Source organism: Lithobates pipiens, unplaced genomic scaffold (genome assembly GCF_037356315.1).
Source record: "Lithobates pipiens isolate NorthernLeopardFrog02 unplaced genomic scaffold, aLitPip1_a1.2 Scaffold_16, whole genome shotgun sequence".
In the NCBI taxonomy this organism is placed as follows: Eukaryota; Metazoa; Chordata; class Amphibia; order Anura; family Ranidae; genus Lithobates; species Lithobates pipiens.
The window spans coordinates 266,909,261-266,981,349 of record NW_027507748.1 but is presented as its reverse complement, the minus strand read 5'-3'; positions in this window follow the sequence as shown (position 1 = coordinate 266,981,349).

Here is a 72,089-nt window from a genome sequence, read left to right as displayed (position 1 = left end):
TGGATGATAAGGTGTAGTCCTGGTCTTCTCTACTCCCAATGAGTCCAGTAGGTTCCGGATCAGACGACTCTCAAAGTCCCTTCCTTGGTCTGAGTGGATTCTCTGTGGCAATCCATAGTGGACAAAGTATTTTTCCATGAGCACCTTGGCCACAGTGGAGGCCTTTTGGTCTTTGGTGGGGAAAGCCTGGGCATAACGGGTGAAATGATCGGTTACCACCAGAACATTTCCCAATCCACTCAAATCGGGTTCGAGGCAGAGAAAGTCAATGCACACCAGATCCATTGGACCCTGACTCTGTAGGTGGCCCATTGGGGCAGCTTGATGGGGTAGAGTCTTCCTCTGGATGCATCGTGCACAAGAATGGCAATATTCCTCCACTTCTGCCCTCATACAGGGCCAATAGAACCGGCTTCTGACAAGCTGGAAAGTTATCTCCGCCCCTAGATGGCCATGCTGGTCATGTAAGGCAATTAGTACCGTCTCTCGGTGCTTCTCTGGGAGAAACAACTGGCACTTATCTTCTGAGTTATCAGAGGGGCCCCTTCGGTAGACCACTCCCTGATGTACTTGTAGCTTATCCAACTCTTTCCTCAGCAGGCGAGCCTCCTTGGAAGGGTGATGTCGAAGTCCCTCTGGATTCTCGTTCTCCAAAACTTCAAGGACCAATCTCCCCATGGGGTCTTCCAATTGGTCATAGCTCAGCTCCTTTCTGGACAGCTTTGGCAGGAGTTCCTCTGCTAGTTGAGTTACCCCACAGTAGGGTTGAGGGACTCCCACTGCGGTGACTCTTATCTCCTCTGCTCTGGAGCCCCCTCTTGCTTGAAACTCAGCACCCTGACAGAGTGCTCGCACTCCTTCCGGTGCTACCTGGGTCCAGTCTTCCCAGTCATTGACCATGACATGAGATCTTCGGGACAGGGCATCTGCATCCCTATTTCCAGCCCCTGGTCTGTACTTTAGACTGAAGTTGAATCCGGATAATGCAGCCAACCATCTGTGTCCAGTTGCATCTAACTTTGCAGTAGTGAAGAGGTAGGTCAGAGGATTGTTATCTGTCTTTACGGTAAACTCCGCCCCATAGAGATAGCCCTTTCGTTTGTCTACTACTGCCCATTTGAGGGCCAAGAACTCCAATTTATGAGTGGGGTAGTTCTTCTCAGAGGGAGTCAGGCTCCGGTTCACATAGGCCACTGGTCGCAGCTGCTCTTCATACTCTTGATAGAGCACTCCGCCTAGGCCCTCATGACTGGCATCGATATGTAGCTCATATGGTCTGGTGGGGTCGGCATAGGCCAGGACTGGGGCCGTGGTAAGGCTCCTCTTCAAGGTTTGGAAAGCCTCTTCACACCTTGGGTTCCACTGATCTTGAACCGACTCACCGGCCCTCCTAGGTCCCAAGCCATCCTCTTCTCCTTCAGTCTTGAGCAATTCGTTTAGTGGCTTGGCAATCCGGGCAAACCCATCCACAAATCTTCTATAATAAGAGCAGAACCCCAGGAAAGATCTGAGCTCTGTGACTGTTGTCGGTCTTGGCCAAGGGGTAACTGCCTCCAACTTCTCAGGGTCTGTAGCCACTCCCTTTTCAGACACTATGTGTCCCAGATAGTTCACAGAGGATTGGTAAAACCGGCACTTCTCGGGAGAAAGCTTGAGTCCCTCTTCGCTGAGTCTTCTCAACACCTTCTCCAACCTGGCCTCATGTTCTTCCAAAGTCTTCCCGAAGACAATGACATCGTCCAAGTACACAAGGACTTCTATGAGGTTCATGTCTCCAACGGTCTTCTCCATGAGGCGTTGAAAGGTAGCAGGGGCTCCAGACAGGCCCTGAGGCATTCTGTTGAATTCAAAGAATCCCACTGGGGTTATGAAAGCTGTCTTCTCTCGGTCTTCCTGGTGCATGGGGATTTGGTAGTACCCACTCTTGAGGTCCATTACACTGAACCACTTGGCACCAGACAAACTCTGTAGAGCATCCTCTATTCTCGGTGTGGTATACTGGTCAGGGATGGTCCTCCTGTTGAGAGTCCTGTAGTCGATACAAAGCCTCAACAAACCAAACTTTTTCCTGACCACCACTATGAGGGAGGCATAGGCACTTCTAGACTCCCGAATCACACCAGTCTTCTTCAACTCCGCAAGCTGCTCCCTCAGATCCTCCAGATCAGCTAGAGGGACCCGCCTAACCCTTTCCCTGAAGCGTTTGTCTTCTTGGAGGCGGATTCGGTGGGTGGCACTCCTGGCACATCCCACATCAAACTCATCCTTTGAGAAAATCCTCTCCCATCTAGTCAGCTGGGCCTTGGCTCTCTCCTTCCAGGCTCCAGGTAGGTCCGGGTTCTCCATGGAAAGTTTTTCCCAAACATCTCCTCCTTCACCCGTTCCTTTTACTTCTGACCAGCTGACTGGGGCCGCAGGACTCACCTGCCCCAACAGCATCCCGGCAGGGATCTCTATGGGTCTCTCCGTAGGGTTTCTCACACTCACTGGGACTCTTCCTCGAGCCTTCTTCAGGGCCTTGTTTGGAATCACTTCCGGTATCACCTCCAGGCCTGAGTGGTCCTCCCTTGGATCGGATTCCAGCATGACAAAGGGGCCAGGCTGCTCCCAGGTAAGCTTCACCGTGGCCCTGAGGCAGGCTATCTCTCCGGGCTGCAGCACCACTCCTTCTCTCCCAAGTCTCCACACCTTCCCTATCCCCTCTCCTGGGGACTTCTGCTCTAGGACCAACCGTTGGTAGGCTGTCTTCAGCATGGGATGGATATTGGGATCTTGATGGTTTCTCGTCTTCACTAGAGGGGTCAGAAGTCTTCGCACCAGATCCGTATTGGTCCCTATGATGAGGGACATCTTGCTGGCCCGGGCGGTCTAGGACACACAACTGCCAGGGTGTCAAACACCTCTGTTTTCCCCGCCACAGATGGATCGAAGGTCAGCTTTATGGGCAGGTAACCATCGTAGGGGAAACTCTGAGCTCCCAGGCCCCATATCTCCAGCTCTTCTATCTTCTGTATAGGCAAATGGCTCAAGTGCCTATCATAGAAGTCTCTGTACAACAAAGTCACTTGAGCTCCAGTGTCCAGGAGGGCCTTCGTGTAGACTCCTTCCACCTGGATGGAGACAGTGGGGGACGGGCCGACCAATTCTTCTGGGTAGGGCCGGGTTGAGGCCACCCTCTTCTGGGGACCCGTCTTCATCCAGTTGGTTTTTGACTTTATTCTTTTTCGAGCCTGGTATGCATTGACCCTCCCCACAGTAATGGGAGTACAAACCCGCTGAGGGATGTTATTGTTTCTTATTTGTAGACATTCCTTCTGAGGGGTCTGGTTTTCTCTCTTTCTCTTCCTTCTATTCAGTTTGGAGTTCACTGAAAGGCATGGGCACCCGGTTGACTCCCTCACCGGGGCCCTCTGGAGTTTCCCGCCGGCTGGCGGTTATCTATCTTCTTCTTCTTGGGACTGGAACATCTACTGGTGAAGTGGCCACTGCCCCCGCAGTTGTAGCATAGCATCTCTTCTCGGTCTCGAGTGGGGCATGGTGTTGGTGGACTGGTTCCTAGGACTTGGTTTCTCGGCTCCCCCTTGACCTTTCGCCATCATAGCAGTCAACATCTCCATCACCTGGGACATCTGTAACTTCAAAGTGTCCACCTCCTTATCTCTAGCGGGAGTCATGGCCGGTGTAACTATTGCTACCAGTTGTTTGACGGGCTCGATGAGATGTTCTTCCCTTTTCTCTTCCAGTAGGGCCTCTTCCTCTCTGATCATTCGGATGAGGTCAGTGTACTCCAGATTCTTCCCATCCTTTTATCTAAACGTCCCATGTAGTCTGATAGTTTTTCACCTTTCTTCTGGTAGCAATGCTCTAACTGATAAGCAAGCTCAGAGATTTTCTCTGTCCCACCAAACACATTCTGTAATACATCTAGGTACTCCTGCGCATTACAGTCTGTCCTGCTCATCTTCAGGTTGCGTACGGCCTCTAGAGCAGGCCCCTTTAGACTTTCCACAATCCTCTGCTTCTTTCTGCGCTCTGGAACTTCCCATTCCTCTAGTGCCTGAGTTGCGCTATCTAACCACTCTTCAAATCCCTCTTCTTCCAAAGGTACAGGTTTCCTCCCTGAAAACATCCGGAGTTTTCTGTACCCCGACATCGGGTAATCTGTGGGATCCTTCTTGCACTGGGCCACAATCTCCCCCAGGACAGCACACAGTTCTGCGCTAAGGGTGGCCGGTGCTGATCTGAGACTCTCGGGTGAGGTACGGGCTGCAGCCTGCGGTGATCCCGTTGGCGATGGCTCCTCCTTTGTTGCGTGCGCCAACCTATAGGATCTGTTGTCTTGTGTCCGTACACAGTTGCGCTTGCAAGCCTCCGGCATCCCATCCCAGTATTCCACTAGCGCGTACTGATATGAGATGTCTGGGTCTGATTTTATCTCCATCACCCATGGTTCATGGTCATGGTCTAGCCGCTTCACACCACGCTCTGACTCCCTGTGGGTCCATGCCGGTACCTCTGGCGTGTTCACCGCTGTCTCAGAAATCCCGGATTTACGAGCCCCCACATATAGCGATACCCTCACTTAAGAGGGCCGCAAGTTTGGTTTGGGCCCTGAGCACAGCTCCGCCAACCCCCCCGGCAATCTGCTCTACCCACTCTGGCACAGTTAATATCTAGCAATACACATTAAATCGCTTATACTCTAAATATGTGCGTGTGCGTGGGTGGATAACTCAAGCTTATAGACAATCTTTGAAAGTATATAACTGACTTTACTTGTTGTTTTTATAAAAGGAATAACATGAATCGAACATTTGGTTTGCAACACATAAGCAGGTCCCTGCAGTAACCAGTAATAAAGATAAACAGAGTAATCAGCATAATAAAGTATTGCTATGCAACTCTAGCGCTGCCCTTTTTCAGCTACTTCCCCGCATGGGTAAACTAACACCCAGCACTATCTACCTATGCAGTCAGGCCTGACTGATCTAGATGGAAGTCCAGTGAAAAAATATTCGCTAGCAATCTTTCGGTGGTGCACTTGAAGAACAACTTTGTAATCCAAACGAATAATAAAGATAAAGTATCTGTCTTTAAACACCTCTCACCACCCGGACAAGTCCAAGTCCGTTTCCTCCGCCGATTCGTCTAGGAACAGGAATCCACCGACCTCCGAGTCTTCAATCCTTCTGGTGTACTGCAGCAAGGATGAGAAAATGTCTCTCAGGTGCAGCTAGGCTGGCAGAGGGCTCTTTGGAAAAGAGCACAAGGCCCAGGCTTCAGGCCTTGTGCCTCCAGCAGTTCAGCACAGACCTCCTCTTGCTAGGAGAGGGGGGGTGTCCAAAAAGAGCGAACTAGGCCTCTCCCCCTCCTTATATGCCCTCCCCCATGAGTCTCTGGGGCATAACTCCAAACATCCTGGGAAACAGCGGGGTTCTGGGAACAGTAGTTTTATAGTCCTTAAAGAGACCCCCGCTACAGATAATTATCTTGGCTCAGGTCATTTGCATGTCAATACAGTTTGCTTTACACTCTCACTGACCTGGTCAGAAAGAAGGAGGGTCATTTGGGTGGGCTGTCAGCAGCTGAGAACAAACTTCACACGACGCTATCTACATTGCATACTCCACACCCACACTCCCAGAATTAGCTAGGTCAAAGAAGACCTCTAGACATCACACATATCAACATGTTTTCTATAATAACCAGTACACTTCATAATCACGTCTTGTGGTCCTACATGGATTATGTTTACCGAATTTTTGACTGGAACTGGATAGGAAGAATCTCGCAATGTGGCCAGATAAACCACATAAGTGACATTTTATCTTATTTAAAGTGGTACAATATCTCTTAACAAAAGGCTTGGTTTTAGACAACTGATAATGTGGGATGACTTTTCTGGATTAGTAGTCTTTACCTGCGGCTTAAAAAATATAGGGGCAGTTTTTAAAGAGCTCTTACCTTCCAGGGATTTATTCTTGTTGGTACATACCTTAGGTGAGGAGGACGTCCCCCTGGATTCAGACCTACCCAAATCAGTTACCCTGTTACCTTCTCTATCTGAAAACTGAGCCCATGGCTCCTGGCAGCCGACAGACAATGGTTTTGTTTCACCTCCTGCATCCTTCAGTCTTTTTCCCAACTGATGAACGTCCTCCTGTAATCTTTTGTTTTCTAGTACTAGTTGAATGACTGACTTGTATAGCGCTACCTGTACGAACTGAATCGCCTCAGGTGTCCATCTGCAGCTATTTGCTGGTGGATAGCCTCAGAAATTGACATTGAAGCTTCTAAAGTACGGATGTTACCTTTGGTTATTTCTAGCTCTTCTTTTAGGGACGTATTTTGTACTTTCAAATGTTCATACTGTTTTGCTAACCACCTGGCCTCAAAGATTAGCTGTGTTTTTCCCATGCATGTCCCTCCTGCCTGGAGACTTTCCTCCCTTAATGCCAGCGTGGCCATTTCCTCTACATGTCGTGGTGGTCTACTTTGTCTTGGAGCTCTACACCCCCTCTTGAAGTGTCCAGGGCTCTGTGGCAGTTGAAGCAAACCGGTTTCCCTTTTGGTTTTTGTTCAACTGATCAGTGACAATGCAGACCCTTTGAGGTTCCTGTGACTCCCAATCTGCTATATTCCTTTCAATAGCAGTGGCAAGTGACAACAAAGAGGAGAAGGGCTTATCTCTCCAGTCTGGATTTGCAGTCATCAATTTTTCTCTGATGTTTCCTCTCAACCCGGTCATGAGGCTATATATCAATAGAGGTAATAGGGCACTGTTACTAATGTCCTCACCAGTCAATGCCACGGCTTGTTTAAAGTGATTGTAGTATGTCATGCAATCTTCCTGTGGACCTTGGATCACTCCTGTGACCTTGGTCCAAGACTGGGGAGGATAGACTGTTTTAATCAATTGTGCCAATTGCTTAGTGAGTATATCTCCTAGATGGCTGGAGTCAACATCCAGGGTCTGTGGAATATAAGTTTTACTGAGGATTTCATCCAAGTCCCCATCTCCACAAACCCTTTTCATTATTTGAAGCATATCACCCCAGTTTGCATTGTAGCTTGCCTGGATGTCCAGCAGCTCTTTGGCAAATTTAATGTGATCTGTCCTTGGATGGGGGATAACACTCAGAAATCCCTTCAACTCAGAGGGAGTCCACGGCATATGATGTGTCACCCTTCCAGTGGATCTCCCACTGTTATCATAAACCACCTATTCTCTTAAAGGATCGACAGATATGTCATCTGAAAAAGATATCAGTTGTGGATTGGTAGGGATGAGCTTCGAGTTCGAGTAGAACTCATGTTCGACTCGAACATTGCCTGTTCACCTGTTCAGCAAACAGTGAACAATTTGGGCTCTTCGCAGCAAATTCGAAAAGCCGGAACACCCTGTACAAGTCTATGGGAGAAATCTAAAATGCTAATTTTAAAGGCTAATATGCAAGTTATTGTCCTAAAAAGTGTTTGGGGACCTGGGTCCTGCCCCAGGGGACATGGATCAATGCAAAAAAAAGTTTTAAAAGTGTCCGTTTTTTCAGGAGCAGTGATTTTAATAATGATTAAAGTGAAACAATAAAAGTGTGATATTCCTTTAAATTTCGTACCTGGGGGGTGTCTATAGCAGTGATGGCGAACCTTGGCACCCCAGATGTTTTGGAACTACATTTCCCATGATGCTCATCCACTCTGCAGTGTAGCTGAGCATCATGGGAAATGTAGTTCCAAAACATCTGGGGTGCCAAGGTTCGCCATCACTGGTCTATAGTATGCCTGTGAAGGGGCGCATGTTTCCTGTGCTTAGAACTGTCCCTGCACAAAGTCATTTCGCAAGGAAAAAAAGTCTTTTAAAATCACTTTCCATTGTCGGCTCCCGTAATGCAGAGAACACTCAATGAGTGTTCTCTGTATTAGCCGACAATTCATTCATTGATAAAAAAAAAAAAGCGTGGGGGTTCCCCTAAATTCAATTACCAGGCCCTTCAGGTCTGGTATGGATATTAAGGGGAACCCCATGTCAAATCTTTTTAAAAAATTTACGTGGGGGTCCCCCTAAATATCCATACCAGACCCTTCAGGTCTAGTATGGATATTAAGGGGAACCCTGCATCAAATTAAAAAAAAAAATTGAGGGGGAGACGAGAGAGCGCCCCCCTCCTGAACCGTAAAAGGCCACATGCCCTCAACATTGGGAGGATGATTTGGGGGTCTGTGACCCCTCAAAGCACCATGTCCCCATGTTGACGTGGACAAGGGCCTCATCCCCACAACCCTGGCCGGTGGTTGTGGGGGTCTGCGGGCGGGGGGCTTATCAGAATCTGGAAGCCCCTTTAACAAGGGGACCCCCAGATCCCAGCCCCCCCCTGTTTCAAATGGTAAGGGGGTACAAAAGTAGCCCTACCATTTCAAAAAGAAAGTGTAAAAATGGTTAAATAGGACAAACACACTTTTGAAAAATTCCTTTATTAAAAATAAAAAAAAAATAAAAAAAGATTCCAGCGGTGGTAATCCACTCTTGCTATCCGGCGATGGCTGATCATCTCTCCGGGGTCCAGCGATGGCTGATCTGATCCAGCGACGGGTGATTTTCACGTACCCTATCACGTACCAGAAATGCTTCTCAGAGAAGTTGTGACACTCATTCATTTTTATTATATAAAAGAGAAACTTTGGAGGCAGACAGAAAATCTACGAAAATCTACGGACCTCCCTGAAAGCTTTACAGACCTTATCTTATATGCTGATCTGTGTCAACAAACACTTCAGCTTGCCGATCGAAAAAATAAATAAATGTGTTGCCCTATCCCCCACTGCACTATTATATTCTGATAGCAGGATTCCACTGTTAATACATGCAAATTTACCAGCAGTTCCATTCAAAAGGAAGAGATCATTCCTCTGGAAAGGGAATGGCCAAAGTTGGATTGAAATTTGGCTGGTCCCTACTGAACCTGCCAAATTTTGAACTATATATGGCCAGCCTAAATTTCTAAACAACAATAACATTGCTTACCACTGAGGCTACGCTGTGGAAGGAATTATGATTTCCAGTGGTGAAACACATGCTATTCAAATAGTTGAAGAGGGCCTGGTGTTAGTGAATTGTGTTCAGGGATACTATCCCATTTTTTCAATATTAGTTATGATAGATTTATCATAACTAATAGTGAATTGTGTTCAGGGATACTATCAATGTTTTTCAATGACACCAGGCCCTCTTCAACTATTTGAAGAGGGCCTGGTGCCAGCCAAGATGGCAGTGGGAGGTCTTCAGTGTCTTCATTCAGTTGCTCCTCCACATGTTGAACAGACCCCTTGGCAATTACCAAGGAGAGAATCTCCTGAATGGAATAAGATACACCTAAGTAAAATGGGACCCCTGTAACATTTACATAAGCTACCCACCACTGACAAAAGATACACTGTGGTGTAAACCAGGCCCGGACTGGGACAAAAAATAGGCCCGGGCACTTTAGATTGAACAGCCAACCTTTCCAGGGACCGGGGGGGGTGGGGGGGGGGGGGCTGGTTGGTGTTGGTCCTCCACACTGTAATGTGCAGGGACACTGTGATATAAAGGGAACTGCACTAAAAAGGGGCACTGCAATGATTACATTTATTACCCTTTACATAATATGTAACATAATAGTGTCCCAGTCCTATTGTGGCCATGCCAGTACTGTCTGTCTCCTATTGTGTCCATGGCCCAGTGACACTGACCTGCTCTCTGGCGGTGCGGTAGAGCGTGTCTCTCTCTCTGGTTGTGCAGGTACAGCGTGGCTCTTTCTCTGGTGGTGTGGTACAGCGTGGCTCCCTCTGGTGGGGCGGGTACAGGGTGGCTCCCTCTGGTGCTGCGGGTACAGGGTGGCTCCCTCTGGTGCTACGGGTACAGGGTGGCTCCCTCTGGTGCTGCGGGTACAGGGTGGCTCCCTCTGGTGCTGCGGTGCAGCGTCGCTCTCTCTGGGGGTGCGGTGCAGCGTCGCTCTCTCTGGGGGTGCGGTGCAGCATCGCTCTCTCTGGGGGTGCGGTGCAGCGTCGCTCTCTCTGGTGGTGCGGTGCAGCTTCACTCTCTCTGGTGGTGCGGTGCAGTGTCACTCTCTCTGGTGGTGCGGTGCAGCGTGGCTCTCTGGTGGTGCAGGTACAGCATAGCTCTCTCTCTCTGGTTGTGCTGGGGCTATTAGTTCCCCCAGCACAGTGCTCTGTTTCATTTGCCATGTCTCCTGTAGTAGCTGCTACAAGCACTCCTCAGCTTGTTTCTGGGTTTTCTCTTTCACCCCAGCAGAGTGCATGCTGGGGACTGTAGTCTGCTCCCTGCTGAGACCAATGGTACCATGTATCTCTGGCACTACATTTCCCATGATGCCCCTCTAGTTTCTTCTGATTGGCCCTCTGTTTTGGCCAATGGGGAGAGAAAACGACCATACAGGAACGCCTTCTCTTCCCCTGCTGCCGACGTGAGAAGGGGAGGGGGAGCGAGGGGGGAATAGTGACAGCAGCAGCTTTCCCCACCATGCAGACACCCATGGCTGGAGGAGGAGAGCGGAACTGTCAGCGCGGCGCTGAGGCTGAGCTGTGTGTGAGAGAGACACACAGCTCAGCCCATGCAGCCGCCAGTTCCGCATGACACAGGCACGGCCGTATGGCGGTAGGCGAGCGGCGGCCGTGGCCTGTGTTACCCACGATCAGGCCGCGGCCGCCGCTTACCTCCCACTGTGCGGCCTGAACATCAACAGGCCACGGGCGGCCCCGGCCCACCAGGCAAATGCCCGGTCTGCCCTATGGCCAGTCCAGGCCTGGTGTAAACTAAAATGATGTAAACTGGTAATTTTCATTTTCAGCTTATTTCCAATAAAAAAAATAAAAATAATAACATGATATATCACTGTTCTGGTTTCATGTTCTAAAACCAACCCTTTTTACACCTTAAGCTCAGATTGAGCTGCTTTGTTTCAATTGATCTTTATGACCTGTTTGCCAAGTTCGTCTTTTCTTGGGAGACAACCTCTACAGCTTCTATTCTACATACCCAGATATAGCACCACTACATTCTTAGTCATTAGTAGGGATACGTTTCACACTCAACTTTGTCCACCAAACAAGCTGCTTTGTTCTTATTGTGGGGATGAGACCCCTGTCCTCATTAGCAAGGGAACGTGAAGCCTTGCCAGGGGGCATCCCTTTCAGTGTTGAGCGAATATGGCCTGGTATGGTTCAAGAGGGGGAGATGCATGCTCGCTGCCCCTGCCTTTCCTTGCCAGCCAGGCGGCATACTTAGTTTTGAACCCAAAAAAGTGATCTCACTAGAGCAGCCCTCCAAACTTTCCTTTCTACCAATTATGTCAGCTGCAAGCTAGGCCGGCACTTGGATAGTTTGTTGTGTGTTAGCAGCAGAGTTGGGGCAGAACGATTGTCAGGGAACTCACCATGTGAATGTCCGTCCCCGTGTAGCAGCGGTTCACCTTCGTTCTAGGCGCCATGCGCGGTGTCCCCGTCAGAGGCGTACGAGTTCCGGAATGAACGGACGTGCGCTAATCCGAACACGTGGACGTACACCAATCCGAACACGCGGACGCACCCGCGCAAACCGAACGTATGTACGTGCTCACGCACGTACGGCCACTTCCACCAATCCTGGCACATCTCTCCCTATATAAACGGGGTCCTGGCCTGATACCAGTGCTGGATCGTCTTCAGCTATTCCTGAGACACCTGACCGTTGTTGGTTCCTGTGATCTTGTTCCTGATTCCCCGTCACGTTCGCCTATTCCTTTGGATACTCCTTGTTACTATTTCCCGGACTATTACTGACCCCGGCTTGGACTTATTACTTCGGCTTGCCTCCTGATTTTGTACCTCACTGCCAGCACGTTACCAGACCATTGCTCGTCCTTGACTACGCACCTGCCTTTCATTCCTGTACCTCGTTGCCAGCCAGTTGCTGACCTTGCTTGTTCCAGACGTGCAGTGTTTTCTTTACGCCTGCTGGGCTTCCGCTGTATTCCTCCGTGATCAACCTACACATCTTCCTCCATGAGGACCCAGCGTCTCCAGGCCTTCAACTTCAACCTGCAGGCACCTGCACCCTTTCGCTGTCTTCACACTCCCTGTTCCCACCTCCAGGGGTGTGGAGACCGGAACCGTGCAAGAGGCCACCCTCAACAGTCTGACTCCGCTGTAAGGTACGTGACAGTAGGATCCAGCCAGAATGGAGATCGACAGGGGGGCCTCACCTTTGGAAACCTTGTGCCAACAGATCTCCGCCCTTACCCAGGCAGTCCAGGGCCTGCAAGATGGTTATCATCAACTTGAACAGAGAGTGGAGTCATTAACACCAAGCACCACTGCTTCCCAAGGGGCCACAGCATCCCAGTCTGCCGGTCCGGCAACTTCAGCATCTGCACCTGCAGTAGTGGTGCCACCCCCCGAGCCTCGAGTTCCCACTCCAGAAAGGTTTTCCGGAGATCGCAGCAAATTCCGTGCCTTCAGAAATGCGTGCCAATTATATTTTCTGCTACAGCCTCGTACCTTCTCCTTGGAGAGCACAAAGGTGGGATTCATCGTCTCCTTACTTCAGGGGGAACCCCAAACCTGGGCTCACCGCCTATTAGAACAGGTCAGCCCTCTGCTTGATACTATGGACTCTTTCTTGAATGAGATGGCTAAGTTGCATGATGACCCTCAGCCACAACTGCTGAGGCCAGTCTCCATGCTCTGCATACGGGTCGCAGACCCGTAGAGGATTACGTAACTGACTTCAGGCGGTGAAGTTCTGATACTCAACGGAATGACGACACCCTACGTTACCAGTTCCACATTGGACTTTCTGAGCCTCTAAAAGATGAGATGGCCCGTAGTGATGGACGAACTTCCGACTGAACTTTTCGCGGCCGATAGTTCGCAAACCGCAACGTTCGCGGCGGGCCCCATTGACTTCAATGGGAGGCGAACTTTGCAAACCTACAGGTCAAATTTGCAGCCACAAAATAATTACTAGCTGTGCAAACATAGTCCCACCACATGGCCATTGACATAACACATGTATGAGGTGAATCTGGGATCGACAACTACAAGCATTCTTTTTCTATATGTGAAATTGTTGTGACAATTCAGGACTGTGGAGCGCATGAAGGCAATGGAGGAGAGGGAAGGTCAGGGTAGGCAAAGAAGAAGGTGCAGGAGATGATCACCAGCAGCGTGACATACAGCAATGACACCTGCACCATGATAGAGTCATCTGACACCAGCCCCGTGACAGAGAGCACTGACATCAGCAGCCTGACATACAGCAATGACACCTGCACCGTGATAGAGTCATCTGACACCAGCACCGTGATAGAGAGCACTGACATCAGCAGCGTGACATACAGCAATGACACCTGCACCGTTTTAGAGTCATCTGACACCAGCACCGTGATAGAGAGCACTGACATCAGCAGCGTGACATAAAGCACTGACACCAGCACCGTGATATACAGCACTGACATCAGCAGCGTGACATACAGCAATGACACCTGCACCGTGATAGAGTGATCTGACACCAGCACCGTGATAGAGAGCACTGACATCAGCAGTGTGACATAAAGCACTGACACCAGCACCGTGATATACAGCACTGACACCAGCACCGTGATAGAGAGCACTGACATCAGCAGCGTGACATAAAGCACTCACACCAGCACCGTGATATACAGAACTGACACCAGCACCGTGATATACAGCACTGACACCTGCACCGTAAGCAGCCCCAGGAGGAAGTCAGCATAGCACAGGGGTGGTGGGAGCCCCTCATAATGAGCATAGCACAGGGATGGTGGGAGCCCCTCATAATATGCACAGCAGAGGTACAGCCCCAGGAGGAAGTCAGCACAGCACAGGGATGGTGGGAGCCCCTCATAATAAGCAGCCCCAGGAGGAAGTCAGCACAGCACAGGGATGGTGGGAGACCCCCATAATAAGCAGCCCCAGTAGAAATATGACACCGCTCAACCTCTTCAAACAGGAGGGTACGGGCATATAGTACGGTGTGCTTTTTTTGGACAAGGAAGTGAGCCAAATGAAGAAAGAAGGTCTGTGTGCTCGATTAAAAAAATTGTTTATAGACATATACATGGTCTACTGGTCACATGTGTTGAATTTCTCGGAGATCCATGCCTCATTCATTTTTAGAAATGTGAGGTAGCTAGGTAAGTACGGTTATCGGTCACGATCCCCCCTGCTGCGCTAAACGTCCTTTCGGACAGGACACTGGACGAGGGGCAAGCCAACAGTCCGATTGCAAATTGGGCAAGCTCTGGCCAGAGGTCAAGCCTGCCCACCCAGTAGTCCAGGGGTTCATCACTCCTCAGAGCGTCCACATCGGCCGTTAACCCGATGTAGTCGGACACCTGATGCTGGACCCGGATGACACCTGTCGATGGGTCGGCTGAAAGAATGACCTCATATCCGAAGTCACCAACACATCTTCAAACCGGCCTCTTCTTGCAGGCGCTGTTGGATTGGTACCCGCAACTCCTTCTCTGGGAGTGGGAATTACTCCTCTGCCAGCGCACGCAAAAGCAGAATGCAGCATTTCTCGAAGCAAGGCCTGGAAGTGCTCCATTCTGAGAGCCCTCTGTGACGGCGGTAACATTTCCGCCATTTTGTGTTTGTACCGGGGATCTAAGTACGTTGCCACCCAGTACTCGTCCTTGACCCTTATGCTTTTTATACGGGGGTCCCTATTAAAACACTGGAGCGTGAAGGTCCCCATTTGCTCTAAACTGGAAGTGGTGTGGTGGCCTGGCTCCTGCTCATCATCCAGGATAATGTCGTCCTCTTCATTCTCCTCTCCCCATCCACGCACAACAAGAGGGATCCCAGAAAGGTTTAAAGCATGCTCTTCTTGCTCCTCCTCATCCGCCCCGGCACCATCCTCCTCTGACTCCTCTTCAGACTCCTGTTGTTCACTTGTCTCAGATAGAGTAGCCCCTCTGGGAATTCATTCAGCATTGCGACTTCCTCATCTTCCCCTTTCCTGCTCCTCCACAGCTTGATCAATGACACAACGCAATTCACGCTCCATAAAGAAGGCATAAGGTACCATGTCACTGATGGCGCCATGGCTGCGACTGACCAGTTTGGTGATCTCCTCAAATGGGCGCAGAAGTCTGCATGCATGAGCAGTCACTGGCGCGGTGAAAAAAAACCCAGCTCCCCAGAACCTGTATTGCCGCAGAGTTCATACAGGTAGACGTTAACTGCACGTTTCTGCTGGGGCAGCCTATCAAGCATATAGAAGGTTGAGTTCCATTGCGTCGGGCAATCGCAAATAAGACGTCTGACCGGCAGATTGTGTCGCCGCTGAATGTCAGCAAGGCGAGCCATGGCCGTGTAAGATCTTCTGAAATGGGCCGAGATTTTCCTTGCCTGCCGCAAGATGTCCTGGACCTCAGGGTATTTGACACGACCAAGTTTAAGACGTGTGCCATGCATGGCACGTGCGTAATTTTGCCCTGTTTCAATGCGCTAAGCAGATTGGCACCGTTGTCACACACCACTTTACCAACTGTCAAATTGAGCGGTGTTAGCCACTGATCTGCCTGTGAACGCAAAGCTGAAAGGATTGCCGGGCCAGTGTGGCTCTTGGCTTCCAGGCACAATAGACGCAGCACGGCATGGCAACATCTCACCTGGCATGTCGATTAGGTTCTGGGGAGCTTGGGCGGTGCAGCGGAAGAGACGCTAGCAGCGGAAAAGGAGGAGTCAGCCGAGGAGGAGAGGGAGGAGGATGGAGTAGGAGGAGGAGGAGGAGGAGAAGAAGAGCCAGGCCTGCATGCAATCCGTGGCGGTAAAACCAAATCTACACGGGTGCCACGGGTTACATGCTTGACGGCCGTCAGAAGGTTCACCCAGTGGGCAGTAAAAGTGATATACCTTCCCTGCCCGTGTTTGCTAGACCACGTGTCTGTGGTCAGATGTATCTTGGCACCGACACTGTGTGCCAGAGATACATTCACTTGCCGCTGAACATGGCCATATAGCTCTGGGATGCCCTTCCGTGAGAAATACTTCCTTCCTGGGACCTTCCATTGTAGTGTTCCAATGGCCACAAATTTGCGAAAGGCCTCCGAGTCCACCAGTTTATATGGCAGTAGTTGGTGGGTTATGAGTTCTGACAAGCCAGCCGTCAACCGTTGGGCAAGAGGGTTATCCGGCGTCATCATTTTTTTACGCTCGAACATTAGGCCCACGGAAGCCTGCCTTTTTGCAGAAAAATGTGAGCTTGGCGTGATGGAAGGTGGAGTGGAGGACAATTGTGAGGAGAGAGGAGAAGGAGAAGTAGAAGACGAGGCTGGATGGTGAGAGCCTGGAGTGTGGCTTTGTGTGTTCCATTGCTCCCACTGGGCTCGGTGATGGCTGCTCATGTGCCTTCTTAAGGCGGTCGTCCCTAGGTGAGTGTTGGGCTTACCGCGACTAATGCGTTGACTGCAAAGATTGCAGATGGCAACGCTATTGTCAGCAGCGGACACATTAAAAAAAGCACACACTGCGGAGCCATGTGCCGGTGTCCTGGGAGCGCCAGATGTGACCGTACATGGTCGATGACTCGCTCCTGATACATTTGCAGTCTGCTTTGTCCCTCCTGTGCAATGTAAGTTATTCCTGCTTCTCCTCCCTGTCTGCTGGTCCATATCTCTCTCTGAACTCCCCTCCTCTTCCTCTCTTGTGGGCACCCACGTGACATCCCTAGACACGTCATCATCGACGTCACCTTCCCCACCGCTATAAGTAGAGATCTCGGAGTAGGCAGCAACACCGGGGACCAACCTCCTCCTTGGGCTGATCTGGGTACTGTCGTCAGACTGCTGAGTGGCGGTTTTTGCTACCTCCTCTTCCTGATCCAATACCAAGAGTGGCTGCGCATCAGAAATGTCTTGATATGGATCGGAAAATAATTCCTGTGACTCAAGTGGAAGGTATGGGGTGGTGGTGGTGTTGTTGGTGGTAGTGTCTTTGGGGGTGCACATAGCAGAGAGTGAAGAAGAGGGTGCAGATCAAGAGAATGAGGAGGGTGCAGAAGAGTAAGGCTGAGTGAGCCACTCAACCAAGTCTGGTGCGTCCTTTAAAGTAATTGAACGCACCTTCTGCAACTTCCCACTTTGGCTTAAGCCTGTTGCTCCTGCCCTACCCCTACCACCCCTGTGGAAGGGCCTGCCTCTTCCTCTGCCTGTCATTTTTTAAATGACCCTGTGACAAAACTCTCAGTCCCTATACTGATAAAGGACTGCTGCAGTATAGGGCAGCAGTCAGCAGTAGTGCACCTCAACCCTATGTATTGTGGACCTATACCAGTCCTTAAGGAATAGCAGACTGTACCTCACTCAACCCTATGTACTGTAGTACCCTATACCTTACCAGTCCTTATAAGGACCTTTGTGGAACAAGTAGGTTGTGAATGATTAGCAGACTGTACCTCAGTCCCTATACTGATAAAGGACTACTGCAGCAGAAGGGCAGCAGTCAGCAGTAGTGCACCTCAACCCTATGTATTGTGGACCTATACCAGTCCTTAAGGAATAGCAGACTGTACCTCACTCAACCCTATGTACTGTAGTACCCTATACCTTACCAGTCCTTATAAGGACCTTTGTGGAACAATTAGGTTGTGAATGATTAGCAGACTGTACCTCAGTTCCTATACTGATAAAGGACTACTGCAGCAGAAGGGCAGCAGTCAGCAGTAGTGCACCTCAACCCTATGTATTGTGGACCTATACCAGTCCTTAAGGAATAGAAGACTGTACTTCACCCAACCCTATGTACTGTAGTACCCTATACCTTACCAGTCCTTATAAGGACCTTTGTGGAACAAGTAGGTTGTGAATGATTAGCAGACTGTACCTCAGTCCCTATACTGATAAAGGACTACTGCAGCAGAAGGGCAGCAGTCAAGTATAATATTCTTTCTATATTTGGAAGAAAGAATATTATACGTGTACAAGCCTTACCATTACCATACCAGTCCTGAAAAGAACCTTTGTGGACCTAATAGTAACAGTAATAGTCCTGTACCCCATGATGGATGTATCATCATAGGTCAAAGTTCTTTTACACAGTCAATAGTCCGCCGATCGGGCGGACGGCGAACAGCCAAAATGTGCTGCAAAACGACCGCCGGGCGAACCGTTCGGCCATCCCTATTGGCCCGTATCGGAGTTCCCAGTTCTTTGGAGGACCTAATACAAGTATCAATTCAAATCATCGTTTTAGAGAACGGAGATCTGAGAGAATCGGCCAGATCCGTCCCACATGGATGTTACCTAAGTTTCCCAATCATCCTCCCATTCCTACACCTGCTACCACTTCTGAAGCTCCAGAGCCAATGCAAATAGGCTTGCTTCGTTCACCGTTCACCGTAAGAAAAGCAATGCCGACGCCAGAACAATCTCTGTCTCTATTGTGGAGAAGCTGGTCATTATGCAAATACGTGTCCAAACAAGATCCGTAAGTTCAAAACCTCATCTCTTGAACCCAATACATTACCTTTGACAAAATCGATTCACATTGCTGTCCCCCTTTCCTTACAGCTCCCAGAAGGAACACTCCAGGTTCAAGCTATATTTGATTCTGGCGCCTGTAGCTGCTTCATTGATCATGCTCTCATTCTTCAACACAATATTCCATTGATACCCAAGCAACGTCAACTCTCCATACGGTTAGCGGATGGATCAAACAGCAGATCTGGCCCCATTACCCACGAGACTCAACCGTTATCCGCCAACATCCTATCCGATCGTCAAGAACTACTCCGCCTGGATGTCATTTCTTCACCACTATTCCCAATCATTTTGGGGATGCCCTGGTTACAAGCCCATAATCCCCAAATAAACTGGGTGACTGGTGAGGTGGTTTTTCAGTCCACTTACTGCCTTCAGAATTGCCTCAAGATCTCACACCATCTGGTCCCAGTCATTGCCTGCTCAGGCCCTACATCTGAGACCCAGAGACTGGTCCCAGCCACATATCATAGTTTCCTAGAAGTTTTTGACAAACGAAAGGCTGATACTCTTCCTCCTCATCGGGTTTACGATTGCCCAATTGAATTACTGCCAGGAGCCGAAATTCCTTTCGGAAGGTTATTTCCCTTATTGGAACCTGAACTTCTGGTTCTCAAGGAATCGATCGATGAGAATATCAAGAAAGGGTTTATCCGACATCCCTCTTCTCCAGCTGGTGCTGGAATATTTTTTGTCGAAAAGAAGGATCATTCACTCCGCCCGTGTGTCGACTACAGGGATTTGAATAAGGTGACGATTAAAAATCGCTATCCCCTTCCATTGATCCCGGAATTATTCCAGAGACTTCGGTCGGCGAAAATATTTACAAAGCTGGATTTACGAGGGGCCTATAATTTGATCAGAATCCGTGAAGGGGATGAATGGAAAACAGCTTTTCGGACACGCTTTGGCCACTTTGAGTATCTGGTCATGCCATTCGGACTCTGCAACGCACCAGCTACTTTTCAGCATTTTGTTAATGATATTTTTGTTTATCTGGATGATATCTTGGTATTTTCAAACTCTCTAGAAGCCCATCGTGACCATGTAAAACAGGTTCTTCTCAGACTCAGGCAAAATGGGCTCTATGCTAAAGCCGAAAAATGTGAGTTCGAACATCAGACCATTCACTTCCTCGGCCTGGTGATATCAACTGAGGGAGTAGAAATGGATCCTCAGAAGGTTTCAGCCATTTTGTCCTGGCCACCTCCAACTGACAAAAAAGGGGTGCAACGTTTCATTGGATTCTCCAATTTCTCGTTCAAAATTTTTTATTTTATGTTAAAATAAATTACATGTACAGAATATAAGACAAATTATGTGATACCATAAATAAAAAGTAGACATATTGAAGTATGGATGATACAAAGCAAAGAAGAATTTCAAGATATTCTCGTGGGAATGACAATAAATGGCCTTTATATATTTTAGAATTTGAAAACATTCTTATAGCTGAGTTTTAAACATTTTAATCCCAAGAAAATATAAATATTTTTAAAAGAAAATATATGATTTTAAAGTTTTGACCATAACTTCTAAAGGATTCTCCAATTTCTATAGAAAGTTTATCAGAAATTTCTCCAGTGTTATAGCACCTATCACACAACTCACCAGCAAACAAAATCGGTTTCAATGGACTGTTGCAGCTCAAGCTGCATTCGATAAATTAAAAGGACTATTCACATCGGCCCCAATACTTAAACATCCTGACCCTGCTCTACCTTACACGCTGGAAGTGGATGCCTCAGAGAATGCTGTAGGAGCCATTCTGTCCCAACGCCAAGGGCCTAGGTCATTAATGCACCCTGTAGCTTTCTTTTCCAAAAAACTAGGTGCGTCGGAAAGGAACTATGATGTGGGAGATCGGGAACTTCTGGCAATCAAATCGGCCTTAGAAGAATGGCGGTACCTCCTGGAGGGGGCAACACACCCAATATTGATCTTCACAGATCATAAAAATTTGGAATACCTCAGAACGGCCAAACGCCTCAGGCCCCGGCAAGCGAGATGGGCTCTTTTCTTTTCCCGCTTTAGTTTCCATATAACTTACAGACCAGGATCCAAAAACAGTAAACCTGATGCGTTATCCCGTATGTTCACAGAAACTGAAGTCTCATCCCCTCCAGACACTATAGTAGTAGTAGCCTTTACAAAAGATCTATACTGTGGAGGGAAGACAAAACTGCAAGCTGTGACATATTATGCACTCAAGAAATCCATTTCAATGTCGACAACAACCCTCCTAAGATGAACTATAAAGACTTTTTATATACAGTACCATTATAGCAAGCAGAACATCTAAAAAAAAGGCAATATGATCTGCTATCAGAAGCACCGTGTCTTTTGATTCTATCCATGCAGGGTTTGATCCAGAGCATAGCCACATAAATCTGCAAACTGGATATTAATATCTACATTTTGATAAAATCTCTGTTTCTAATACCAGACTAATCAAATTCATGAATAAACTTTGGAAGAAGCCACAAGAAATTAGGCAGGGTTATTTACTTAAAATTTAAGATTTTATTGTAATCTCTGATTAGTTGGATAATGCCAACCATAAGAAAAGAACTGGTTCAACCACATGAGAGTTCTTTTCAATGTATGGAGCAGTCATTTAGCAAGTTTAAAACTTCTAATGTTAATAAGGACAGACAACTCTGCACAGGTTAAGGAACACAGTGTTAAATCTAAATTCCCATGCATGATCCATCCCTACAAAAACCATAAAGAGTATAATCCACAAAAGATAGTTTATGCTTTTAGTGGTTATTTTAGATCGTCCCAAAACTTTTTGTCCTACAACTGACACTGGAAGCAAAAAAAAACCTTCTTGGATGACCTCCATCTGCCTTGTCTAACTTAGCTTCATATTCTAAACATGCTAAATAGGCTCTGCCTAAGTATAAATCCCCGGTCCAGATGGAGTCTTGGGAGAATACTATAAACTTTTCCAGCACATACACCCTCCATGTTTATCATCCCCCTTAATGCTACTGCTTGCTCTGGAGATGCCCAAGGTGATTGTAATCACTTTAACCAAACCTGATAAGGAGTCGGTGTCACTGCAAAATTTTAGACCTGTCTCTTTAATGCACAGATTTAAACTCAGATTTAAAGATGTACGGTATGCTAAAATCATCTCCAAGAGATTATTGCCTATCTTGCTATGATTTGTCAAAGGGGACAAGGTTAGTTTTGTCTTTTAATGCCAGTGCCAAAATGCCAACAGACAACTTCTCAATTTGATCAAATGTTCACAGATTCAACAGATGCCTTTCCTACATCTTTCTTTGGATGCAAACAAGGCATTTCATAAAGTCCATTGGGATAACGTAACAACTGTTTCACCTTTCTAGAGCATTTCCTATCACCAAGAGAATGCACTAGGGATGCCCATGTCTCCTCTTATCGCTGTGCTCCTATGGAACCTCTGGCAGAGATAATAAGAATGCAAGCAGATATTCTTGGCATAACAGTAAATTGACAATCATACATTTTGCAGATAATGTTATTCTATCACCCAGTGACCTGTTTTTTTTCTCTTTATGCAGTGTATAAAGTGCTATCCCTTTTAATGAGAAATCCTACAATAAGATTAATTAAAGTGAATTGTGCATTCTGGGCATGGGAGTAGACACAGCTACTAAAACTCATATACAATCTACCATGCCCCACACTGTTGATGAAACCCTCCCATATTTGTTGATTACCCTAACAGCCACTTCTTCCTTATTATACAAAGCTAACTTTTGAACTAGTACTACAGCAAATACAAACTGAATTTCAAATGAGTGGGCAGATTGGCATCCTTTAAGATGATAGTTTTTCCAAAAATCCTGTACTATTTTAGGGCCTTACTATTTCCTTCCCCTAATTACTTTTTACTTTTCATTAATTGTAGGCCTAAATTACAGTGGTGTGAAAAAGTGTTTGCCCCCTTCCTCATTTCCTGTTCCTTTGCATGTTTGTCACACTTAAGTGTTTCGGAACATCAAACCAATTTAAACAATAGTCAAGGACAACACAAGTAAACACAAAATGCAATTTGTAAATGAAGGTGTTTATTATTAAAGGTGAAAAAAAATCCAAACCATCATGGCCCTGTGTGAAAAAGTGATTGCCCCCTAAACCTAATAACTGGTTGGGCCACCCTTAGCAGCAACAACTGCAACCAAGCGTCCTGGAGGAATTTTGGCCCACTCATCTTTGCAGAATTGTCCTAATTCAGTTACATTAGAGGGTTTTCGAGCATGAACAGCCTTTTTAAGGTCATACCTCTCAATAGGATTCAGGTCAGGACTTTGGCTAGGCCACTCCAAAGTCTTCATTTTGTTTTTCTTCAGCCATTCGGTGGTGGACTTGCTGGTGTGTTTAGGATCATTGTCCTGCTGCAGAACCCAAGTTCGTTTCAGCTTGAGTACACGAACAGATGGTCGGACATTCTCCTTCAGGATCTCTTGGTAGACAGCAGAATTCATAGTTCCTTTTATCACGGCAAGTCTTCCAGGTCCTGAAGCAGCAAAACAGCCCCAGACCATCACACTACCACCACCATATTTTACTGTTGGTATAATGTTCTTTTTATGAAATGCAGTGTTCCTTCTACGCCAGATATACTTGGACACACACCTTCCAAAGAGTTCCACTTTTGTCTCATCGGTCCACAGAATGTTGTCCCAAAAGTCTTGGGGATCATCAAGATGTGTTGTGGAGAAATTGAGATGAGCTTTGATGTTCTTTTTGCTCAGCAGTGGTTTTCTCCTTGGAACTCTGCCATGCAGGCCATTTTTGCCCAGTCTTTTCCTGATGGTGGAGGCATGAACGCTGACCTTAACTGAGGCAAGTGAGGCCTGCAGTTCCTTGGACGTTGTTGTGGGGTCTTTTGTGACCTCTTGGATGAGTCGTCTCTGCGCTCTTGGGGTAATTTTGGGCGGCCGGCCACTCCTGGGAAGGTTCACCACTGTTCCATGTCTTCACCATTTGTGGATAATGGCTCTCACTGTGGTTCGCTGGATTCCCAAAGCTTTGGAAATGGCTTTATAACCCTTTCCAGACTGATAGATCTCAATTACTTTCTTTCTCAATTGTTCCTGAATTTCTTTGGGTCTCGGCATGATGTGTAGCTTTTAAGGATCTTCTGGTGGACCTTACTGTGTCAAGCAGCTCCTATTTAAGTGATGCCTTGATTGTGAACAGGTGTGACAATAATCAGGCCTGGGTGTGGCTAGAGAAATTGAACTCAGGTGTGGACAACCACAGTTATAGTATGTTTTAACAAGGGGGGCAATCACTTTTTCACACAGGGCCATGATGGTTTGGATTTTTTTTCACCTTTAATAATAAACACCTTCATTTACAAATTGCATTTTGTGTTTACTTGTGTTGTCCTTGACTATTGTTTAATTTGGTTTGATGTTCCGAAACACTTAAGTGTGACAAACATGCAAAGGAACAGGAAATGAGGAAGGGGGCAAACACTTTTTCACACCACTGTACATGTATGGCAGGTTAGACTCACCAGGTACTTCCATAAGATATTTTCTAAACATAAAGAAGTAGGTGGCATGGGATTTCCAATTTTAAAACATACAACTTAGAAGCATTAGCTCAATTGAGGCACTGGTTCCATGACTCAAATAACAAACATAACGTGATACCAAAAAGAAAATTTTGTTTACTTCTATTTTATCTTTTCACCAAACATGGAAGTATTGGGATACCTCATCCAAGACCTTCACCTATCACAGTGGTAAAAAAAAATGGGGGGATTAACTCTGGAGGATATCCATGACAAGACAACCTGGTTCCCTTTTCACTTCTTTTCTCTAAATTCTTCCTGCTCCAATAGAAACATTTTACATATTTGAGAATAGCCTATGTCATGTAACATCAAGGCCAACCACGGCTTACAATTTCTACTCTGGTATGGGGCTTCCTTAATAAGTCTGATTCAATAACTAAAGGTATCATGTGCTTTTATAAGTTTCTACACTCTAAAAAAGACCTTTTATAAATCTCCACCTATGGTGCACTGGGAAGCAGATTTAAAGAAAAGATTCCACTCAGAACAAGTCACGCCATGGTCGACCAAAGAAGTTTAGTGCACATGCTCAGCGTCATATCCAGAGGTTGTCTTTGGGAAATAGACGTATGAGTGCTGCCAGCATTGCTGCAGAGGTTGAAGGGGTGGGTGTCAGTCTGTCAGTGCTCAGACCATATGCTGCACACTGCATCAAATTGGTCTGCATGGCTGTTGTTCCAGAAGGAAGACTGTTCTAAAGATGATGTACAAGAAAGCCAACAAACAGTTTGCTGAAGATAAGCAGACTAAGGACATGGATTACTGGAACCATGTCCTGTGGTCTGATGAGACTACGATAATCTTTTTTGGTTCAGATGGTGTCAAGCGTATGTGTTGGAAAGCAGGTGAGGAGTACAAAGACAAGTGTGTCTTGACTACAGTCAAGCATGGTGGTGGGAGTGTCATGGTCTGGGGCTGCATGAGTGCTGTTGAGGAAACCATGAATGCCAACATGTACTGTGACATACTGAAGCACAGCATGATCCCCTCTCTTTAGAGACTGGGTCGCAGGGCAGTATTCCAACATAATAATGACCCAAGACACACCTCCAAGATGACCACTGCCTTGCTAAAGAAGCTGAGGGTAAAGGTGATGGACTGGCCAAGCATGTCTGCAAACCTAAACCCTATTGAGCATCTGTAAAGCATTCTAAAACGGAAGGTGGAGGAGCGCAAGTTTTCTAACATCCACCAGCTCCATGATGTCCTCATGGAGGAGTAGAAGAGGACTCCAGTGGCAACCTGTGAAACTCTCGTGAACTCAATGCCCAAGAGGATTGCTAGAGTGCTAGAAAATAATGGTGGCCACATAAAACATTGGCGCTTTGGGCCCAATTTGGACATTTTCACTTAGGGAGGTACTCCCTTTTGTTGCCAGCGGTTTAGACATAAATGGCTGTGTGTATTTTGAGGGGACAGAAAATTTACACTGTTATACAAGCTGTAGTGTCATTTCTTTAGTGTTGTCACATGAAAAGATAGAATAAAATATTTACAAAAATGTGAGAGAGGTGTACTTACTTTTGTGAGATACTGTGTGTATATATTCCCAGGATCAACTTTACCTATACATATTGGTATCCAGTTATATTTTGTGCATTTAGGAAATAATCCAGGCCTTTTTTAAAAACAATCTACTGAGCTGGCCAGAACTCTTGAAGGAGTCTATTCCACATTTTCAAAACTCTTAGTCCCTGTACACACGGTCGGAGATTTTGACAACCAAATCCGTCGGATTTTGTCCGTCGGATCTTGTCCGAAACTGTTGCATACACACGGTCGGACTAAGTTGTCAAAACATCCAATCTTTCAGAATGTGATGACGTAATTTCATTACGATGGGACTACATTCAGGCTAGTAGCCAATAGCTTTGATGTAGGAATTTGATCTGAGCATGCGTGGCACTGTCCAATCAAAATTCTCTACACATGATCGGAGTATGTCCGATCGAACCAGTTGGTCGGGAAATATTTCCAACAAGTTGGAAAATTGGGTCCGACGGATATTCCGATGGAATCAGTCCGATGCATACCACACACAGTCGGATTATCCGACAACACGGTCCGATAGGACACATTCCGACGGATTCTCCGACCGTGTGTACAAGGCTTCACTGTGAATAATCCTTTCCAAATTTGGAGGTTAAATCTCTTTTCCTCCAGATGTAAAGAGTGCCCCCTTGTCCACTGTGATGATCTGAAAGTGAATTAGTCTACACCAAGTCCACTATATGGACTACTTATATATTTATACATATTGATAATATCCCCCTTGATCTCATCTTCTCAAGAGAAAATAAATGCTGCTATTCTTTCCTCATAGCTGAGCTTCGCCGTGCCTCTTATCAGTTTATTTGCCCTTCTCTGCACTTTCTCCAGTTCCCCAATATCCTTTTTGTGAACTAGTGCCCAAAACTGAACTGTATATTCAAAATGAGGTCTCATCAATGATCTGTTCAGGGGCAAAATTATATCTTTCTCTCTGCAATCCATACCTCTTTAATACAAGAAAGGACTTTGCTCGCTTTGGCAGCTTGGCATTTCATACTGTTATTAAGCTTATGATCTATCAGAACAACCAGATTCTTCTCCACCACTTTTTCCCCTAGTTGTACCCACCAGTATGTATTATGCATGAAGATTTTTAGTCCCAAGTGCATACATTTATAATTTGCCACATACTGTAGTTGCCCAATTAAGCAATGCATTGCGGTTGGTTTGTAAATTGGAGACATCCTGTAAGGATGTTATTCCACTGCATAACTTAATTTAATCTGCAAAGACTGAAATGGTACGTTTAATCCCAGACTCTATATTATTTATAAATACATTAAAAAGTAAGCGTTCCAACACTAAACCCTGGTGTACACCACTAATAACCTTAGACCAATCAGAGTACAAATCATTACGTTTTTTTCTCCTGAATATGGTCTTTTAGCCAGTTTTCTATCCATTCACAAACTGATTTGTCTAAGCCTGTAGACTTTATCTTACACATTGTCCGTGTGCGGGAAACTGTGTGAAATGCTTTTGCAAAATCCAAGTATACAATATTCATAGCCACTCCTTTGTCTAAAGTTTTTTCTTATCCCCTCATTAATAGAAACCAAATTAGTTTGCCGATTTTCTTTTATGAATCCATGCTGTCCATTGCTTAAAATATATTTCTTAGCAAAAAAAGTCTTTAACCACTTCAGCAACCTGCAAGGCAAAGGCATAATGAGCTAGTATGCATAGCATACTAGCTCATTATGAATAACTTACCTGAGAACGAAGCCCCCAAAGTGGTCCTCCGTCTTCATCTTCGCCGCTGCCATGCAGAATGACTTGCGGGTCTCGCTGCTCCGGCGCTGTGATTCGCCAGAGCCGTGATGACGTCACTCCCATGCATTCACACGTGAGCCAACACGAGCGGCATATCACCGTGATGTGCGGCCTGCTCAGTGCGCCTGAGCGCCGCTGTCTACGGCGCATGCACCGTAGACAGCGGTGCCTGTCTATTTGTAATTATCTCCTAAACCGTATAGGTTTAGGAGATATTTCTTGGACCTAAAGGTAAGCCTTAATCTAGGCTTACCTGTAGGTCAAAGTGGTTTGTAAGGGTTTACAACCACTTCAACTGGTAATTGCTCGGTCATGCAGTACTGTACCCAAGCAAAATGTGCGTCCCTTTTCCCCACAAATAGAGCTTTCTTTTGGTGGTATTTGATCACCTCTGCATTTTTCATTTTTTACAATATAAATTAAATAAGACCAAAAGTTTTGAAAAAAAAAATATATTTTCTACTTTTGTTATAAAAAAAATACAATAAACTCAATTTTAGTCATATATTTAAGCCAAAATGCATTCAGCCACATGTCTCGGGTAAAATAAAATTCAATAATGGTTTTTGCAAAAGTTAAAATGGTAAACCCCCACCCCCCCACCCCCCAAATGACCCCATTTTGGAAAGTAGACACCCCAAGGAATTTGCTGAGAGGCTTGTTGAGTGCATTGAATATTATAGAAAATATGAGCAAGATATTAGAAAACTAAAATCCCACTCCCTCAGCTCTCACGATAAGTGATAAACAATAGCTGCTGCTATATTACTCCAAAATTCTCAAATCTGGTGCCAAAGAAAGTCACCAACGGTGAACATAACAAAGGCACTAGCAGCGCTTTTAAAAAACTTAAACATAAAACTATAAATATAAATTTAAAATGTAAATGCAAAGTCACCTAACTAAGTATATGTAAACATCAACCTACACACAGTAAGAAACCTTATAATATAAAAAAAATGTATATATATAATTACTTTCAAAAAGAAAGCATAAATACTGTATGTTATTTAAACTTAATTCGTTCCTCTATGGATCACTCTGCATACATATTCCTCATATTCAATAGGCATATGTCTATTCATATATTTGGTTGCAATGAAAGATATAAAAATACAAATGCAAGAAACCAAAAAGTCCGTTACACATGCCAGAAACAAAAAAGTCCATCAATGTTTCAATAATAATTCATAGTCAAAACAAAACCAATGCAAGCGGAAAGATATATATACACAGGCTGAGCGGCTGCGGGGAGAGGAGAACACAGACAGCATTAAGACTAACACCCAGCGACCCCAGGTGGCACGGGACCCCACGAAAGCTGATGGTGACCCGGCCTATGCTTATTCCCCTCCAGTTATGCAGGAGGGGGAGAGGGGGGGCGCAGCACGAGGAGGTGGACAGGGCTTGCTGACAACATTGCCCCGCTCTAGCCTTATCACTCAAGCTGAAGTCCACAGAGATCCCTTCTCATCCCAGTCCCAGGAAGACCTTTTTTCCTCACAGAGGGGACACCCTCAATTGTCTCCCTTGTCAGACTCTCCTGAACAAGCTATACTGTTCACGGGTTCCCCAGCCTCCTCCACTGACAGGCAGATGGCTGAAATGGCTGAAGCTGTGTTGAGTCAAAATGGAAACGGGCCTGTCCAGCATCCCGCCCCTACAGCCGCATACTCAGGGGACACTGTCCTGTTGGCCAGATTTTCTGCCCTGTTGCAACAAGAACTGTCCAAAGCATGTGATATAATTACAACAGGCATGAAAACCGACTTTCAAAACATTGGAGACAGGCTGGACACCATTGAATCTAAAATGGATGGTACGGTGAAGCGAGTGAATCAGAATTCTAAAATGATTACATCTCTCCAAGACCAACTTGACCAAGCGAACGCAAAGATTGAAGATCTGGAGAACAGATCTCGGAGATACAATTTTCGAGTACGAGGTCTCCCAGAGACGGAGGCGAACTTAGAAGAATCGATCCACGCCCTGATGACGGAATTGATACCAGATATCTCCCCCCATCAGCTAGAGCTGGACAGGGTTCACAGAGCCCTGACTGCCCCGAGAGCGGATGGACTACCGCGAGATGTGATAGTCAAACCTCATTTTTACCGGATTAAAGAAAGACTAATGTTGGAAGCAAGACAGAGAGGAGACATCACTATGGCGGGACACTCGATCCAGATTTTCGCGGACCTAGCTCCATCGACGATCCAAAAAAGGAGAACACTGAAACCGCTCCTGACTCAACTTATCGAGCACCACATCAAGTATCGATGGTCTTTCCCTTTCAGATTGACATTCGCCTACAAGGGTAAAACCCACTACTTCTCTGACTTTCAGTCTGGTGAGGCGTTGCTCCAGAATCTAGGCTTGCTTCCTTTGGAGCCTCATGCCTCCAACTCCCCTATGGATGAGGGTCGACCAGTTTCACCTTTGTGGTTACAGCAAGGCAGGTCCAGGGCTAAGAAGTCTCAGTCGGTCACCTGACCTGCCGTGGGACCTCTCTACCCTAAATTGGCCCTGATGGGCCCTTGTCAAGATTGAACTTGATATTTCACCGGGACTCGGACGCTATCCTGTGACTCTTCAGGGGGTTTTTTGTCTTTTTTTTGTGTTTTTTCTTTCCTGTTTTGTTTTATTATTTACTGCATGTTCCCCCCCCCCCCCCCAGACTGAGTGAAGCTATTGTTCCTCTGTATGGAGGTGATGGCTTTTTCTAGGCCCTTTTTATATCATCCCTTATTTTTCTGGGGGGGGGGGGGGGGGAATGCTGTTTCACGGTTGCCTGGGGAGCTACTCTACCCGAGTTTATTTGTTTCCTCTCCCAAATGGCTTGAGGGTGACTGAACCTTATGTTAAGCTCCCTAATTTTAAGTTGTTTTTGTTTTTCTGAGGTTGCCTTGATTCCGGCGGCGGCCTGGCTTGACCCCTTCAACGGCCGTGTTTTCAGAGCCGGAGGAGGGCGCACGCCACTCGTGGTGGACTTGTTGCTACACTTTTAGTGGGGACAACTCCACAACAAACAGGGGGGACTTGGTGCCCCAATAGGTGCACTGCCAGACAGTGCGCAGGTTACTTTTAGCTGTAATTTTAGTTACCTTTGTCATCCTTGCGGTGGCAATGAACGAGCAGTTCTATTTTTTTTGTTATACTTCTAACCTTCTGTCTTTTCTCTTTTCTTTCCTTTCTCTAACCTTTTATTCTACGGATGCGCTCTGGTTCCGGGACTGGATCCGGCCGGGAAGTCCAGACAGCCTCGGCGGGATCCGCCTCCGGCAGCAGCACAGTGAGTACAACCTGCTAAACCATCATGACCAATAACCCACAACTGACTTATTCCATAGTGACACATAATGTACAAGGCCTGAATTCTCCGTCCAAGAGAGCAAAGGCTTTTCACCAATACCATAAAATGAGGGTGGACGTGTTATTATTACAAGAGACACACTTCTCACGGAACTCAGCCCCTAAATATCTGAATGTCAGATGCCCCACGGCTTACCTGTCTAGTGGACCCGATAAAAAAAGGGGAGTGGCCATATGCTTCGCGAAACGCGTCCCTTTCACTCCAACTAATGTTATAAAAGATAGGGAAGGTCGGTATATTCTAGTGGTCGGGAAGATAGATGATAGCGTTGTCACCTTTCTCTCCTATTATGCCCCTAACACGGGTCAATTATCTTTCTTCCGGGCAATGTTAAAAGTGGTAATGCCTCATGTAGCCGGTCATGTTATGTTCGGGGGCGACAGTAATGCTTCCCTGGATCGGATCCTGGATAGGTCTAACCTGGGGAAGCCTATTCTGAAACATACCCCAAAACACAGCTGCGAAATAGCTCGTTTAATACACAGTTATGACCTCATCGACCTCTGGCGCAATGTACACCCCTCTGTTAGAGATTATACGTTTTATTCTCCAGTGCATAAAACATACTCCCGTATAGATCATTTGTTTACTTTGTCCCCTTTGTTCCCACATGTCCTGGAGTCTAGAATTATCCCTGTAGCATGGTCCGACCACTCTCTGGTCCAGGTGGTCCTGACAGGCTTATGGGCCAGACCGTGCTCGACCGTGTGGAGATTAAACGAATCCTTATTGAATGACCCACTCGTTGCTGACGAAATAGAAAAAACGTTACGTCACTACTTCCAGGACAACCCCTATGAAGATACTTCTCCCTCCATAGTGTGGGCGGCCCATAAGGCCACTGTTCGGGGCAAACTAATACAAATGTCTGCCAGAACCAAACGGGAAAGAGACCGGATGATTCAGCTGCAAGAAAAGGAGCTATTAGACATAACTCAGGCACAAAAAGCCAACCCGCAATTAGATCTTAGGAGCCATATCGACGCAGCGCGATTGGCTTTAAATTTGAGCCTCACAACCAGAGCGGACAAGTATGTCAGATGGAATAGGCACCGATACTATTCTCTCGGAGACAAACCTAACACCCTACTAGCTAGGAGGCTCAATCCAAGACCCTTTAATCCAGCACCCCCCAAATTGAGACTAAAAAATGGCCACGCATCCCAAAATCCTCAGCTCATTGTGAAGGAATTCCACGCATTCTATTCTAAGTTGTACGATTCTCCCAATGATCTTAATATACAAGAGGCGGAAGCATTTTTACGGGATTTACCGCTCCCCACATTATCTAGAGATCATCTGGAGATAATGGAGTCGGAGTTTACAGAGAGGGAAATAGCGGCGGCCATCAAATCCCTGCGCCCGTCTAAATCACCGGGCCCTGACGGTCTCTCGGGCCACTATTACCGTAAATATAGTGAGATCCTGACTCCTCACCTCTGCTCTTACTACAATGAGCTACGCAGGGGTTGCCCTTTGCCTCTACACGAGAATAGGGCTTACATACATGTAATTCCCAAGCCAAACAAGGACCACGGTGATTGTACAAACTATCGGCCCATTTCTCTAATCAACGTGGACCTTAAATTAATGACCAAGATAATGGCTACACGTTTAAATGGGTTCCTAGCACACTATATTCACCTGGACCAGTCTGGGTTTGTCCCTGCTAGACAAGCCCCAGATCAGACCAGACGTGTCATTGATCTTATCTCTGCATTGAACTCGGGTTGGGATGGAGGGGGACAGAGAGGAGCACTACTGGTCTCTCTTGACCTGCATAAAGCATTTGATTCTTTGTCCTGGAATTATTTGTTCTTTATTTTGGGTAAATATGGATTCGGACCGAGTTTCTTGACCACTCTTAAAATGATTTATGACACCCCCACGGCGAATCTAATGATCAAAGGGTACCAGTCACCGAACATTCATATACGCAGGGGGACCCGCCAAGGGTGCCCCCTGTCTCCCCTATTGTTTATATTAGCTTTGGAGCCATTGGCTATTAAAATCCGTGAACACCCAGACATACTGGGTGTCACAAGCGGCGGACGGGAACATAAATGCGCTTTGTTCACAGACGATATCTTATTGCTCCTCTCCTCCCCAGTCACCTCTTTACCTAATCTGCACAAGGTATTGCAACATTTTACAACATTCACAGGGTTAAAGGTAAACCACTCCAAATCTCAGGCACTTAATGTATCATTACAACCACATATAGTCCGAGCACTACGGAGCTCTTTTCCATTCCAATGGCAAGATAAGACCTTACCATACTTAGGTATCACACTGACCCCTACTCTTACATCATTGTATAAACATAATTTTCCCCCACTGTTCAAAAGAATTTCTGCAGATCTTAAACGATGGACGAATAACTCTCCGTCATGGTTTGGCAGGTTGTGCTCCATTAAGATGACAGTTTTACCTAAAGTACTCTACCTATTCCGGTCCCTACCGATCTCTATTGATAGGCGAGAACTTCAGAGGTTCCAGGGTAAACTGCTGGACTATATATGGGAGCACGGAAGGCCCAGGGTGAATAGACAGACGATGTATACACCGAAGGTGGGGGGAGGCCTGGGCATGCCGGATTTGTTTAAATACCACCAGGCGGCACTAATTTCACAATTAATTCGGTTCCATACTAATCGAGACAGGCCGCTCTGGATGCTGTTGGAATCCTCTCAATTTCCAGGAAATGAAATTAGTCACTTAATGTGGATGAGAGCTAAGGACAGGCCTACGGTGATGTGCCCGACTTTGTCCTTCTCTCTGAATTTGTGGGATAGGCTAGCTACTACCCATAACTTCAGATCCGGACATGCCCCGCTAGCCCCTTTGCTTAACAACCCTATGTTCGCCCCGGGTCTCCGCCCCCAGGAGTTTTCATGGTGGACCAACAAGGGTTTACTTCGGACAGCTGACTTATGTGACCATAAGGGGGCTCTGTCACGAACGTCCCTACAAGAAAAGTATCAGCTTCCGAGGGCAGAATTCTATCGCTATACTCAAATAGCGCACTTTTTGGCGTCACTGAGTCGCATTTCTGCACTCACCACATGCACCCCGATGGAAACTATTTGTAGGACACACGACAGCCTCACGGGCCACATATCTCGGCTATACAATATTTTATTCCCCCCTTCTCAGAAATTGCCATATATGGAGAGATGGGAAGGGGATATGCATGCCACCTTGAAGATGGAGGAGTGGAACAAAATAATACAAAGTGCATCAAAATCTTTCATTAACACATCTTTGATTGAAGCAAACTATAAGGTGTTGATGAGGTGGTATATGGTTCCAGCCCGTCTGGCTACCTTCGCCCCTGGGGCGTCTCCGCGGTGTTTTAGGGGCTGTAATGCGGATGGTACAATGTATCATATATGGTGGTCGTGCCCGAAAGTGCGACAGTTTTGGATATGCACATACAATTTTATATATTCTTTGACCCGAGTGAACCTCCGCAAATCGCCCCTGCACGCGCTGCTGGGACGCCCTGTAGAAGGGGCTTCAAAGCCAATGAGCAAGCTTATAGCTTTTATCTTTGTGGCAGCGAGGATCTCCATAGCTAAATCGTGGAAATCACCAATTGTCCCGTTTTACTTACTTAAAACAAAATTGTCCTGGATAATGGTGAATGAACGTTTATCGGCAATACTCGCTGACAGAATGGCTTGGTTTAACAGAGTGGGAACCTTGGATTAGAGATCTTGTAACTGAGTAAAGGGGGTCTTTCTGGAGTGGGGCTGGGGGGTGGTCCCCGGGAACTGGAGTGCATCCTCATTCTTCTTCTTCTTCTTCTTTCTCTCTTTCTTTGCTTTTTATTTCTTACTTCTTTACCCTTTCTTACTATAGTTACTTTCCTCCATTTCCTTCTTTAATTGAGTGCACCTGAAAACACAAGTGCCAGCACCCTTTTTTTTTCTTTATTATCATACATTTAGGATGTACTATGGCACTGAAGTCAAAAAGGGAGGATTGAAAAATAAGGGCTCAGATGTTTGTCTCTGGATCCCTAACAGTAGCAAAATGCAGGATAACTACCTGGAGGGGGTGGGCCTGTAACCCTTTGAAATACCCTCGCAGCTTCACACATGTACAACCAGTTTTTTCCTCCTTCTTTTCTCTAGTTGATTTGTTTCGTATTGTTTTCTTGTGCTTTTATGCATCGATATTGTCAGATACTGAATTTGTAACTTCTCTTGTGGAAAATTGAATAAAAAATATTGTAAAAAAAAAAAAAAAAAAAATGTAGCAAGTGTTGCTAGCAGATCATTCAGAATCTCAGTAGTCCGCCACCACACCTCCTGTGTAAATCCCTATGGGTTATGCACTTACCAGAAGCACCTGGTTCAAAAGCACATCTCTTATCAACAGATGACCGATCGTATCTTCAGCTCTCACATATGACAAGGCATCGGATATATCCCATCAGTTATATATTAATCACTTTTACAAAAGGGGATTTGCACACGTGAAGGAATAAAGAAACGACATAGTGTAATCCTGTTCATATCAAACAATTTATTTATATTTAAAAATCATCAAAATGAGCACTCACAAAATCAACATCTTGAATAGCACATAAAATTCAAACCATATTACGATCGGTCCAGTCTAACCTTACACCGCCGACCGCGGTGTTCCCGGGAAGGGTAGATTGTTACAAGATTGCTCAATCAGGAAAGCTGAGTGACTACGTCCTGACGCTTTTCAGTCATCACTTTCGTCAGAGGGCGTGACCACGCAGCGCAGCAACCTTCTTTAAATACATTAGACTGAGCGGAAATACACAGTCATCACATGATGTCGTACAACACTTCCTGCACGTCCTAAGGTGTCAGCAATGTATGTAACCGTTCGGACGCCAGAAATACTTGTACACTTTGATTGTTATATAAAAGCATCCGAAAATAAATACATAAAATTTGTTTCACAATAGTCTCAAATCCATCAGTACTTAACCCATTAAGATCAATCCACTTAAATTAAATAATACGTTTAATCAGCTTTAATGGCTATATCATAAAATGCCTCGATGTGAATCGCATGGTTAGTGGCCTTCAAATCAAAATCAAAATTAAAACCCAAAATTAGGGTAATTGAACCTAGGTATCAATAATCCCTTATGGAGCTAATGATAATAATTCTCTTCAGTTTGTATTGGATCAGACTAAACTATAGTCACTTCCTTTTTATAGTGTTTTAATTAAAACCTAAAAGGAGATACTCCATCAACACATGCGATTCTATCCTCATGCACATAGACTAACTGATACATAAATCTACATATATCAGTGATCAAAACTGACAACCTGAACAGTTCAATCAAATCATATACATTATCTTAATCAAAAAATTGAACAGTATAAAATTACTTAAAACATATCTAGATCAGCAGCTCACCAAAAAAAGAAGAAGAAAACGGTATATGTATAAAAACTTAAAAATTGCTAATAAAACAATTTAAATCTAGTTCAACATTCATCCCTTTAGGGTGTAAGGTGTCAGCTAAAAATATCCATTTTGTTTCACATTTAGATATTTCACGAACTTTATTACACCCCCACCAATCAGGATGTAGCTTTTCTTTTCCTCAAAACTTGAGGCCTGAGGGATCTCTGTTGTGTTTTAATCTGAAGTGCATGGAAACACTATGCTCCTTATACCCAATTTTAATATTGTTAATATATTCTGAGATTCTTTTCTTTAAGGTCCTTTTTGTACATCCTATATAGAGCATATTGCATGGGCAAAGGAGGCCATACACAATATGCGTGGTCATACATGATATAATTGAATATTATATTTTTGTGTCACAAGTGATTGAAAAATACCAAAAAATGTATTAATTTACACAAAGTTTGAAATGATATATTGCTCAAACATGCCATGTTTTTATGTGAAATTACACCCCAAAATACATGTGTGGGACTTTTTGGCAGTCTAACTGCGTACAGGTTCCCGAAAACCAAGCCTTTCTAAGGGCATCATTTTTGATTTTACTCCTAACTACGTAAAAATTTACGCCCTTAGAAACCCTGAAGGCAGTGATTGGTTTTTGGGGCCCTGTACATGGCTAGGCTCCCAAAAAGTCTCACACATGTGGGCTCTCCATACTCAGGAGAAGCAGCAGAATGTATTTTGGAGTGGAATTTCACATGACATGTGTGAGCAATACATCAATTATTGACATCCTTGTGAAAAAAAAAGTTAAATAAAATGAAACTTATGGCTAAACATAAAATATTCCATGGACTCAACATGCCTCTCAGCAAATAGCTTAGGATGTCTACTTTCCAAAAAGGGGTCATTGAGGGGGTTGAACTAACTGTCCTGGCATTTTTTGAATAACTTTAGAAGCTTATCCCACACAACACCCACTCTTCTATCCACTTGAAGACAAAGGCCTTTTTGACAATTTTTTTTTTACATGAAAAAATATTTATTTTTTTGCTAGAGAATTATTTTGAACCCCCACACATTATATATATTTTTTAAAAGAGAAGACCCTACAGAAGAAAATGGTGAGTGTTGCATTTTTTTTCACACAGTATTTGCGCAACTATTTTTCAAAAGCAATTCTTTTGAAAAAAAAAAAACTTTTTTTCATTTTAAATCACTAAAACACACTATAAAGTGACATGTTTGTGTAATAATTGTCCACGTACAAGTGGTACCCCTTTCCAAATAAGGGTGACACCAAGTCCCAAAACAATCTTGCCAGTGCTCCCTATGTAGTCTGGGCAGTTGTGGGGCACCACGCGACTATCGTTTCCCTCAAAAAACCATAAAACTATATGTATAGCCTGTTGCCCTATCACAGAGCTTATACAACTTGACCCCATATCTGGCACGCTTGCTAGGGAGATACTGTTTGAAAGTTAAGTGGCCAGAAAACGTAATCAGGGACTCATCAATGCAGACAACTTGAGTAAAAAAGGCTGCAAACTATTGGTTGAAGTGGTTTACGAGGGGACAAATTTTGTGGAGCCAATCAAATCTAGGGTCACCTCGAGGATGACAGAGTTCATTGTTGTTGAAGTGCATAAACGGCAAAATCTGCTCATATCAAGCCCTGATCATGGAAGCAGAGAACACAGGCTTATGATGAATTGGGTCAGTGGACCAATATGACCGCAACTCACTCTTTTTAGTTATGTCCATGAGGAGGGATAGGCCCAGAAAGGTCTTAAATTTGGAAACCGTAATGGTTTCCAGTCTTTGGCAAGCGTCAACTGGGGATTAGCAGTGATGAATTCCAGGTTGGCCAGTGAATGGGGGAAGTATGGGCACTGCAGAAGTGGTGGGCTCCAAATTAGGATTGGCAAATGCAGCGGGAAGGGCACTATGGGGTCGACGGCCTGTCTTTGTCTTCTTGTTGACTGCGGGACACTACTTGTGTTAGCCACAGCACCAGCTTGAACTGCACTTATGGGACTCGCCATGTCACCACATTATACTTTAGTGATGGTTTGTCTACAACCAGGGTGTACTAGGCCGCTGGTGCTTGCCAGTTCACCAGAAGGATGAGCAGCACTAGTTCTGGCTCTCTGCTCTATATGAGAGCCCTGTGGCTGTTGTACCTCAACAACAGAAGAACGGGGATCGGGTACACCTGACCTTAGCAGGGACCACTACTCTGTCATCAGAACTATCTGTCAGGGTGCCACAGCTGTCTACTGGTTCATATACTGAGCCTGAATCTAACAGTGTGGCGGCTTCCCCTTCACTCTCATCTGTCATGCTCAGCAATAAGTATACTTCTTCACTAGTAATTGGACATTCTGGCCTCTGAATGTATACGTACAGCTTGTGTGACTCACAGGTAAAAAGAGTACCTGATTGTCAGAGCCTGCTTCAATCGCTACCAAAAAAACTGTTATGCCGCGTACACACGATTGGACTTTCCGGCAGACTTGGTCCGGCAGACCAGAATCCTTCACACAATCCGATCGTGTGTGGGCTCCACCGGACTTTTTTTCCCCAAAAGTCAGACGGACCTAGAAATAAAACATGTTTCAAATCTATCTGATGGACTAAAAATCGGGAAAACCGTTTGTCTGTGTGCTAGTCCGACGGACCAAATACGACGCAAGGGCAGCTATTGACTACTGGCTATTGAACTTCCTTGTTTAGTCTCGTTTATGTCATCACATTCAAAATTAATGGACTTAGTCTTCCTTTTTACATATTTTGTTATATTCTTTGTAACCTTTAACCACTTGAGACCCGCGCTATAGCCGAATGATGGCTACAGCGTGGATCTCCTTTGCCGGGACTACGTCTATTGACGTCGTCCCGTGCACGAGCGGCCTGCGCGCCCCCTGAGGTTCGCGCGCGGCGCGCTCTGTGATCGGCGAGTCTATGAGACTCGCCTGATCACCGATCCGTGCAAGGGGTCGATCCCAACCCCTTATCACGTGATCAGCTGTCAGCCAATGACAGCTGATCATGTGATATAACGGAGCCAGTAATCGGCTATTATTCCTCCTCGCGCTGACAGCGCGAGGAGAAAAAAAAAAGCCGATCACCGGCGGCCATGATCGGGACATCAGTCCCGATCACGGCCAGCCCTGCCAGTGCCCACCTGCCCCCTGCCAGTGCCCACCTGCCCCCTCATAACTAAACATAATTAAAAAATAAGTGCCCCCTGTCAGTGCCACCCAGCAGTGCCCACAGTGCCACCCAGCAGTGCCACCCAGCAGTGCCCACAGTGCCACCCAGCAGTGCCACCCAGCAGTGCCCACAGTGCCACCCAGCAGTGCCCACAATCTGCCTCAACAAAGGTGCTGCCCCCCAGTGCCACATATCCGTGCCCATCAGTGTCATCTACCAGTGCCCATCAGTGCCACCCATCAGTGCCCAGCAGTGCCACCTATCAGAGCCACCTATCAGTGCCACCTATCAGTGCCCATCAGTCCCATCTATCAGTGGTACCCATCCGTGCCACCCATCCGTGCCACCCATCCGTGCCATCTTATCTGTGCCACCCATCCGTGCCATCTTATCTGTGCCCATCTTTGCCCATCAGTGCCGCCTTATCTGTGCCCATCGATGCCGCCTTATCTGTGCCTATCAGTGCCCACCAGTGCAGCCTATCAGTGCCGCCACATCAGCGCACTTCAATGGAGGAGAAAAATGACCTGTTTGCAAAATTTTATAACAAACTATTAAACATGATTTTTTTTGTTTTTTGCATCTTTTTTTGTTTGTTTAGCAAAAAATAAAACTCCCAGCTGTGATTAAATACCACCAAAAGAAAGCTCTATTTGTGGGAAAAAAATTATAAAAATTTCATTTGGGTACAGTGTTGTATGCCCGCGCAATTGTCATTCAAAGTGCATCAGCGCTGAAAGCTGAAAATTGGTCTGGGACTGAGGGGGGTTTAAGTGCCCAGTAAGCAAGTTGTTAAATGATGATACTGCTCCTTCATTTTTATATATTTTAAAAGCTATTTTCTTATTATGTATAGCTTTTTAACTTTGGCCGTGAGCCACAAAGGTTTTATTTTTAGCCTTTTAAACCTATTGCACATGGGAATATATTTGCAGTGTGTTGCATATAGTTGTTTTGAAGAATTCCCATTTCTGTTCGGTGTTCTTTGATGCCAATATTCTCTCCGAGTTCTAAGTCTTGGAGAGCAGCCCTCATCCTTGGAAAATGTGCTCACTTAAAGTGAAATGTTTTTATATTTCCAGTATGTGCTTGTTGCTTACAGCTAACATTAAATGAAATCATGTTATGGTCATTGCTACCCAGATATACTTTATTATGGACATGAGTAATAAGCTGAGCATGGTTTGAGATTACCAGGTCCAGCAGAGCATCATTTCTAGTTAAGGTCTCTATGAACTGTACCATAAAATTGTCTTGTAATAGATTTATAAATGTTTGCCCTTTAGCTGTTCCAACAGTACCATTACTCCAGTCAATTTCAGGGTAGTTAAAATCCCCCATTATTATCACCATGCCAGCCCTTGCAGCCCTTTCTATCTGTGCAATGAGCTGAGGTTCCCACCGCCTCATTAACACTGGGTGGCATATAGCAAACTCCAGTGATTAACAATAATGTGCAGTACTATCAACATATGTGAAATAAAATAATAATCTAAGTACAATCTCATAAATAATAATCCAAATATAGTGACAAATTCAAACAATACAAGAGTCCATAAATACAGGTTCTTCTCCAGAGGATAGTTGTTATTTGCTGCTGCACCATGCAGTGATTGGGAAGTTTATTCTCTGGATCATGTACATGTGCACATGTATTTTGCATATTTTATTGTAGTACCATTTACATTGGCTGTTTGTAACATGGGAACCTTCATAGCATAGCTGCCCTCGACTCAATCTTCTCCTATTCCACCCACCATCATTATATTCAAATTCTCCCTCACCCCTAAATCCTACGTTAAATATTCCTCAAGCTTTCCCATAAAACTCTCCCCCAGCACAGCAGACCCCTTTCTATTTAGGTGCAAACCATCTTCTGTATACAGGATGTACCCCAATGAAAGTCAACCCAGTGCTCTAGAAACCAAAATCTTTCCCTGTTACACCACGTCTTTAGCAATGCATTCAGCTCCCCTGTCTTTCCTGTGTTGCACATGACACAGGCAATATTTGAGAGAATATCACCTTGGAGGTCCCCCCCCTTCAACTTGCAGCCTATTTCTTTAAATTGATTCTTATGGAGCCTCCACTTTCCATTTATTCTATCATTGGTTCCAATATTAATTTAAATAAATTGATTCTATTAATGTATCAACCCGGTCCACCATATGTAGAACTCTGGCACCAGGGAGACAGCAAACCATTTTATTAAGGTGATCCTGGCAACAAATAATTCTGATTATAGAATCTCCTATTACCAACTGTCTAGGTCTTCCTGCACTACCCTCGCCTTCCCTACTAGACGGGCTGCTCTCCTGGCTGTTAGAAGTAGCAGTGACATTTAGGACTACCCCCTCTTTTTTCCACCCTCACATCTTCATCCAACTTGGCAAAACTCTTTGGATGCTCAAACCCAGAGCTGGCCTTCCTTTCCTCTGAGCTCCAACCCCTCTGGCTAAATTAACCTGTCTTTCTACCTGATAAACCTGACTTACCCCTCCACCCTCCAAATCAGCCCCAGTAACCACTTTCTCAGTTAGCTGACGACTCCTTTCAAGGATGTCAGTTTCTGGCCAGTGTTACAATTTGCACCTTCAGATCTCTAATGTGAGCTTCCAGAAGGAAAACCTGCTCACATCTTTTGCAGCGTTATTCATCCTGGAGCTGTTGCTTCATTACTGTATACATGCAGCACTTTCTGCACTGCACCAAACTTTCAACCATGCTAGCATTCATTATCCCAGTTACAATATTACTTACAGGAAATTTTAGATGTTACAGGTTAGAAGACTCCTGTTTCAGACACCTGTTTTTAACTCTCCACTCCACCAGTCAAATTTCCCACTTTGTCAATGTAAGCAAAAATGTGCGGAAGCGAAAAGTGAGTCAATAAAACAATCACCACCACAAACAATCACCAGCAGTCAAAACCACAATTTCTGTTTTTCACTCACTGCTCAAATTTCCAACAAACTTTCACATTCAGCTCTCATACAACCATTCTAAGCTGATTCATACCATCAGTCCAGAGAAGGAAAATATCATCTATGTACCTGTGCCATGATAATACATGGCACAGGTACACAGACCATTGTTGAACCAGATGTCATGCTACCACCTCCCCAGGTACAGATTTGCATATGATGGTGCACATGTAGTGCCTACTGCAGTCCACTGCACCTGGGGTAGTTAATGAGAGCCATCAAACAAGAACACATTATGTGTGAACAGAAATTCAAGTAGGTATAACAAAAATGTATTATGTCCCCATATAAACAGACCATGCTCCCTCAGAAACACTTGTCCATAAAAGGTTTTTTCATGGGAAAAAGAGGAATATAGAGCCACAACATCCAAACCAACCAAAAATGTGTCTGGAGGTACTTCACGGTCTCTTATCAATGAGATAAGGGGAGGTGTATCTCTTATATAGAATGGGAATGTTTTTGCATTGTCTTTCAGGAAAGAATCTATATAGATACAGTCAGAGATCCTTTTCAGATATGACAGGTCCTCCTGAAGGGCCTGTCTGTTTTTTATGTGTTTTAGGTATGGCATCTCCCACGTGTTGGTCTATGATTGCAATCAGCCTATGCTGGTATAGGCTAATCATCATACCTGGAACTATTCTGTACTACTGACTGTTATTCAAAATCTGTATTACCATCTTTTAATATTGCTCAGATGTCTTTATCACCACATGTCCCCCTTGCCCACTGGCTTGATTACAATGTGACACCTATGTTTCTAATTCCAAATAAAAACTGGCAGGGGTTCTAATCCTTCTCCACTGTATCCATCCCACTGGATATCGCATGAGATAAAATACTGCATGGTTTTACAAGAAAGATACTTGTAAGAGCCCAGGGCTTACTATGCATGCACCAATGGCACTTTGCCGCAAGAATAAATCTGTTCCACCTGAGTATGTGCCAAAGACACCTCACTGCGCTAACCCACACCTGCGCAGAAGACCTGATGGAAAAAAGCAGGAAAATGCTCAGGAGGTACACAGGAAGTGACCTCAACCTGATGGAAAAAGGTAGGAAAATGCCCAGGATCCGCACACAAAGTCACATCAACCTGATGGAAAAAGGCAGGAAATTGCCCAGGATACACACAGGAAGTGACCTCAAACTTTGCTATATAAGCCCAGCCCAGACACTGCCAAATTGCTGGATTATTCTGTCATGAGAGCGACGTACTTGAGGTGAGACCGAAGTAGTGGGGAGGCCTCCCTTGCACCTTGGGTGTTTAAAGTCTCTAGACATGGAGACAGACTTGGTGGACACCGAATGGCATGGGTGCCAAAGGTGCAGAGCACCATGCAAGCCTTAGTCTGAGATCCGAGCCGAGGTCCAGTTTGTCAATGAAGTATAAAAGGGTTAATCAGAGGAAGAATGGTCGAGATCCAAGCTGGGGTCGGTTCTAATCTGGCAGCTGAGTACAAAAGGGGCAAAGAAGTAGAATGGTCAAGGTACAAATCCAAGGTCAATTGCAAGCAGCAAACAAGAGTATTCAAATAGGTTTTGAGGTCACAACAAGTTCAGACAGATCACACACTAGCCCAGGAACAAGGGGGGACTGAAGATAATCCAGCCATGTCTGAGACTGAGGGGAGTGCTTCAGCCTTCGAGGCCCTGTGCCAACAAATGGCCTCTGTGTGTCAGGACCTGGCATCCATACAAGAGGGGTACTTTCAACTGGAAGGTCAGCTGGCTGCAATGGTCAATACCTCAGTTCAGAGCCGTGCGGAACCACCTGTTATGGCTATGGAGCAGCCCATTTCTACTCCAGCTCCTGAACCATGGGTTTCTATGCCGGAATGCTTTTCAGGGGTTCGCCACAAGTTCCAAGCTTTTAGGAACGCCTGTCAGCTATACTTTACCTTACAGCCTAGGACCTTCTCTTCAGAGGATACAAAGGTTGGGTTTGTTACTTACAGAAGAAATTCAGGCATGGGCTCATCAGCTATCGGAAAGGGAGAGTCCTATACTGCACTCACTTCCTTCTTTCTCCAATGCCATGGCAATACTCTATGATGACCCACAATGAACCACCACGGCCGAAACAGTGTTAACCTCTCTACAACTACAACAAGGGAAATACCAAATAACGAAATTCTGCAAATGGGCTGCAGACACTGCATGGAACGACGCTGCCTTGCCCAATCAGTTTCATTTGGGCCTGTCTGAGCTCCTCAAAGACGAATTAGCAAGAGTGGGGCTCCCTGATACATTGGAATCTACAATTCAGCTGGCTATCCAGATTTATCGCAGACTCAGAGAACGTAAAAGAGAATGGAGAGGAGGGCTATGGACTTTCTAGGCACCATTACAAAAAAAAAAATCTTATTAAAAAGGTATAATTTTATTTACAAAAATAGCATTACATAAATAAATATAAAAAAAAAAAGTCATAAGCAATCAAAAATTCATCAACAGAAGATGTTGCCACTATTAGTACCGTAGTCATAATATAGTTACTAAGAGACAAAGGATATTTTCTTCAATGATAGGTAATCCAAGACTTTAGTATAAAAGACAAAAAAGCAGACCATCAAAAATAACAAAATGCTGATGTTGGATTCGTGCTCGACATGTTTCGTGTACCTTTACGCTTCTTCTGGAGCAAGTTTATGACTAATTATTTAAAAAAAGCAACAATAAAAATTATTTGATATGAAAAAGATTATTATGTTACAGTATCACATTTTATAGAAAAAATAGAAAAAGCGATCTGGACAGTCTAGGCTAAAATGATGTAAAGGCGCAAATTTTCAATAGCTTATAAAGGGACACTATGGGGGCACACGTAATTTAGTAAAAAAAAGGTTCTAAATGTGAAAAAAAAAAATTATATTAAAAAATATTATAATAGTATGTTATTACCCTCTAGGATATACGTCTGCAAAATCCCAGCAAGACGAAGGGAGCCACATGTATATTATGTTTCTCCAGCCAGAAAAGGACAAGCTCAGGAACACTTGGTATGAAAAACCAAATGTATTTATCGTAAATTGAAGCCAGCAAGGCAGAGATTGATAAAGTTCCCTAAAGAAAAAAAAGAAAAATGCTTTTTTTAAATAAAAGCGCAATTTTATGGGAAAATGTATAAATATATATAAAGAATCCATTCAATTTGACTAGCTAGGAGGTAAATATGGACTCAAAGCATTAACAAACCAGTGAAAAACCAGAGTTTTAAATGTTCTTCAATGAGCAGTGGCAAGATATTAGTAACAAGAGCCTGTTCTGTTTAGGAAGGAAGTAGCAGCAATGAAGCCAACTATCCTGAAATAGTAAAGATAATAAGTTGGAGGATATGGGAGGGATTAGCAGTTGAGGCAAAAAATATAGCAAAGTAATTAAAAGTAAAATCATTGAACATGATACCTGAGTGCAGAAGTCTCTCCAATAAGCGTCGATCTGCCGGCAAATGTTACTTTGTATTTCAAACGAATGTCTCATTGAGACACACTGGAGGGCGTGTCTTAAATGCATATGTCCCGTCCATAGGCGTCCAATCGGCATCATGCCAATGTGACATCATTTGGACTGGCCAGAACTCCAACTGCGCAAGCGCCCCCCACCACAGCATTGCACCTGCGCATTGAGATGTAGCGAGGACAGTACGCAGAGGGGGATATGACGCAGCAAAGCTGGAGAGGCCCGGTCGGAGAGACAGGGGAGACATAGCCACTCTGACGAGCCAGTCTTTGCGTCACAAAGGCAACTAGAGGCGATTGGGACAAACAAATTCTTAAAAAAGAAACTACATGGATCGAGCGACTCAATGCAATTTATGCCCCAGGTATCAACGAGACTCAGTCATATAGACCTTACTTTTAAAAAGTCTTACCTTGCTTATATTTATTAATTAATTTATGTTAAAATATTATTTAATAATGTTTCATTATATATTTCTTTTTCCCTGATGCCCATAAATCAAATTAAATACATTATGTGTTGTAACCATGTTATGAAATACCTCATTTAACATCAATATTTATCATACTGTGTTTGCTTTCTGGACATTCATTTGGCTAATTGATGTTTCAGTGCATATAGGTTTAGCTCTGGGCACTATGCGGCCACCCAGCGTCACGGGCTCTAGTTGCCTTTGTGACGCAAGGACCGGCTCATGAGAGTGGCTATGTCTCCCCTGTCTCTCCGACCGGTCTTCTCCAGCTTTGCTGTGCCGTATCCCCCTCTGCGTACTGTCCTCACTACATCTCAATGCGCAGGGGCAATTCTCTGGTGGCAAGCGCTTGCACAGTTGGAGTTTTGGCCGGTCCAAATGACGTCACATCTGCATGATGCCGATTGGATGCATATGGACGGGACACACGCATTTAAGACACGCCCTCTGGCGTGTCTCAATGAGACATTTGTTTGAAATACAAAGTAACATTTGCCGGCAGATCTGCACTTATTGGAGAGACTTATGCACTCAGGTATCATGTTCAATGATTTTACTTTTGATAACTTTGCTACATTTTTTGCCTCAAGTGCCAATCCCTCCCATATCCTCCAATTTATTATCTTTACTATTTCAGGATAGTCGGCTTCATTGCTGCTACGTCCTTCCTAAACAGGACAGGCTCTTGTTACGAATATCTTGCCACTGCTCATTGGAGGACATTAAAAACTCTGTTTTTTTCACCGGTTTGTTTATGCTTTGGCAGTGAATCCATATTTACCTCCTAGCAAGTCAAATTGAATGGATTCTTTATATATATTTATAAATTTTCCCATAAAATTGCACTTTTATTTTAAAAAACTGTTTTTCTTTTTATCTTTAGGGAACTTTATTAATCTCTGCATTGCTGGCTTCAATTTACTATAAATACGTTTTGTTTTTCATACCAAGTTTTCCTCCCCTTCTTGAGCTTCTCCTTTTCTGTCTGGAAAAACATACCGTATATACTCGAGTATAGGCCGACCCGAATATAAGCCGAGGCCCCCAATTTACCCCCAAAAAAACTGGCAAACTTATTGACTCGTGTATAAGCCGAGGGTGAGACATGCCTGTCCATCCCTGTGTGTGTGTCCGTCCATCCCTGTGTGTCCGTCCATCCCTGTGTGTCCGTCCATCCCTGTGTGTCCGTCCATCCATCCCTGTGTGTGTGTGTGTCCATCCATCCATCCATCCCTGTGTGTGTGTGTCTCCATCCATCCATCCATCCATCCCTGTGTGTGTGTGTCTCCATCCATCCATCCCTGTGTGTGTGTGTCTCCATCCATCCATCCATCCCTGTGTGTGTGTGTCTCCATCCGTGTGTGTGTGTGTGTGTGTGTGTGTGTGTGTGTGTGTGTGTCCGTCCAGCCTACCTGTGTCCCGAGCCTTTGTCCCGAGCCTCCGTCCCGTGCCTTGCCTCCTTGCCTCCGTCCCGTGCCTTGCCGCCGTGCCTTGCCTCCGTCCCGTCCCGTCCCGTCCCGTGCCGTGCCGTGCCTTGCCTTGCCTCCGTCCCGTGCCCTCTTCGTCGGCACCTCGGCGGCCATTGTAAAATTCAAAAGCTGCGCCGCCGCCTTCGCCTGTGATAGGCGGAACACTGAATTTCCCAGCAGCCTGTGTTCCGCCTATCACGGACATCGTATCATCCTCGTCCGTAGTACGAGGATGATACGATGTCCGTGATAGGCGGAACACAGGCTGCTGGGAAATTCAGTGTTCCGCCTATCACAGGCGAAGGCGGAGCCGGAGGCGCGGCTTTTGAATTATAGAATGGCCGCTGTCTGTCTGCTCGACACGCTGATCGAGCGGGCAGACAGCGATGACTCGAGTATAAGCCGAGGGGGGCACTTTCAGCCTCAAAAAAGAGGCTGAAAATCTCGGCTTATACTCGAGTATATACGGTAATATACATGTGGCTCCCTTCGTCTTACTGGGATTTTGCAGACATATATTCTAGAGGGTAATAATAACATACTATTGTAATAAGAAGCATAAAGATACGCGAAACATGTCGAGCACGAATCCAGCATCAGCATTTTGTCATCTTTGATGTTCCGCTATTTTTTCTATTATACTAAAGTCTTGGATTACCTATCATTGAAGAAAATACCCTTTGTCTCTTAGTAACTATATTATGACTATGGTACTAATAGTGGCAACATCTTCTGTTGATGAATTTTTGATTGCTTATGACTTTTTTTAAAAAATATTTATTTATGTATCACTATTTTTGTAAATAAAATTATACCTTTTTAATTAGAATTTTTTTTTTGTAATGGTGCCTAGAAAGTCCATAGCCCTCCTCTCCATTCTCTTTTTTGATTATAATTTAGGACATGGCACGCACAGTTATCTATTGTGTATCCACCACACCACATGGTGCATTGATACACTCACTCCCTGTCTCTATGACTCAGAGAACGTGGGATTCACCAATTTATATAGAAGATTCATCAAAGGCTTTTCGTCAATCATTTCCCCTATCACACAACTCACCAAGAAAAACAGATGTTTTCTATGGTCCCCCTCAGCACAAACGGCTTTTGACAAACTCAAGAAGCAATTCACCTCTGCCTTGGTCCTTCGTCATCATGACCCAGCCCTGCCTTACTTGTTGGAGGTCGATGCTTCTGGGATTGTGGTGGGGGCAGTCCTTTCTCAGCGCCATGGAACCACATCCATGTTGCATCCTGTTGCCTTCTTTTCCAGGAACTTGTCCCCAGTCAAAAGGAACTATGATGTAGGGGACCGGGAACTCCTTGCTATTAAACTGGCCATGGAAGAAAGGCGATATCTATTGGAAGGAGCCTTGTACCCTATACTTATCTACACTGATCATAGGAATTTGGAATACCTCCATACAGCTAAATGTCTCAGACCTAAACAAGCCAGATGGGCTCTCTTCTTCATCTGATTTCAATGCATATCAAATACCACCCGCGGTCCAAGAATTGTAAACCTGATGCTCTATCCCGCATGTATCCACATCAGATAACTCGCCAACAATGGATGAAATACTCCCTGCCTATAATTTCTTCCTACTTACGGGTGATCTTTTGTCCCGGATTAAACTGGCCTCCTCTCTAGACCAACTGCCCTCTGGTGAACATCTGCAAGAAAAGAAAGGGCTTTTCTTCTATGACCATGCTGTGTTTGTGCCTCTTAAACTGATAATTCCTGTGCTCAAACTCTGCCATGACAACAAGTTAGCAGGGCATTTTGAGGTGACCAAAACCACTGATCTGCTTTTGCAAACCTTTCGGCGGCCTACCCTCAAGGCAGACTGCCGCGCTAACGTCAATTCCTGCCTGGTATGCAATCACAGCAAAACGGAAAAGAATAAATCATGGGGTCTCCTACACCCCCTGCCTGTTCTCTTCAGACCCTGGGAACAGATCAGCATGGATTACATAGTGGAGCTAGCACCCTCTGATGGATCTACATTCATATTTGTTGTCGTGGACCGCCTTACAAAAATGGCCTGTTTTATTCCTATGATTGGCACTCCTTCCCCCCCAGAAACAGGTCAGGCTTTTATCAAGGAGATCATAAGCTTCCATGGCGTCCCCAGCTATATTGTATCAGATGGTGGGGTCCAATTCACCTCTAAATTCTCGAAGGAGCTCTGTCTTGCTCTAGACATTGAGGACCACTATTCTTTAGCCTACCACCCTCAGACCAATGGACAAACGGATCACATAAACCAAACTCTTTAACAGTACCTTCGTTGTTTCTCCACCTTTGTCCAGGACAATTGGGCGTCCCTACTTCCTTGCACAGAATTTGCATACAACAATGCAATACATTCTACCACTAAGCAATCACCATTCTATGCCAACCCAGGGTACCACCCTTCCTTTTCCCCTGTCCTAGTCGCTTCCACTTTGGTCCCGTCTGTCTGGAACAGAGTGGAGTTTCTACACAACAACTTAGAGCTCCTAAAGGATACCATGGCCAAGGCACAGCTGGATTACAAGACCATCTATGATTTAAGGCAGCAGCGGGACTTAGATCTTCAACTGGGAGACAAGGTTTGGCTGTCTACCAGGCATTTGAAGTTGGCCAGTCCCTCCAAGAAATGGGGCCCTAAGTTCATTGGGCCCTTCCCTGTCCTTTCCCGTTTCAACCCTGTTGTCTACAAACTCAAACTGCCCTCAACTTAGTGGATCTACCCTGTCTTTCATGCCTCCCTCCTGAAGCTCGTGGCCTTGAACCCCTTTAGGGAACGTGGGGCCCCTCCTTTTTCTCCCTCTATTATTAAAGGGATTGAGGAGTACGAGGTGGAGGCCATCCTGGACTGCCATAGAAGGGGCCACGGATGCCAAGTTCTGGTACAGTGGAGGGGTTACAGCCCTGAATAGAATTCCTGGGAACAGCAAGCTTCATCCTGGACAGATGCCTGGAGGCCGCTCCTTTAGGGGGCTCTGTAAGAGTCCAGGGCTTAGTACACGTGCACCAATGGCGCGTTGCCGCAAATCTGTGCCAACTGAGCGTGCGCCAAAGACGCCCAACTGCGCCAACCCTGCGCAGAAGACCTGATGGAAAAAGACAGGAAAATGCCCAGGAGGTGCACAGGAAGTGACCTCAGCCTGATTGGAAAAGGCAGGAAAATGCCCAGGAGGTGTACAGGAAGTGGCCTCAAACTTCCCTATATAAGCCCAGCACGGACACTGCCAAATTGCTGGATTATCTTCAGTCCCCCCTTGTTCCTGTGCTAGTATGTGATCTGTCTGAACTTGTTGTGACCTCAAAGCCTATTTGAATACTCTTGTTTGCTGCTTGCAATTGACCTGTACCTTGACCATTCTACTTCTTTTCCCCTTTTGTACTCAGCTGCCAGATTAGAACCGACCCCAGCTTAGATCTCAACCATTCTTCTTCTGATTAACCCTTTTATACATCGTTGATAGACTGCACTCGGATCTCAGACTAAGGCTTGCATGGTGCTCCGCACGCCTGGCACCCGTGCCATTCGGTGTCCACCACATCTCTGTCTGCATCTCCAGAGACTTCAAGTACCCAAGGTGCAAGGGAGGCCTCCCCACTACTTCGGTCTCACCTCAGGTATGTGGCACCTCAGGTTTGTGACAGAATAATCCAGCAATTCGACAGTGTCTGGGCTGGGCTTATACAGGAAAGTTTGAGGTCACTTCCTGTGCGCCTCCTGGGCAATTTCCCACCTTTTTCCATCAGATTGATGTCACTTCCTGTGAGCCTCCTGGGCATTTTCCCGCCTTTTTCTATCAGGTTGAGGTCACTTCCGGTGCACCTCCTGAGCATTTTCCTGCCTTTTTCCATCAGGTCTTCTGCGCAGGTGTGGGTTGGCGCAGTGAGGTGTCTTTGGCGGATGCTCAGTTGGCACCCCTGTCAGTTTTTATTTGGAATTGGAAACAGAGGTGTCATATTGTAATCAAGCCAGTGGGAAAGGGGGACATGTGGTGATAAAGACATCTGAGCAATATTAAAAGATGGTAATACAGATTTTGAATAACAGTCAGTAGTACAGAATAGTTCCAGGCATGGTGATTAGCCTATACCAGCATAGGCTGATTGCAATCATAGACCAAGACATGGAAGATGCTGTTATAGATAAAATATTTTTTTTAATTTGAAATGTCCTAAAACGACTGTATTATATGCCATACCTAAAATACATAAAAACCAGACAGGCCGTTCAGGAGGACCTGTCATATCTCAAGAAAGAATCTTTATAGATACAGTCAGAGATCCTTTTCAGAGACAATGCAAAAACACTCCCATTCTATATAAGAGATACACCTCCCCTTTTCTCAATGATAAGAGACCGTGAAGTACCTCCAGGCACATTTTTGGTTGGTTTGGATGCTGAAGCTCTATATTCCTTTTTTCCATGAAAAAACCTTTCATGGACAAGTGTTTGTACTCAGCTGCCAGATTAGAACTGACCCCAGCTTGGATCTCGACCATTCTTCTTCTGATTAACCCTTTTTATTCTTCACACCTGTGCCACTTGGTGTCCACCATGTCTCTGTCTCCATCTCCAGAGGCTTCAAGGACCCGAGGTGCCAGGGAGGCCTCCCAACTACTTTGGTTTCACCTCAGGTACGTGGCTCTTGTGACAATACTGCATATTTAGGAAAAATACCGCATGTGGTATTTTAGAACCATTTTTTAGTTATTGGCAAAAAAAAATTAGAAAAATGCTATGCGATATTATATAACATTTCTTAAAGTGATAGATAAAGCTTCATGAATGGAACCCAGTATTAGTTATTGGTTAGATGATTTACGTATTCTTTGTTTACATTTATAGTAAAACTGTTGTGACATAGGATGAAAATGTATGTTATAAGCATTTGTCCCTACAATGTTTACATTAAAAAATAAGTAATACATTAAAGTTTTTTAACGTGGTTGTAGAGGAAGACGTTTTTTTTATCTTTTATGCATTGAAGTGGCTGTAAAGCTGATTCATTACATTTGGGCACATATATCTGCAGTTTTTTCTTATATCTCTTCAAAGCCCTAAGTCCCGTGACTTTCTCCTGCTCTGTTCTTCTGTTATCAGGATGAAAACTTCTGACAAGTTCTCTGACACATGTGATAAAACCAGCATGAAATTTGTGTCGGGCGGGTGCTATAAATAGATTAGCAGATAGCTGGTCAATTCCCAGCACAGCTCTGCAAGTCTGTGTCTATGTGGAGGGGGGGTGTGTGCCTTTCCTCCAATCAGCTGTCTCACAGTGTATGGAAAGACTCTCCTCCCCCAGCTGAAAGAGGAAGAGAAAATTCTAACAGGAAGTGCACTTTCTAATCAATATATTAAGCTGAAGACAGCAGATATACATTTAAAACTTATGTAGGGAGATTTATTTCATCCTTGTGTATCATCTGACGCTGTTCACTTCATTGGGTGTAGGAGAGGGTTTACATCCACTTTAAGATAAAAATACCTTCTGTGTGCAGCAGCCCCCCTAATACTTACCTGAGCCCATCTCAATCCAGCGATGTTGCACAAGAGACTTGATTGTCCAGAACTCTCCCTCCTAATTAGCTGAGACACACAGCGGGCTCCACTGCTGTCAATGAAAGTCAATGAGCCAATGAGGAGAGAGAGGGGGCAAGGCTGAATCACAGTTCCATGTCTGAAAGGACACACAGAGCTGAAGCTCGGCTTGGGTGACCCCATAGCAAGCTGCTTGCTGTGGGGGCACTCATCAGCAGGGAGGGGCCAGGAGCACAGAGAGGGACCAGAGAACAGGAGGATCCTGGCCACTTTGTGCAAAACCACAGCAAGTAAGTATAACATGTTTGTTATTTTAAAAAAATACTTTAGTATCACTTTAATGCTGGTTCAGTGAACCTGTGTTCTATTCAAGCATGTAGTTAGGCTAAGGGCACATGTTTACATTATATTAATTCTCCATAAGCTGATATTTTTTCTGTAAACCAACACTTTTTTAACATCATGAAAAAAACTCTACATTACAGAATGAATTTTAGCAGTTTGCTTGTACGCATTCACTTAGCTTGTATCTCTTAATCTTCCCACACAAAGCACTGCCGCCTTGTCAGAACAGCAAGGAATGAGCTATGTTCAGTCAAAGACAATTACAGATAAAAATATCTTGAAAGGCCTACAACACTTATTTCTGTGTCATTTGTGAAAGACTGAGGATATTTTCTAAACAAACTTCACAGCAGGGCCATATTGGTTCTGTGTTTGGTGTCAGGTCAGGTAGGCCTATTTGATCTTCTTTGTTCAGGAACAGCCAGATGGGAGGTGGATAGGGTCAGCTTTGGCAGACACACACTCTATAGTGTGATCACTCCAGCGTGAAAAATGTCACCCTTGTTGGTTTTTCACACAGCTGTTAATGAGACGGTTTGTTGCCACTAAACAAATGCATGCAGGCATTCATACTGCTTCAGGCTCCAAGCAAAATAGCGGGGAGAGAATCCAATGTGGCACCTCTGTTGTAAACATGTGGAAGACTTGTGTGCCAGTGATTGGTAGGTTGCCTATGTTTGTTTTGAAATGTCTTGTCAAGTTCATTTACACATTGCCAGGATTTCATGTACACACAGCCTTTCTCCCTGATGGAAAAAAACAATTAGGGTGAAAACAAATAACAGCAAGCCTGCCTCAGAGAGACATGTACTGTAAATATCTGCATCATTAAAATAGTTCTGTTGTCGAACTTAAGTTTGCAATCAAATAAATCACCAATATTTCAGTTGATTCAGGGGTCAAGTCCTGGGGAAAAAAGTGTGGGAACTCCCACCCAAGATCCACTCCCCCACCAAAAAAAATAAAAATAAATAAAGGTATGCTCATATGCATATATATTTCACAGAAAATACAGTACATTTATTGTAAAGTGCCAGTTTACAAATACAAAATAAGTTAACTTGTTAAACAGAATAATCAACACAATGGGTGATGATCTTTCCCTCGCAGGGAATTTCTAACACAAATACACCCTGTTCCGAATTCAAATACAGCAAATTAGAAAATATCACACAAACTGGAATAACGTTGCCCTTGCCGTGCAAGATTATCGGCAATGGATCAAAAAACTCACGGATTGGATCATTCCTTGGATCTGAGTCACAGATCGGATCTTTTTTCGGATCAGCAAATAATAATTGAATTTGCAAAAACCTGTGAAAAATTTCACCACCATATAGTCCCCACTGCAATATACATCTCCCCTACTGTAATATCCATGTCATCTCCCCCAATAATATTTTGGCTGAGCATGGATGGGTATGGCTGGGTATTAGCAGAATATGTATTGGCAGGGTAAGTATTGGCAGGGTATTGCAGAATATTGGCAGGATAAGTATTGGCAGGGTATTGCAGAGTATTGGCAGGGTATGGCAGATTATTGCTGGGTATTGCAGATTATTGGCAGGGCATTGCTGGGTATTGCAGGGTAAGTATTGCAGAGTCTTGGCAGGGTAAGTATTGCAGAGTAAGTATCGGCAGGGTATGTATTGCAGAGTATTGGCAGGGTATTGCAGAGTATCGGCGGGGTATGTATTGCAGAGTATTGGCAGGGTATTGCAGAGTATTGGCAGGGTAAGTATTGCAGAGTAAGTATAGGCAGGGTATGTAATGCAGAGTATTGGCAGGGTATTGCAGAGTATTGGCAGGGTAAGTATTGCAGAGTAAGTATCGGCAGGGTATGTATTGCAGAGTATTGGCAGGGTATGTATTGCAGAGTATTGTCAGGGTATGTATTGCAGAGTATTGGCGGGGTATTGCAGAGTATTGGCAGGGTATGTATTGCAGAGTAATGGCAGGGTATGTATTGCAGAGTATTTTCATGGTATTGCAGAGTGCTGGCAGGGTATTTCAGCGTATTGGGTAATGCAGAGTATTGGGTATTGCGGAGTATTGGCAGGGTGTTGCAGAGTATTGGGTAATGCAGAGTATTGGGTAATGCAGAGTATTGGCAGGGTATTGCAGAGTATTGGCAGGGTATTGCAGAGTATTGGCTGGGTATTGCAGAATATTGGCTGGGTATTGCAGAGTATTGGCAGGGTATTGCAGAGTATTGGGTAATGCAGAGTATTGGCAGGGTATGGCAGAGTATTGGGTAATGCGGAGTATTGGCAGGGTATTGCAGAGTATTGGCAGGGTATTGCAGAGTATTGGGTATTGCAGAGTATTGGCAGGGTATTGCAGAATATTGGCGGGGTATTGCAGAGTATTGGGTAATGCAGAGTATTGGGTAATGCGGAGTATTGGCAGGGTATTGCAGAGTATTGGCAGGGTATTGCAGAGTATTGGCGGGGTAATGCAGAGTATTGGGTAATGCAGAGTATTGGCAGGGTATTGCAGAGTATTGGGTAATGCAGAGTATTGGCGGGGTAATGCAGAGTATTGGCGGGGTAATGCAGGGTATTGGTGGGGTAATGCAGAGTATTGGGTAATGCAGAGTATTGGCAGGGTATTGCAGAGTATTGGGTAATGCAGAGTATTGGCGGGGTATTGCAGAGTATTGGGTAATGCAGAGTATTGGCGGGGTATTGCAGAGTATTGGTGGAGTAATTCAGAGTATTGGCAGGGTATAGCAGAGTATTGGTGGAGTAATGCAGAGTATTGGTGGAGTAATGCAGAGTATTGGCTGGGTATTGCAGAGTATTGGGTAATGCAGAGTATTGGTGGAGTAATGCAGAGTATTGGCGGAGTATTGGTGGAGTAATGCAGAGTATTGGCGGAGTAATGCAGAGTATTGGTGGAGTAATGCAGAGTATTGGTGGAGTAATGCAGAGTATTGGCGGGGTATTGCAGAGTATTGGGTAATGCAGAGTATTGGTGGAGTAATGCAGAGTATTGGCGGAGTATTGGTGGAGTAATGCAGAGTATTGGCGGAGTATTGGTGGGGTAATGCAGAGTATTGGCGGAGTATTGGTGGAGTAATGCAGAGTATTGGCGGAGTATTGGTGGAGTAATGCAGAGTATTGGTGGAGTAATGCAGAGTATTGGCGGAGTAATGCAGAGTATTGGCGGAGTAATGCAGAGTATTGGCAGAGTAATGCAGAGTATTGGTGGAGTAATGCAGAGTATTGGCGGAGTAATGCAGAGTATTGGTGGAGTAATGCAGAGTATTGGCGGGGTATTGCAGAGTATTGAGTAATGCAGAGTATTGGTGGAGTAATGCAGAGTATTGGCGGGGTATTGCAGAGTATTGAGTAATGCAGAGTATTGGTGGAGTAATGCAGAGTATTGGTGGGGTATTGCAGAGTATTGGGTAATGCAGAGTATTGGGTAATGCAGAGTATTGGCGGAGTAATGGAGAGTGCTAGTGACTAACCTGGTTTACTTCTCGGGAGAGCACTGGGTAGAGGGGAGGGAGGAGACAGTCCGTATCCCAGCGGCGTGTGTCTGTCGCTGGCTGCGCTGGAGGCCGTATGCGCACTGCCCACTGATTCCAGTGCGTGCCCACGTGTACGGCCGACGTCATGTGACCGGTTGCTAGACGCGGAGCGGCTCTAGCCTAGCAACCATTCACTCGGGCGGCAGAGGAGCGGCGGGCTACGCACTGGCGGTGGGCTACTCAGGCGTTCCCGTTGTGGAAATAGTACGGGAACGCCGTTCCCATGCGTTCCCGCAGGACTCGAGCCCTGAGTTGATTATTGGTAAAATACCTAGACCAATTAAGGTGCTTTTGACAGAGCTCTCATTCCCTCCTGGGTCATGTCAGAGAAGTCTCTAATTTTAAGTTCTGTTATATAATCTACAGTGCTGCATAATATTTTAACTTTAGAAAAAAGTCTTAAATGTATTTCTGTCAACACAATCCTATGCAATTTTGTGAGCATTAAGTGAGCATTAAATATTTGTTAAGCAGATCGATAGGGATTCCTAAAAAGTCACTATCATCGCATATTGACATGCAACATAATTATTAAAGCAATCATATTACAACATTGTTTGGATAGGGCTTTTTATTCTTCTATCTACATAGTTTTACTACTGGATAGTAGGAGCGGCGGGGACAGCTGCATATGGAGGAATTGAACTTTCCATATTCTTTCTGCAGCCAATGAACGCCCGCAGAAGAAGCGGGCATTCAGCAGCTGCAGTAGGCATATTGAAAGATCAATTACTCCATATGCAGCTGTCCCCGCCACTCCTACTATCCAGGCACACAGGAGCGCTGCACGCCCGGGCACTCACTTTCTCCCTGGTTGGTCGGCCAGGCTGCAGCAGGAGCGTTGGAATGGGATCCATCAACTGGAGCTCATCCTTCCCCTTCACAGACAGGGGTAGGGCAGCTGGATAGTTTCCGCCGCCTGACCCGACCCCTGACCTGAATAGGCAGCCGGCCAGACACGGAGAAGCCAGGTGAGCGTCGTGGGATGAAGGATCAGCGATTCAGCTCAGCTGCTTTAGGCCCCCGCATGGGCTTGTGACTGCCCTATGGCTGCCCGCACGCCTTTTCTCTAGTCCACATTACTGATCGAGCACAGGCAAATTTGCCTAATTAGAGAGCCGCCACTGATGGACGTTTAGGAGCAGTTGGGTGTTTTTTTTTAGCTGCCCCTGAACTCTCCTCTATGTTATCTTATCAGTACATGTACACATGGTTGTTTATAGTTGTTTCTAGGCAGATGAGTTTAGAAGAATTTTTGGAAAGCAAAAAAATGCGTTCAGGATGGATGCGCAGAGGCATTTGAAACGGCAAACACCCGTAACAACTTGTAAACGCGGTAACTCGCGTTTAGCTGCATTTTGTTTACAGGGGTTTTTAACTTTGGACTATTAAAAAAAAATGCTTATAAGTGCGAACGTGGCTGTGAACGTGGCAAAACTGACTTTTTTAATGTTGGTTACTATCTGTCAAGTTAATCATTCAGGAGAGGTTGTATCATCCCTTAAAGGAAAAAAAATCATGCAATCCTATATACACACACAATCCTATACCCACAGTTGATTCAAAGAAAGGGAAAAAAACAGCAAAGCATGATCAAAGTTGCTCCAGCCGGGGAAAAATTATTTTCTGATCCCCAAGAGGCAATCGGATATTCCCTGTATCAACTTTACCTATAAATGTTAGTATCTATCCAGTTATATTATGTACATTTAAGAAAGAATCCCGGCCTTTTTTAAAGCAATCTACTGTGCATACTTACCACCATCTGCTATTACTAAGCATAAAATCCTTTAACAAAGGAACAAGCTTTATATGGGCATACCCCACTTTTAATTACGCAATGGGATTTATTTGCTAAAGCTGGAAAGTGCAAAATCAGGCTCACTTCTACATAGAAACCAATAAGTTTCCAGGTTTTATTAACAAAGCTTAGTTGAACAATCTGAAGTTAGAAGCTCATTGGTTTCAATGCAGAAGTGAGCCTGATTTTGCCTGTAGTTTAACATTTATGAACAATAGTCTGTATCTATAAGTTTTTTTTTTAAACCCATGTCAGAATTTTTTTTCGCTGTCTCTCAGGCAGAAGGATAAACCACTTTACAATTGACACCAGAACACGAATAGTAGTGAGATCTTGAAACGGGGGAATCTTTTCCAGAGGAAACCATCTTAAAGAGCATCTCACTTTTATCTCACTTCCAGTTGTGTCTCTACAAAAGGAAACTGAAGGTATTCTCCTGAATGGGACACAGCCACAAAATAATGACAATTTACTCACTATCCTATCCAAACTAAAATCTTTAAAGGTAAAAAGAAATACATTTAAAGTATATCCAAATACTTTTTTTTAAGTGTTTCTCATTTCAAGATCTTGCTGTTTTCAGTTTATTAAAACTCCTTAAATAACACGTATGTGAATTGTACTGACACACTGTAAATTCCTACGCACCAAAAAAGCTATTTTTGCACTAAATCTTCTCATTAGGTAAATTATTTAAGTTTTAGTGACGATGACCGTCAAACTGCCCCATCTCAACCTTGCTGATATAAAGACCTAATGAGACTGCAACTCCACTGCACATGCACACTGTTCATGCCTATAGTCCAGCCATTTTTAGTCATGCCTATAGATGAGACGGTACTCCTTTCAATAGTATAATAATATGTAGCACTAACCCCAGAAAGAGCTGCTGGTTAGGTTTGGACTTACCGTTGCCTTCTGTTTTCCTCATTGTACGTCTAGGGGTGTCCCGTGGTAAATGGCCCAGTAACTTGAGAGACCGACAACAGATCAACTTGAATGGATTTTATTTGCAAAATTTAGACAATGAACAGTCTCTTAAATTGGGTTGGAAAGGAAATTCAGGTACTCTTAGTGTCAAAGTCAAAATGTTGAAGAACTTGCTTACTTTGATTGCATCCAGAGAATAGCCATTCGCAACTGGATGATCACCCAAGTTGGACAGTCCCTCTCTCACAAGGCCTAGCAGCCAACAAGGTGCTTACTCAGGAACAAGTCTCTGCCACAGATGTTGTTGAAGAACGTACAAGATAATGTCTCTGCCACAGATGTTGTTGTAGAACACGTAGGAAAACTTAAGCTTGAAAACACTTGTAGGATACCTGGATCTTTCAGCCAGCTTGGCGATATTTACAAGACCGGATTCTCTCGGGTACCTCAGCCCTTCCAGGCTCTTACTAAGAAACCAACCTGTACGTGGTCTTCTTCTGAAGAGTCCTCCCCTGGAATGCTTGAAGTCACTGGGTCTCTCCCAAACCGGAGACGGCACCCAACCACCTCAGAATCCTTCTTTAGTTTCATTGCCTTGGGCCAGCCAGCCCCGAGACATCAAAATTGGGTGGATCCTCACCCCAGGCCACAGCCCTCCCGGGGGCTGGTCAGGAGGACCAGGACCATAAAGTCAGTACATCATTCTGGACCGGAACCCCGAACCAAGTGACATCCGCATCTTAAATACCCTCTCCCAGAAAGCACAGTGAGAGCGCCACTCCCACTGGGCGGGCTCAGAGAAAGAGTAACTTAAGCACCTAACCAGACCATAGTTCCATGCCTGCCAGAAGAGACAGTGCCCCCCGTGGCCAGGCTGGATATTTCACAGTCCAGTCAGACTGATGCTGAAGTCTAATTTAGATAATTGTACCCAAACCAAACTGCAGTTGAGGCATAACTTTAACATTGAAAAACTGCATAGTTACATAGTTAGTAAGGTTGAATAAAGACACCAGTCCTTCCAGTTCAACCTGAGTGAGTGTCTACAATTGTCCCTATCCCTGTACAATGCACACTCACATCGGTCCCTACCCTCAAGGATCCAACAATCCAAGGTCCCCATTCATATACTAGGGCCATTTTTGGACAGAAGCCAACCTGCATGTCTTTGGAGTGTGGGAGGAAACCGGAGTACCCGGAGGAAACCCACACAGGTACAGGGAGAACATGCAAATTCCAGGCAGGTAGTTTCGTGGTTGGGATTCAAACCAGCGACCCTTTTTACTGCTAGGTGAGAGTGCTAACCACTACACCACTGTGCCACCCTTCAGGAGCCACCACTACAAATATATGGCGCAAAGCTGCATGGGTTAGAGGAGAATAGGGGTGAGTTTAATAAATGTATGATATGTTTACTAAGCGGATAGTTAAATATAAAACTGTCACGCTTATTCCTAACACAGGTGGTCAGGCACTATAGCTGGCATCTGTGTTCTTCACTTATTGCAGCCCTCTTTGCAAGCAGGCCTAATATTACTCGGTTGCTCCCAGGACTTATACACAATGCTATAGTACCTGGCCACCATGCTGAGGCAGAACCTAACTGAGCAAAGCAATTAGGTACTTGCAATTGGCAGACAGGCAGAGTGGTTCAATGACAGTCCAGGTTGGGGATGAGCGAACACCCCCCCCCCCACCAGTTTGGTTCACACCAGAACATGCGATCATGCAAAAAATGTGTACAAACAAGCAAACACCGTTAGAGTCAACACGACCATGAAAACGCAAAAGTGCTAATTTTAAAGGCTTATATAGTACCTGGCCACCACACTGGGGCAGGACCTAACTGAGCAAAGCAATTAGGTACTTGTGGTTGGCAGACAGGCAGAGTGGTTCAATGACAGTCCAGGTTGGGGATGAACGAACATCCCCCCATTTCAGTTCACACCAGAACATGCGATCATGCAAAAAATTTGTACGAACAAGCAAACACCGTTAAAGTCTATAGGACAAGAACATGAAAACTCAAAAGTGCGAATTTTAAAGGCTTATATGTAAGTTATTTGTAGAAGAAGGGGGTAAAGGTGCGCTAAGGACCCTAAATTATTACAATGAAATAGTAAAAAAATCAAAAAATAAAACAACTACACCAAAAGGTGAAAAAAAATATGAAAGACAAAAACCAAAACAAAAACCTTAGTGGTAAGAAAAGGGGCTGCCACTACCTTACATATTCACCTAAAAGGTGAAAGACGTGAATAAATGCTAAGGTGGTAGTAACGGCGCTCGCCTGTTATTAATTTTAATTATACCTGCAGGAGGCTCACCTGCTATTAGTTGCACTTAGTCTTTACAGGGATGTGTGTCAAATAAAAAGTGTAGCTGAAAGATGTCTGAGTGACAATATCTCTCACAAAGATTATAAAAAATTTTGAAGAAACAAATTAATTATGAAAAACCAAAAATATTCCACATGTGTAAATCGCTAGCAGTATGCGCAAGGATATTGTGGAGACCCTACTTCACATTGTAAAAACTACAATGCACGTATTGCAGTGTTGAAAGTGCAAATATACATTTGTGCAAAACATACATTAAAAAGTGCTAGGTGCTTAAAAAAGTGCCATAGTAACAATATCAACTGTGAAAAAAGTGCTACGTGCTACTAAAAGTGCCACAATATATAAATCCAGTCCTTTGTATTTTATAAAGTCGCTAAATGGAAGCATGCAATTTTTAGGTTGATGTAAGACTCCAGCGACATAAAAAACAATAATACTCCAATAGCAAAGTCCTTCTGAAACAAAAGTGACAGTGTGCTTCAATATTCAGTGGATTCCTGGATTGCAACCGGTGCGATTTTCCTGTTTAAAGACAATAGTCCGCACTCACCAGCTCCCCCTCCCCTTAAGGGGTTAATGCGCCTCCACAGTGTAAGCCCCTGTGCCGCTATGCAGAGCTGGTCCGGTTACCATCCAGTAATTGTCCAGTAATTTTTCCTCATTAAAAGCAAAATAGGGCAAACATAGTGTAATCCAGTTTTAAAACACGTTTTATTAAGTGTATAAAATGCTACTCACAAAATGGAAGATAAAAAATGTGTTTCAGTAAAGTGTAGGTCACAGCGTTTTTGAATTCACCGCCGCCACCGCTATGCGAGAGTGTATACACCTTAGGCCACGCCCCAGGCTTATATGTAAGTTATTGCCATAAAAAGTGTATGTGGACCCTCTTTGCAAGCAGACCTAACAGTACTCAGTTGCTCCCAGGACTTATACACAATTCTATAGTACCTGGCCACCACGCTGGGGCAGGACCTAACTGAGCAAAGCAATTAGGTACTTGTGGTTGGCAGACAGGCAGAGTGGTTCAATGACAGTCCAGGTTGGGGATGAACGAACATCCCCCCCATTTCAGTTCACACCAGAACATGCGATCATGCAAAAAATTTGTACGAACAAGCGAACACCATTAAAGTCTATGGGACAAGAACATGAAAACTCAAAAGTGCGAATTTTAAAGGCTTATATGTAAGTTATTGCCATAAAAAGTGTATGTGGACCCGGGTCCTGCCCCAGGGAACATGTATAAATGCAAAAAAAAGTTTTAAAAACGTCTGTTTTTTCAGGAGCAGTGATTTTAATAATGCTTAAAGTGAAACAATAAAAATGAAATATTCCTTTAAAAATCATGCCTGGGGTGTCCTTAGTATGCCTGTAAAGTAGCTAATTTTTCCCGTGTTTAGAACAATAACACAGCAATATTACATTTCTAAAGGAAAAAAAGTCATTTAAAACTGCCTGTTGGCTGTAATGAAGGATCCTGGCAATATAGATAAAAATTATAAAAAAAAAAAAACAGCACCACACCAAAAGGCTCTTCAGCTGGTATGGATATTAAGGGGAACCCTGTGGCAAAATAAAAAAAATGGTATAGGGCCCCCCCAAATACATACCAATCCCTTTAACACAGGGACCCTAGATCCTGCCCCCCATGTGAATGTGTATTGGGTATATATATATATATATATATATATATATATATATATATATATATATATATATATATATTTATTTATGATCCGCGATGTAAAGCCACCGTTCATCATGCCTTCCTCTGACATCACATGAAGGGGTGGGGTTACCCGGGTGGCCCCACCCTCAGCTATATAACAGCTGTCATCGCAAAGAGGCTTCAGTCAGCGGGATCCTCTCATGGAGGCAGAGTTTTTTCAGGGTTTTTTTTCTCAGGTCGTCGGTCGCTGTGATCAAAGATAAATTCACATTGCGGGTCAGTTTTTTTTTTTTTTTAAATAAAAGACTTGTCCCAAATTGTCTACAGTCAGTAATTTTTACAATTTTTACACTTTTTTTGGTGAACGTGTAGGGGTACAATGTAACCGATATCCATTCACATAGGGGGCCAGGATCTGGGGGTCCCCTTGTTAAAGGGGGCTTCCAGATTCTGATAAGCCCCCCACCCATAGACCCCCACAACCACAGAGCAAGGGTTATGGGGATGAAGTCCTTGTCCCCATCAATGTGGAGAAAAGGTGTTTTGGGGGGGCCCAAAGCATTCTCCTCTTGTTGAGTGCATGTGGCCTGGTATGGTTCAGGAGGGGGTGTGCTTTTGCATCCCCCCTTTCGTGCAACATGCCAGATTGTGTGCTCGGATAAGGGCCTGATATGGCTTTTGGGGTGACCCCCACAGATTTTTTTTTTTTTTGGTGCGGGGTTCCCCTTAATATTTATACCAGACCCAATGGACTGGGGAGGGGAACCCATGATGTTTTTTTCAATGATTTTAATCTATATTGCTGGGATCCGACAATTCACTACAGCCGCAAGCAGTTTTAAATGACAATTTTTCCTTTAGAAATTTCATTTTGCTGTGGTATTGTTCTAAACACAGGAAATATGCGCCACTTTGCAGGCATACTAAGGAAACCCCCAAGGCTCCTGAAAAAAAAAAAAATTAAAAATTTTTTTTGCATTGATACATGTTCCTTGGGGCAGGATTTGGCTTTTGAATTTTTGGTAAACACCGCTTAATGTTTACTTATGTTTGACTCGAACATCGGGCTCATCCCTTGTACTTACAAGGCAGGCAAGGTTCAGAGAGTCAGGGTCCAATCCATAGTCAAAAGGCATGTAGGTGTCCAGACAGACAAGGGGAATGCCACAGACAACATCAGGATGCTGGAATGAGGAGCAGGAGCGTTACAGGCAAACAAAAACATTCACTCTTGTAGATGGTTTAACTCCTCTGGTTCAGAGTATTGATTAATCCTCTGTGCTCATGTAAGGGAAACATGTGAAGCATCATTTCAAAACTTGCATGTTGTCCATTGTAACCATTTCACTATACTGGGAACATTTTGACAGACAGGTCATCAATACAATAAGATATAGATTCAAAGGAAAAATGTTTGAAGGAACATTTGAAGTACTGTACTGTACAAAATAAACAAAGAAAGAATTTGTGAAGAAGAACCTATAAACAATCAAAACAATTCATTCACGCACTTTGACAAATCAAACTAACTATATTCTTAAGGGATTGATCTACAAAGTCAAGCTTGATTATGCCGTTGCATTTCTGACAGCAAGGAAATTAAATAAAACACATTTGCTGCTTACATAGAATATTGTAACCCACAATTTTTACATGAAAATTATTGACCATTTCAAGAAAACATTTACAAATTAAGAGAAAATTAATTTTTTTGGTTAATTTTTTAATTTTTTTGCTTTGCTAATATGTCTTGAAAGAATAATAAGCTAACACTAAATTAAACTAGGCAGTTTTTAGGCTAAGTCATCTTAATGTTGAGAAATGATTGGCTAAGCCTCCTAATTTAGTTAAATCAATGATGTTTGATATTTTGTGCTATTGATTTTCCCCTCTATGCCCCTATTGCTGGATAAATGCAAATCCGTAGCATTATTTTGGAACCCCCACACCTGGGCATTTATTTTCTTTTGTTAAAACTAGCTTAAATAATATTGCCCTAACGTACAGCTCAAGCTTTTAAAGCGGAGGTCCACCCTAAAGTGGACCTTCCGCTCACTGGAACCCTCGCCCCCTCCGGCACCACAATTGGCACCTTTCAGGGGGGAGGGGGGTACCTGTACAGTACAGGTATCTGCACCCACTTCCGGCGTAGATTCTGCAGAAGGTACGACCCTTTCCGCAGAATCTACACCCCTTTCCGAAGGTCCCCCGCTGCCTGCTGGGAAACACACGGATCCCAGAGGCAGCGGGGACCATCCTTAATGCGCAGCACGACTCGCGCATGCGCAGTAGGGAACCGGGAAATGAAGCCGAAAGGCTCCACTTCCTGATTCCCATACCCAAGATTGCGGCAGCAGCACCCGAGAGACGATCGAGAGATCAGCAGCTGCAGTATTTGTAGCTGCTGGCTTTTAATTTAAAAAAAACGGCGGACTCCCGGCGGACTCCCGCTTTAATATAGAAAAAGCAATCAGTTAAAACTATTTATTTCAGCTGTTCATTTAAATTTGTCATTAGTGTCTTGTGTAGCCAACATTGACATTTTTACTTGCCAGTTTAATATTTTGGAGGGAAGTCTGAATATGTTCTGGGTCCTGGTACGATCATTTGTTAAATGTGTTGATTTCACATAATTCAGTATATGTTTAATGGCCTCCAAATTATTCTGCCCAATTATTAATTGCAATGTATTTGCTGCTCACTCTGGCATTGTTAAGTTATGTGCGAGTTCTACTTCCCAGCTCTCCCTAACAGGAGGCTTTGCCCATCAAGTGTTTGGGGAATGATGGGGATGATTGTAAGATGTACTAATGTTGCCCATTCTGAATCTGAAGTGGGAAGCTATCAGACTTGATACTTTGTCGGAACCCATGCAGATATCTTCTTTGGATATGATCTTTTAGTATATTGTTACCTTATGCCGTGTACACACGGGTGGACTGTATGGCGTACTTAGTTCGTCATACAATCCGACGGACAGTCCGTCATACTTTCGACTGAACGGACTTGACCACACACGGATACCCAAACAGTCCGTCAAAAGCTTGCGCGATGACGTGTACAGCACGTACGACGGGACTAGAAATAGGAAGTCCAATACACAGCAAAGCACCCTTCCGCCGTGTAAATCCTTTCTGGGCATGCGCCATTCTTAGTCCGTCGAACTAGCCTACTGACGAGCGGATTGTCCACTGAAACCAAAGTACGACGGACAGAATTTAGAAAAATCCGAAATACTTAGTACGCCAGACTGCACGCTGAAAAAGTCAGCTGAAGCCCACACACGAGCGGACTGTCCGCTGAAATGTGTTTTGACGGACTAAGTACGCCATACAGTCCGCCCGTGTGTACGCGGCATTATACCTTCATATATGTTTCTTCTAGCATAAGTAACTCTGAACTATATGCTTATGCCCCGTACACACGAGAGGGATTAAGTCTGACAGACCTCCAAAGGAGTTCCGCCGGAGTTTCGACGGAGTTCCGACGGAGTTTTGGCAGACTTTTCGACCGAACGGACTTGACCACACACCATCACACCAAACTCCGACGGAGTCGAACGTGATGACGTACGACTGGATTCGACGTAGGAAGTTCATAGACAGTAGCCAATAGCTGCCCTAGCGTCGGTTTTAGTCCGTCGGAGTAGCACACACACGAGCGGATTTTTCGACGGGGACCGGGTCCGGCGGAGTTCCGTCGGGAAAATTTGAAGCATGCCTCATTTCTAAAGTCCGTCAGACTTTGGCGAGTCAAAAGTCCGTTGCAGCCCACACACGATCGGATAGTCTGACGGACTCAGTCCGTCGGAGTTTGGATGTCGAAAAGTCCGCTCGTGTGTACGGGGCTTTAGAGGCCCTAAAGTATAACAAAAGGAAAACCTTTTTCTGCTTCTTTTTTTTTTTTATATGCCAAAAGGAAAAAGCCGCACACATATATAACTAATATAAATAAATTAAATAAAAAACACCTATAATTAATTAATTACAATAATTGTGAGAGAAAATCTAATCTACCCCTCTAGTAAATCAAACATACCATCATTTATAAAAGAGAATTATAAATAACTAACAAGTGTGAATAATGCAATTCAAAAAATCCCAGTGAAGTGATAGTCCAATAAAGTGAAAAATAGTCCAGTGAAAACTTAAATACCTAAATTGATAAAAAGTAAAAACTTATAAAAATTCATGAATAATAAAAAATAATAAATAATAAAAAAATAGTAACAATAACAATTAAAATTAAAAATTAAATATAAGAAATATATTGGTGATAATAATAAATTGGTGATAATAATATGAAGAGTGATCAATCTTCTGTGCAGCCAAAAAAAACATCAAGAAATGTGACCAACACCACACAAAATATGTGCTTACCAAAAGGCAAGCGATTTCATGCCCATAGTAAATCTCTGCAATGGGACCCAACTGGGCAAAAAATGATAGGTGTAATAACTCTTGCTTACTCTAAACAAAATGCAGATAACGTTTTGCATATAGTTCTACTTTAATTAATAACAGGTTCTATAACTTGAATCATAATTTATTTCAAACTAGTCTAACTTCACTGGAGTGCATTCTCTATGGATTGTTGAGCATTGGAGTTATCACTCAAGAACAAGCACTCTGTATCCAATAAGACCATGTAATTATTGACAAACACAGTGACGTATTTAATCTTTCTACACAATTTATAATTTGACATATTCATTTGAGACCTGTTAAAACCATTCAATAAAGGCTAAATACACAAACACAGTGGATTTTTTTATGAATAGTTAATTATTACATTGCTGATCTCTTGTTTTAACTACATACTGTACAGTATGTATTGATGTTCAGTTATTAACTATTAACCATATGACATAATAAGAACCTTATTCATGAGTGTTTCAGAGAAGTATTTTCTCAGACGGAGTCGACACATTGTGACCATTTGGTTTCTCTCTTCCATTCTCTCTACAGATCAAGAATTTGACTATTAACTAGATTAACTAGATTGGACCATCTGAGACAAAACCCCTTTCAGACATAAAAATATATGGGACACTTTATCTTAATATCTACCTTTACACCAGCTCAAAAAAGTTCATCTCCCAAAACCCTTTTTGGGAGATCTCCCAAAAAATAAATGTAATCCCACCCTTTCACTAAAAGGGTATGATAAAATTGAATTAAATTGGAAAGAACCTTTTAAAGCTATTCAACCATGGTGCAAGTGATTTTATACCACTAAAAATGCAATAAATTAGGAAATACATGATCAAACCATATAGTGTCTTACCTAATAAAGGTACTTTGTAAAATATGTAATTATTATTATTATTATTATTATTATTTAGAAGTAGTATTTCTTTATGATAATGGGATCAGTGGAATATATGTGTTCAAGATAATTGTGAAGGCATGATAACTGTTAATATTTTTTCTAGTTAAAAGGGTTTTTGTACTGAAGAAAGCAAAATTGACTGGCTGAATTACAAATGACTAACAGAGCTAGATGCCATTAACCAGATCTATGTTTCCTCTAAACTGAAGAGGAACAAAATTAAACTCAAAGGTTTTACTTGCACTGGTAAGTGCATATTGAAGATTTAAGTAATAATTAAGGTTAGAGACTTAGATACGAGAGACAGCATGTTTATTTCCATAGCTGAAAAAAAAAAAAGAAAAAAAAAGCAATTATAACATAGAAAAAAAAAATCAAAACATGTTTCAATACAAAACCAGTGCTAAGAACATTCGAACACTTGTAAAAGAGAAATTACTGTAACACACTGTTTACATAGCAAAATTCAAGGGAAATTATGCTGTCACACTGACATCTGTAGAAGGCAGACGATTTTAAAATTACACCGTTCAACACCTTTAATGATTTCTAACACAAGAGGTGTGGCTATTCCTATTAAATGTGTTGCCAAATCAATAAAAGGCATAATTGGAGTTGTTAGAGCAAATTATAGCACCACTGTTATGTTGCAATACAATGTTCCGTTGTAAACTGCTATTACAAGCAAAGCTGTATTTCTCTCATATTTGGCTATTTTGAAATGAGTTGGCATTTTGCTCCATAATAGTTCCTCTTTCTTTTATAGAGCTTTCACTTTTACTTTCCTCTTTTGTAAAGCCTATAATTTCCTATCTCTTCTTATTTCTAGGCATATTTGAAAGTTGTATGGAACTGGTGTAATAGCCATGATGCTGTCAACTATATTACTTAACCACTTGATTGCCAGTGTAGTGTATGTTCTTTAATATTTTTTTTTCTTCCACTGCTGAATTTTATGGCAGCTTGTGGACAAATGTTTTATTATCCTCACTTAAAAAGAGGAATGTGTCCTAACTTTTGTTAAAATGGTTTGGAAGAAATATATTATTTGATTGGATCCTTTTATTGTTGCAAACTAAAAAAACTAAGAAAACATCACTTCTTCAGATAGCTTGCCATGGGTTTGAAAGAATGAGTCTGCAGCTGTGTCATTTGGGACTGGTAAACTGCAGTCAAGCAAGAGATTTGTTTCATCAACCATCTGCACAATTGTACTTGGATGATGAAGTTATCAGCTACTTGATTGCTCCGGTAAACAGTTGTCCAAGTATAGCTGCTGCCAATATTGCATGTACCATATGACAAAAAACGTTTATATATATCCAAATTGGGCAATGACCCTTATGACCTCCTCACCTGCCAGTGAACTTCAGTGTAATAATTACAGATTAATATAATATGCATTTACATACTGTTAAAAAACCTAGAAATTACATGTATGGGGGATTTAATAAAGGGAAAAATGTATGCTGGTTCATTAACCCTGTATTTACATCAAACGCTAGTCAGGTGCAGCTTAGGGATGAGACAAATGTACCTGGTTTGGTTTGAGGGAAGTTTGCTGGACTGCTCCTAAGTTCTAAATGTTTGTCTAAATGCCATAGCAGTCAAACAAGCCCACTCTTTAAAATAATTTCTAACCATTTTGAAAAACGAATGAATTGTCATACAAAGGACATAGGCTGCTGGGTAGTGCTCTGCAGGACAGTCACCAATGTAGAAAAAGTTTTAAGTGCTCTTTAGTGGTGAGCAACTCTTATAATAATGCTCGAAGGGTAACATTAAAACTGAAAATTGTCTTTTAATAACATACTTGGAGGATGCCCTGAACCTGTCTGTAAAGTTGCACATCCGTAAGATGTATACACTGTACTACAGCAAATGTGACATTTACACATGTAAACAAAGCAGCTTGGGATTCCCTTCATCTATAACAGACCCTTACCCTAGGTGAGGGACTGGTGTAAATGTTAATAGAAGATTCCATACAAAAAAAGCATGGAGTTCCCTCTAAAAAAAAACCCATAACAGATGCTTATTCTCGATGTAAGAAAAAACGTACTGACCCCAAAGCACCTTGTCCCCATGTTGATGGGGACAAGGGCCTCATCCCCACAACTCTTGCCCGGTGGTTGTGGGGGTCTGTGGGTGGGGGGCTTATCGGAATCTGGAAGCCCCCCTTAACAAGGGGACCCCCAGATCCCAGCCCCCCCAGGTGAATTGATAACAGGGTACTATTTCACAAAAAGGTGTCAAAAATGGTAAAAAAGACAGGAGACAGCTTAGGACAAGTGGTTTATTAAAAAATAAAAATGTCCAGCAATGTAAATTCACGCCGCCCGACAGACCAAAAAAGAAAAAAAAACAGGTCTGCCTCTATGGGAGTCTCCCGCTGAGTGACGCTTCTTCTAGGTGACAGCTGTTATATAGCTGAGGGCAGGGTCACCCATTTACGGCACCGGGTGGCCCCATCCTCAGCTATATAACAGCTGACACCACGGGGAAGCCACAGGGAAGCCCTGTGGCGTCAGAGGGGACAGGGTCATCCATTTACCCCATGGGGTGGCCTCGTCCTCAGCTATATAACAGCTGTCACCCAGAAGAAGCGTCACTCTTCGGGAGCCTCCCATGGAGGCAGAACTGTTGCAGCTGAAATTGTTTTTAGTCCTCCCATCTATAGGCTGGTTAATTGCAATATATTATTTTTTTTTTAAGTTTGCGTATGCTTTAAAGT